Here is a 69,708-nt window from a genome sequence, read left to right on the forward strand (position 1 = left end):
CGCTTACAATTATTGCGCCTCATACTTACTTGCAGAGCAGAGCGGAGTTCTCCATATCACCCAACTTTACCCAGGAATAATCTTGGAGCGGCAGGGTCCTGCCAATTCTACGCAGGGACCACTTTTGTTCACCACACCACAATGGACCTGGTCATTGAGAGGAGAAACACTCCCCCAATGCCCGGAGCAAACCATTCAACAAGAGGAGCAATGAATGGTTTGCTCCGGTCATTGAGGGGTGTCTTTACTCCTCTTGATGACCGTAAAACAAACACGGTCATTGAGAGGAGCACTAGATCCCCTCAATGACTGGTCTGCTCCCGTTCACCAAGAGGTGTGATTACTCCCCCCAGGTCATTGAGAGAAGAGTAAGCACTCCTCTTGATGACTGGAGCCCGGTCATCAAGAATGTTCCTCTTCTCAATGGTCGGGTCTGCTCCGTTCATCAAGGGGATCAAGTGCTCCTCTTGATTACTGGAGCGAACCGTTCATTGAGGAGTGTTTAATGTTCTTGATGACCAGAAATTTTCTGTTTTAATCATCTTGATGACCAGAATGGTCCTGGTCATCAAGAGGAGTAAACCTTCTTCTCCATGGCCGGTAATTTGCACCACGTGTACATACATGCTGGCCGGTCATTGGAGGAGTGTGTATACTCCGCTCCAAGACCAGCCTGTGCCGGCGGCAGATGGTGGGCGTCCTGGAGTACACCAGGGACCTCTGGCAGGGCGGGCGTGCCGGCTTTACACCCGGGTGTCATCAGTTTTTTTCCCCCAAAGCAGGCACCTGGTACCTCTGGGAGGGTGCGCCGGTGCACCAAGGGGTACCTGCCAGGCGGTACCAGGTACCGCAAGGCCATCTCTAGCTTGAAGAATGCTAAAGGTGAGCCAATCCACCCCCAGACCATTGAATATTCCCTTAGTTTACCCAGAAAATAAATTTATTTATTTAATTGTACTGAATCATTTGTCCATATTTTGTCAGACCAAAGGAAATTTTGGTAACCAGTAATTCTCATGAGATTAAGCCAGTTAAAAATGAGTATTTACACATGTGTAACATGTAATATGTGCTTCATGCACAATATGTATGGCTGAGCCTTATTATTGTATCATCCAGCAGTTACCTGTATGCAAAATGTGTGTTTAGCTCAGTGGTGTTAGAGCAGCTGCCAGGAATTTAGAATATTGTGGGTTCAAATCCCACAACACTCAATTATTTTCACTTCATTGATCACTTCAGATTTACATTCTCACACTCTACATAATCTGTAACATAGAGAATATGACATTTTACAATAAGCAGGAGGTATACAAAAGCTTGGACAAAGAACTTTGGACAAGTCATAACCAGGGTGTATTGTGGTCTAAGTGCATGAAAAAAAAAATGTTAAGGTGCTCCATGAGGACATGTTTCACTTTGAAAAAAAAAAAACTCAAGAAACTGCTGCCAGTTGACATGCAATATTACAAAGGCACCTTTGTAATATTGCATGTCAACTGGCAGCAGTTTCTTGAGTTTTTTCACAGTGTTTGATAAAAAGTCAAAGCAATCTCAAAAACACAAAGAAGCACATTGGTAAAAAATTTAAATCCAAGAGAAATGGTTCAAATTGGAATTTCCACTTACTTGGCTTTTTTTTATTTCAGATTTCCTCATGTTAGTAACTCTATGAATATCCCTGCATGTAAATCAGACTCTGTGGATAATTATCTTGTTGATGTCATGGAACGTCGAGCCCCCACTGTAAATGGAATCCTTGTCTCTGACAACCCTCCCAATTTCAAAAACTCAGATCAAGCCAAGCAATCCATTGAAAAACTCCCTATCTTTCCACCTATGCAAAATCCAGTCATAAAAGCTAAATATGGTCAAAATTATCATCTAATGTCACATATTCATGGGCCAAACTCATTTGCCAAAGCAAAAAACTTTCAATTTCATAAATCTGATGAAGTCACTGAGCTTGATTCTTCACAAAATACCATGGTTGCATCATTGAACCAGCAATCTCCAAAAAATCTTGAAACAGAGGCTATAGATTTCAAAAAAGAATCCATAAATATTTCAACCCCAGGACTTGTGTATTCTGGGCTTCTTAACCACTCCAAACCAAGAAAAAGGGTGAAATTTGGCCATTCTTCATTTGATGATTACAGCCAAGTTTCATCCATCAAAACTTCATTCTTCAATCTTCCAAAAAACTCTGAAAGACAATATATTGATGAAATTAAGCATAATCAACTTGGAAGCAGCTCATCAACAGGATCTCTGCTGGATTGGAATTGCATGAACAGGAAATATTGGGATGATTGGAAATCAATTTTGCAGAGTCCAGCCAGAAAGAAGGATTTTCATCCAAATTATCATCTACCAGAAAACTTTGATGGGGATCACCAAATTGGTACAAAACTCAAATTTGAATCGTCAAATGAGTTGGAAAGAATTTTTCCATTGGAGGAAGCAAGAGATGAATCATCTGGATCTCCAGACAGCAACAGTGATATAACAGCTATCACATTTTCAAATGATCTAAGCAGCTTATCAAATGCAGTCCTTCTTAAATCTGGCTTTCCATTCAATCCTATAGGAACACACAGGAAGAGTATTGGAAATCCATTGGATGATTTCCCTATCCAGAAATCAGTTGAAAATATATCCAGTATTACCATTCCCAATCTGATCAGTCAATTACCACCAATATTTGTGAGAAGAAACATTGACATCCTCATTTTTGACCAGACAGCTTTTTCACCTGGTGAATCTCCATCACAAAAGGATAGGCTAAGAGTTTCTTTAATAATCTCATTCATCAAGTCTAGTGAACCAAAAATTGATGAGCTTTATATTACAAGAAGGAAGATAGAAGGAGTTGAGAGAATTTTCAAAGATCAGGTGGGTATGGTAAGGTTGAGGAAGTTAATAGCTGAAGATAATAAGCGGCAAATTGAAGAAAAGGCTCTTAAGATGAAAGAAATGAAAGTCTCAGGAATAGTAGAAATCAATAAGAAGATTGGGAGATATGATTTGTATAATGATTCAGTAGATGAGTTATGGTCAAGTAGAAGTCTTTGGTACAGATTTTTTAAAGAAATAGCCGACATACAAATATCATTTGAACCACAAACAAATTATCAGTCTGAGCTTGCATTGAAAAGAAATCTTATTTGTTTCCTATTTTATGTCAATATGATTGGTTCAGTACTTCGTGAATTCCTTCAAGATAAATCAGATGATCAGCATTTCATGCATTCAAAGCTACTGAAAAGTGCATTAGAAATGATTCAAACTTATTTTCAACCCAAAAGTACATTAGATGTTCCTGAATCAACTAATGTGAAAATTACACCCAATTGAAAGCTGTGGAAATTAGAAGTAGTATGGTTTTGGATTAAAATTTGGATTGAAAAATCAGACCTTGAGGATTTAAAAAAGATATTTTTTCAAAGATTGGATGATGGCATCAACAGAATTCCCATACAAACACAAGCTTTCTTCAACCACATCTTTAGTTACTCAATCAGACAATTTAATAAAAGGTTAGCTGATTATTATGACCACAAGGATCACTGCAAATCACACATAGATAAAGATGTTTCTTTGGAATGTTCACACAGAAATCTTGTTTTTTTATTTTAGTTTTGGTCATGAGTTTAGACAGATTTATACAATCTTACAAGTAGCACATCCAAGTCTAAAAACCACAGTTTTATGGAAACAAACTCAAGGGTTTCCCCTACATACCGCATGTCAACTGCTCACAGTTGACATAGTTTTTGTTGCAGTGGAAAAATAAATATTTTTTATAGGTCATTGAGGGGAGTGTTTACATACTCCTTTCGATGAACGGAGCCAACCTGTCATCAAGGGGAGCTCTCACTCCTCTTGATGATGACCGGAGCAAACCAGTCATTGAGGAGTTTTCACTCCCCTTGATGACCGGAGAACACCGGTCATCAAGGGGAGTGCTCACCTCTCTCAATGACCAGAAGGAACCGCTCGTCAAGAGGAGTATATAGGCGCCTTGATGACCTGCAACTTGAACACCATGTTTGTACTGGCCAGTCATCGGGGGAGTTGTGTACACTCCGCTTGACAACAGGCCTGTGCAGGCCAATGGCACGGCGGTTGTGGGCATATGTACATATTCACATAGCCGGACCTTCTGCACCCTGCTTTTCCTGAAACTTAATACTACTTTTTGGCGATCTTCACTCCAGTCATATCAAATAGGCGCCCAATACCTCTTCACATACACGCACTTTTGAGAGAGCGGGTGGTGTGCCAATCTAAAAAAGACAGACATTGCATTGAACAACCAACCATAACTTTCATTCAAAAATGGAAAGGTCAGAGGAGCTACTTCAGGGGGCAAAAGAAACCTCAAATTTGCCTGCGAATGTTCTTATTCATCTGAGGCTATCCAATTTGATCGAAAACTTCCGAATGGCCCCGTCGAATCCACAAGATAACAATCGATCTTCGGTCTCCCAAATCACTTCGGTTGTTCCGCCCACGTGTGCATTCTGATGGTTTATGAGGTTAGTTTTAGATGAATTTAACATTCAAGAGAAAAAATAAATAACGACATGTACCTTAATAGGAATGTTTTTGGTTGGTTTAGCGAGACTCCAAACATAGATGTTCGTATCCAAGGATGAAGAGGCCAAGAAAGCCGAACAAGCGGACCAATTCAAGCTCATGATTCTAGCCGTGTGCCAACACCATTGTGATATTTTCAATGTGTACTCTCCAGATAGTTCGTAGATCATGATCTTCCCGTTTTGTTCTCCTACTCCGAGAAATTTCTCATCTGGGCTGATAGCCATGCACGTCACCGAAGAGATGCTCTTTGATAAAGTTCCTAAGGACTTCAGTGCTGCATCGTATACGTATACTTTCCCGTCCTACAATAGCCAGAACAAAAGTTAAAAGAATGCGCACAGCTCCAGAGACTTACATTTCTAGGCAAGCATGCCCTCCCCCCCCCCCCTAAAAAAAAAGACCTACAGCTGCTCCTATGGCCGCGAAGTGTGGTGATAGAGCGCAAGCAGTGGCACTAAAATCCAGAGGTATTGTGGTTATAGAGTTGCCTGATTCAATCAACCTAGCTTCATTCGATGTGATGACCAGGGCAACGTCGTCAGTTGAATGGGCACATATATCCTTTCCTTGTGCTGGTAAGGGAACGGCAACATTGGTGCTACACGAGTAAAAAAAAGAAATCAGTCATCAATTTTGAAAACGTTAATAGCGAGCGGAAAGAGAGATAGCAGAAATGACTACTTGTAAACAGCTTCTGAAGTGATTTCCTTCACCAAATCGTCCATACTGACCGAATACACTTTGCTATTTGAAGTAGATAAGCTGATAATATTCGATGATGTCGATGCTCCAACCGGCTTGCAGACACCTTCATTCGAATAATGGAAAACTCTTCCGGAGCTATCGCCGGCATATACGCCAGAACTTTTGGGGCATTTCGAGGCCGCGATGATGCCTTTTTGACAGGACTGCAGTCAAAGAAAGAAAGCAATATTAGAATCTTAACGATCAAGTCATGATCGTGAGTATTAGTTCAGAGACTTTGACTACTTGCATAAAGTTTTTTCACAGGTTCTGACTGCCTATCGTCAAGAATGGTGAGATCGCCATTGTAAGCCAACGAAACTAGTCGATTACCTTCAAGCCATGTCCCTCCTACTAATTGCTGCTCCGGACTCGGTGAATCTGCTAATTTCCATGTTCTTTGAATCGATCACCCGGATGATACGGAAACACGTGACTAACATTTTCAAGATCAACTTGGCAAAGAACGCTAACTCACCCAACATGTTTTTGGGTCGATGCATCCCATCTCATCACTTTCCCATCCGCAGAGAAAGAAGCAAGTGCTGAAGGATGTAACTTGGACCAGCCAATCGAGTATACGGTCCCGGTGTGTTTCTCGGCCACATCTTCCCCGCCGAGTTGACAGATAGTATCCCCTGTCGAGCCATCATAGACGAAAAGCTTCGAGTCAGAGCCTCCCGAGGCGAACAAGGAGCCGTCTTTGGCATATTCAACTGTTTGAACAAATCTTGAATGAGTTCGAATCGTCTTTGAGAATTTGTATGGCGTGCCATTGAAAAAGCTAGAAAATAGGACATTGTTCGATGATAGTCTTCAATTCAATCAGCCAACTTGTTGGCGTGTCTTCTGCGATCAGACTAAGAAGGGGAAGACCCACACTAGGGTTGTGTCATCGCTTCCGGTACTGGATCAATCAGGAACGAATTCCAAAGAGTTACCGTCAGATCATCGCGGATTGAAATTGATGGCTACCTTAGCAAAACAGGATAGAAGTGCTTACACTGCCCGAAACGGCCTGACTGAACGAACGCAGACACTCGTAATGGGTTTTGAATGTCCGGCAATTTCACCTACGGAATTTCCGCCATCAATAGTAAACCTGTCGCGGAAAAAAATCAGTCCATAGACAAGCTTAAAATGCCTTCTTACCTACCGACACTTACGCATGGCCGAAACGCTCCCTCCCTTCGCCAACAGCTACTATACGCTTTCCTCCATTTTCGGCATCCCAAGCAAGATCATTAATTTTTCCTGAGATCGCTTTGCTTGAGGCGGTAAAGGTCATGTCGTTCATTTTCTTTTTTCTAAGTTCGATAGGCTAGACGGGATAGGTCGAAAGAAAGGACACTTACACTTCAACTTTCAAAATTTGCTCTTCTCCAGCTATATCCCACACTCTTACACTACCGGACGAATCACCAGATGCAACGTAGAATCCCGAGGGGGAGAATTTGGCTACCGTGGTCGGTCGGACATGTCCTGAATAAGATACGGATTGGTGCGTGTCAAGATTCTTAATGAAAATCGACCTTCCAGCGGCAAATAGAATCGAGCCTTTTTCGTTGGAGTCGAGTTTAATAGCCGTTCCTCTTTCGCCGGTACCAGGATTGGGTGCCCACAAGCTGATCGGGGTTGCAGCCATTTGTCTTTGTCTAAATCAATGAAATTGGATTGTGCAGGCCGGACGGTGAGTAGGATGTGGAATACGATTTCTGACCAAGTTATTGTGGTGAGATGGTAATTGGGTTTGCCGAAGTGTGCTGGCCTGTTCTGGCTTGGAGCAACAGTGAAACCGATGACGTCACATAAGCACCAACCGGGGGGCCCCGAAGGAGAGCCCCCCAGACTTAACCAAGAGGCTTCTTCCTTTCTATTTTACAACCGTTTTTCCGCTCTTCCAAAAAACACTATCCCAAAAATCTACCCCCCACACCTCCCCACACTCATCAAAACCCAAACCAGGGAATCCTGACATTTGAGTTCAGGTTTTCACCCTTCCTGCTGGGCAACAATAAGGGGCTGACATGCCAAGTTTGCAGCTGTGTTGGTCAGAAAACCAAAATTTTACCGGTGCTGTGGCTCAAAGGCCATAACTTTAGCCCATTGAAAATATTGAATTGTTCAAGCTTAAGCAGAATCACATTAAGTCCCTCCAAGGGACCCCAAAGGGCCCTCCGCAGGAGAGATACACCTCAGTGAAAACCTGAGTAACCCTCTCTAGTTCAGTCACTTGCTCAAGGTTACAGGGCCTTTGATGCGCGCTGAAGCAAAATAAAATGGTGGGATGTGATGAAGGGCTGGGGTTTTCCAAAATCCAAAGCACTCAGATTCAAACCCCTCTCTGCTCTAAAGTTGGTTTCTTTTTGTTTAAACTTGTCTAGTTTCTTCTCTTAATAAAATTAATAATAGGCTACTTCCATACTTTACTGTTGTTACGGTGTAGAATTCCTGTTTCCTTTCTTCTTATCTTTGTTTCTTCTCTATTCTTCTCTTCTCTTACATCTACACACACACACTGGATTTCATACATTGTTAGTCACATCAAAATTGGCTTCATGACGTCCCTACATTTGTCTCAAGATTATATATTGGCCTCTAGTAGTTGCATATACATAAAAATGACCGGATGTAGATTGGTATGTGAAATTAATAAAAAAAGAAAGCTGGGGTGGCAGGAACAGAAAATCTGCATTGATGCCAGGTCTTATTTTTGCCTCAGTTTTTAAACCCCAACATCAAATGTTTCCTGTATGGTGTGTTAAATCAAATGATAGGTAAGAAGCATGGCTTCACCCCTATACCAGCACCACATTCTTACTTTTCCAGGTGCTTCAAAGGCAAAAAATGATCAAGGAATGCACTGGAAACCTTATCAGAGACCATAAACTCACACTCTCACACTGCAAAGGGGGTTGGTTATATTGGTTGCAATCCCCCGCGCTAAGGTTGACCAGAGGCAACCAATATAATATTGGTCTCCGCAACCAATCCTATGTTGGTGTTTCCCACCAATACATTACAACCAAGAGATAATGTATTGGTGGGCTCCACCAATAGAAACGAATATTGGTCTGGGAGACCAATATTACATTGGTCACCCCCCGTCAGCCCTATTGCGTGGGGTGTGACCAATATAACCCCTTTGGCAGTGTCACTGACAGTTGAATGAGGTCAACATACAAAGCTGATATTAGCTAAGAAAACTGGACATTAGATGTCACCAAGATTTCTAACCTTTAAGGTAAAAAAAGGATCCAAGGGCAGTTTTTAGATTTACTCAAGTCTGCCCCTAAGAAGGGAGTTGGATGATTTAATGCTCTGATTAGAGGTCAATAAAATGATATAATATTTTTTGTAGAATGTGGTTCTGTCTGGAAAATTGATATCTTTCATTTGGGAAAAAAAGGAACAAAGTTTCTAAGGTAAGGGAGGAACTTGTAGATTACTGAAATTTTGGGAATTTGTCAAAAACTTGAGTTCCTCCTGTGCCAACATTCACCGCTTGCAAGAAAGTCCCTCCTGCCAAGGTTGTGCTGTCCTCAACCTCCTCGGAGGGACTGCAACTGTACATAAATCAGCTTGCTGGATAAGAATTATCCTTGTACCTGTTGGCTGTATCTGGGGAAGCAACTGCTGGGCATCTATCAGCAAACTGCAAAACATTGGGTTAATGGATGTCCGCGCTCTCTGGGGAATAAACCTCCTCCTACAAGTAGGTCCAAGGTGCTCTATCAGGGCCTGGAATAAAACTTGTTGCGCTGGCATTCCAGGAGGAATATGTACCTCTTGGCAAGCTATACCTTTGACACATGCAACTGTGAAACCAATGCAATGCATGTATTGTGCATCAGCCTGTATCCAATGGTGAGAGACTACACTGCACTAAAAAAGTGCATGTTTTAGCGCAGCGCAGCGGGTACCCCCTACATGTCCACCCCAAAAAGTGTAGTGCAGAGGGCTACACACTGCGCTACAGCTAAACATAGTGTACATGTGCTTTTCCCCCAAGGGGAAAATCTGTAGCGCAGTGGATAACACTGCGCTTTTGAGGTAATATAGCGCAGCACAGCTGAAAAAACCTTTTTGCCACTAAAGGTGCGCTACATGTGCTATTCTGCTATAAACTTGCAATAGCGCAGCAGCTCTGATGTGTTCCCAGGCGGCAGCAGGGATTAGCCCACAGTCAAGGTCTTGGATCTGATGTAATCTGAGACTGCAACTGTGTTCTACAAGAGCTGGCTTGATTTTTAACCTGCCAAAACTTGGTTGGTTGGGTACACCACCCCTCAAAAAAAAGTTGAGGGCACTGGTGTTCATTTCTAATTTGCTTAAAATTGAAACCAGACTTGGTACCAATACATTTTTTGGTGGAAGGGTCATGCTTTACACCACAGCTACAAGAAAAGTTTCTTTTTAACAATGTAAAAAAGTTTCAGGTTTTTGAGTGGTGTTTAAAAGTTTTTTGGTTTGAGTTTGGTTCTGGCAAAACTTTTTGGGTGTAAAATATTTTAACAAAAAGTTTTACCGTTCCAATGTGGTTATGGAATTTTTTTGTGGTTTTCAAATGGTTTTTGGAGAAGTTTCCAGTTTGGAGATGGTTTTGGGAAAGTTTATGCTCTCCCTGGACCAATTTGAAAAGTTTCAGGAAACTTTTTAGTTGCCAGAAACATTTGGCCAGAACTTTTTGCACTAAAACATTTCAATCTCTGGTTTGCAATAAAGTTTTTCAGAACTTTAACCAGACTGCCTAAATGTTTCTGGCCAAAAAGCTTCATGATGGTTTGGCCACCCCAAACAGTTGGCAGAATCTTCTCTTGAAGACAAGAAAGTTTCCAAACCCACATTAAGTGTTTTCAGAAACTTTCCAGAAACCAAAGGAGTTAAAATTTGGTTTACTGTCAAAAGTAAACTTTCCTGGTTTCCCAAATTCCCACCCAACTGATGCCCATTGGGCTTGAAATGGAAATTTCTCCCAATTCCTTGACTTCCTCCCCCCTCCAATTTTCATCCATCCGCTTTCTCAATGCTCTCAAACATCTGCCTCCTCAGCACATACCATCATCCACATCCTCTGGCTACTCCCTACCCCACATGGCACAGCCTGTCACTTTGCCCTTGCTGCCTCTGCTTGGCCCTCTGTCCCCCTCCCCATCCTCATCCCTCCCCGGAGACCTTGACAACACTGCCAGATTTCCCCCATCGCCGCCGCCTCATTCCGCGCCTGTTTTGGCCAGTTCTTCAAGGCCAAAAGGCTGGTAAAGTACCTATTTCATGTCAGTCATAATCACTCAAGTAGCATGGCCAACGGTGGGCCAGCTACGCTAACAGTAGCGTTAGTGTGGCGTAGCGTAGCGGATCCCGCTAACTTTTAGCGTAGCGTTAGCGGAATTGTACCATCTCCATTCCAATGCTACGCGCACAGGGTGCGCAGCTAATTTAGCTCTTAGCGTAGCGTTAGCGCAGATGCGAGAAATTGCGCTAATGCTACACACAGAGGGCGCCAAAGAGCGCGCGCCAGGCCTTTTTTTCCGCTAAAAGCGCTGTAGCGCATAGTAGTGTAGCTTGGCGACTGCGGCGGTGCGCTAACACTAACAAGGAATTTGCGCGCTGTTAGCGCCGTTGAAAATTAGCGCAGCATAGCGGCGCTAACAGCGCGCTAACGCTAGTCAAAATTGGCGGGCGCTTTTTTCCGCGACGCTAACGCATAGCGGCCCACCGTTGGTATGACTGATTTCTTTCTTGATTTTTCTTTTTGGTTCTTAACATGATGTTGTGATATATATGGATGGGATCTCAATAGGGGGGTTCATAATTGAAATTTACAAAACTTTGGGACACATTGTAAGGTGTTGATGAACATTTTTCTTAAAAAATTGGTAGATTGCACTGATTGTTCAGTATCACCTGCTGGTGCGCATTTTCCCAAAAATTTAAAATTTTGTTCATAAAGGCCTTAAATTTGGCTCCAAAGTTTAGTAAAGTTCAATTTTGAACCCCCCTAATGAGTATGATGATTTGAGGACCTTGAATGGATCATAATAGCCAAAAAAAGCATTCAGGGAGCAATTGAAAAATAAGATCAACACAATAGCCAGGCAAGTTTTGGTTCTGACCACGCTGACATTCATCCCAACCAAGCCAAGCCCATGATGGCGGACTGGGAAAAGCATATGCAACTTTTGGGGTACCCCCAATCCTGGTCAAGTGAGCAATACCTGCTGGGCCACCAGAAGTTTGTCAATGCCCTGCTTTAGCTTCCCCATCCAATGGACCTGACATCTAGTCAAGCTGGCCTGCTCAGCGCCGGTATGGAGCTCTACTTGGTGCTAGGCCAGCAGCAGCGCTAGGAGGGGAAATTGCTGGTTAGGATGCCCTTGGGGATGGTCCAGAAAAAAGGAGTTGTAGGGATTTAAGGTGATAGCCTTGGGGGGAAGTGGTTTTGAGGTTTTTTCAAGGTGTAGATTCTTGACAACGGTTGTTTGTTTGGATACTTGAGGATTCTGGGAAAGGAAATGGATCTGATAGGACTCTGGACTTGGGATTCTTGATTATGATTGGAAAAGGTGATGCTCCACTTCTTGGATCAGAATGGCATACCGCTCCCTTCATCCAAGCTCTGTGAACTTGGACTCAGGGAGGAGACCTGTCACATACATTTCATCATCTCCTTGCGCGCTACACCTGTGCGCACACACAACAGAGAGCAGAAGGAAAAGACAAAAAGGAACAAAAACACCAAAAGATGAGGAGGTGCATGACTGAGAGATGAGAGAGATGAACAGCACCAACCCGTCATTGAGAGGGGTGCTGCGGCACCTTTATCCACATAGAGTGGTGGGTGTTAAGCATGACACCCGTGTACCTGGTACGTTTTTTTGCCAAATTGCAACACCCACCCCCGCACCCGCAGGTGCCAGGTACCACCAATTGGGTATCACTTGGCCTTATATGTAAAAGGGGTGGGAAAATGGTTGAATTCAAGACTGGCTTCTTTGTTCTGCAGTTCATCTAGAGGTCACAACTACTTCACATAGACCAGCCACTCATTTGTGTTTCTGCTTTTGCAATTTTCAGATGGATATGCACATGGAACTGTTTTACCTTCTGCAAATAGGGGGTTTCAATTAGAAACCCCCTATTGGCAAAAGGTAAGTGCCAGTTCAGGAAAGGGGCAGGCAAAATCCACACCAAAGAATAACTACATCCACTCCAATTTTGGAGTGAACACCAGTTCACTCCAATTATTGTTGGAGTGTCCAGATTTCCACTCCAAAAATGGATGGTTTTGTGAGGTCCGCAATAGCAATGATCAATTGACTGAGCCCTATGGATAATTCATCAATTGACTAAACCCTACGAATAATTTATACCGATACACAACTTGTATAATATCAAGGTGGAATCAGATTTTTTGATTTGGTCAGATAATGAGCGAGGAGATTATCCTTATGGCCATCACCACGACAAATTAAGATATTGATTGGATAGCATTGGGATATTTCAATCCAATCTGTCTGCGAATCTCGTCAAAAACCTAGCAGAGTTGAGAAGGATGCGAGTATTACATCAACTAACAACACCATGCAAATTGGTTATGCTACAATCAGGAAACTAAGGATAAAGTACTCAACTTCCATCATCAATATGCTTTCGCTATGAGGCATACGTTTGGATTCAAGCGTGTTGGATGCTATAGATCTTGCAACTTCATCGGCCTCCCACACTGTTTCGAAAAGAAACGATGACAGAGAAGAGTTTGTGAGGCCCTTGTGCGATCGAATTTACAATAGGCAAAACCCTGACGAACTATACCCTCGTGCATTTCCTATAGAAACGGAAGCGACGCAATTTAAGATCACATTCGCAACAAGATTCAATGCGATGATAAACGCGGTTTATTCACCTGGAATCTCAAACGAGTGGATCACCTCCCGGTGTTGTCTGTCCTTTTCTTCACTCGAGATAGAAGCGCCTTCTGTGATTTTATCAGGGTAGAGTTTCACTCCAAACTCATGTGGACAACATGCAGGACTGTAAATCATGAGTGGAAAAAATATGAGAGTTACGTGATAGATGCCCCACGCTACCAGGCCGGAAGTTGATTAGCGGAGAGGAATAAGGAAGTATGGCTTACGATGGAATCCTGATTCTACCTTTGGTGCCATAGATAGTCACTGCCCTATCTTGATTGGTGTTTTGAAACATGCTGGAAATCAATAACCTAAACAATCTGAAAATCAGATACAGATTATGCTTTATCGGGAACATCATGATCGGAGTCCGTGACATTATGATTTTGATATTGCCACAAACGGTATAAAACGATTTACCCTTGTGCCTGTCCACCAGAAGGGGTAGGGAATTCAAGAACTGCTATCACTGAGCCATCCACTGGATAAGATGAAAGATTGGCGTTGGGATGCTTATACATTGTCCCAGATGCAGATATCTTGGGTATTGGCAGGTTGATAGGTGCTGTAAAGCCATAAGGAGTTGATAAATTTATTAATTCAAACGTACAAACCCCTTAACAAATTATGCAGCCAGTTCCCAAGACCTACCTGGCGTGGCAGCTTTTTCGTCGTGGAAAGATGATGATTCGGGTTTGATGTTTTGATGAAGTAATGTGAGTGCAAGCATTGTCCATGGATAAGGACTGAAAGAATGGTAACAACCAGGCATCGGCATTCATGAAGACGGTAGGCATGCGGAGATTGTTTACCCTAAATCAAGAAGTGCCCCGCCAGCTAGCTCCGAATTAACCAGGCGATGGTCAGGGTCCAATGAATCTGGAGAGAAATCGACGCTCAAATCCGAATCAACCTATCTGGCCCGGAGGGAGGAGTGTCGCAAACCGCTCAGGATAATCGAAGCGGCTCGAATCAAATTATACTATGTACTAGAGAAAGGTACTCACCCGCTGAACTTCGCCAATTACTCCCGACGCAATTAATTTTTGGAAGCTATGGGTAATGGGCAAAAACCGAGTCCACACGGCTAACAACATCTTTCGCATCAGTTAGCTTGAATAGACATGCAAGGTTTGAGAAGATTTCACGTGCGATTTTAGGCAAAGGCAGGCCTTAGAAGTGCATCAAAAGTGGTGGGCTTGCTCACCTTCCATCAGAAAGCATTCTTGTTCTGCGGCTAATCGACACAACTCTCGAGCTTGGGCCGCATTAACCTTGCAAAAGAGGAACAACGGATATTTTGTGTTATCAAGACCCAACAAACTTTCCAAGCAAGTTTTAAAACAGATCTAGTTGAGTTGAAACTTGCGCATATGCTTTTAACAAGAGACTGACCGACATCGGTTTTTCGCACAACACGTGTTTCTTATTTCCCAAGCAAAGCATCACGTCCGAGAAGTGAGAGGAATGTGGGGTACCTAGTATGTAATTGTACAATCAATAATTTTCTATCAGACTGGCCAAGAAGCGAAACGGAGAAGTCCTTGCACTAATTATTGACAGGTGAGTTCAATTTTGAATAAAGTGAATGCTGCTGCCCACCGACGTAAATGACATCGAGATTTGGTTCGGAAACCAAATCCTCATAAGAGCCATACGCCTTAGGTGAATGCGCTTCCAAGCCTCCAATGCGACTGATGAAGTCCACCGCTTTGGCGACTGATCGCGAACCGATCGCAACAACCTATGTACAATAAATATCTTTATCGATCCGAATTCCCTTGATTAGATAGCTAGTGGACAGTCAGGGCACTCACTCGATGATGGATATCAGAGACTTGGCGAGTTTGCGGATCAATCAAAAGGTCTCTGACGAATTTCCTGATTCGATCAAGAGCTCTTAGGAAGTACTTCCATCCAAAGAGAATCACTGCAACTCACTCAGATATACCACCAGCGCCCTGTAGTCACACAAATATCAGTAATCAGTGATGAATGGCAACGTTTGACCTCCGACTCAGAGGTCTAGCATACTGACCAAGATACCCCAGCGACATTCAAATGGTTGCCTGGCCATAATGACGGTACGGGAAAGGTCTAGCTCCGTGTTGCCTTTTCGGATATGCCTTTCGTTATCAGCTTGTGATGCTGCCTTTTGCTATCAGCATGTGGAATAACGTCGATGATGTCATTCGTGGTCACAGCCGCCATGTGATTATGTAACCCGGGTACGGGGTTCAGTCGGTCAACTCACCATTCCGGGCACCCGATCCCGGCTCCCGGAGCTGTGTTCGAGCTGCACACGCTTAGGTTTTGAAAGCCTGACTGCGGACAGGTGAGACTGCGCGTCTGACTTCATCGGCAATCCCAGCCGATCCGCCCGGGCAAGCAACCCCTCACTTAACGTCGTCAAAGCATCACGCCCCTCCTCAAGTCGTGAAACCCATACCATCGGACACCAGGGTATGTTGACCCCGGACTTCAACTTCAACCACCAACGCTGTTTAACATCGAATGACGGCCTTGACTAATTGGAAAATTGTTTACGGCCGACGACTATTCAGATGACGACCATTAGCAAGCGAAGAAAGTTTGTGGCCGACGGCGTATTCTTCGCGGAACTCTCGGAGTTCTTCACCCGTGAACTTGCCGAAGAGGGTTACTCTGGATGTGAAGTTCGAGTCACTCACGCTCGAACCGAGGTCATCATCCGTGCGACCCACACTCAAGAGGTTCTTGGCCAGAAGGGTCGTCGAATCCGTGAATTGACCAGTCTCGTACAAAAGCGATTCAAATTCCCTGAAGGAAGTGTTGAGCGTAAGCGCAATCAACTTCAGCCCCAAAACCGGAGGAACCTCTACTAACTGTAAACGCATGATTTAGTCTACGCCGAAAAGGTTCAACAGCGTGGGCTATGCGCCGTCGCTCAATGCGAATCTCTTCGATACAAGTTGCTCGGTGGTCTTGCTGTCCGTCGTGCTTGCTACGGTGTTCTCCGATTCATCATGGAATCGAACGCCAAGGGATGTGAGGTCGTCGTCTCCGGAAAGTTGCGAGCTGCCCGAGCAAAATCCATGAAATTCACCGACGGATTCATGATTCACTCCGGTCAACCCAGCGTCGAGTTCGTCGACCAGGCCGTCCGACACGTCCTCCTCCGACAGGGTGTCCTCGGTATCAAAGTCAAGATGTATGTAACTTCTCTATTTGATCTTCCTACCACTCCCACTTCCTTCATAGATTCTGTCCCAAGCGTCTGTCCTGACATCGATCGATGACATCCAGCATGCGAGGTAATGACACTGAAGGCCGCGGTGGCGCCCCACCTAAACCCTTGCCCGACATGGTCACCATCTTCGAACCCAAGGAGGAAGTCATCGTTCAGATGCCTGTCTCAGAAAACTCCCGACCTGCGGAGATCAACCCCTCATTTGGTGAAGGTGGATTGGAGGCTGTCCCTGAGAACCAGGAACCTCAAGTCGCTCCTGCAGAACCTGAAGCCGAAGACTTGGGTGGTTATTAAAACTTGAGGTTGTTACTGAACCAGTAATTCAAATTGCTATCCCCGCACTGTCGTCCCCTTGGTGTTTTTCCCTCCTGAGTTTGTCCCCCTACTTCCAAATTGGCAGCCCGGCTGTTACTTCACGACAGCCGCCCACGGAGTGAATCATAGGACACTGCGAGCCTAACACGAGCCTCTCGGTGGGAGCCGGGAGGGCAGTAACTTGCTCTGCGGGGCTGAGTGGGGAGCAGAGTCCGGCCACGGGTGGATACGCATGCATCTTGTCTTGCTTGCTATCGACTCCGATTTAGAGAGTCACTCAAACAACAAAGCGACGGAGAAAAAAGAGAAAAGAAACTTTCGCCGCTCGAACCTGAGGGGCCAGGCACCAGGGGTCCTCGCCTCAGCCTGAGTGCCAGCTATCGACTCAGTGGTTTTAAGGCTTGCTGCCTTTTTCAAAAATCCATCAAAAAAGTCCTTGATGGTTTGATGATAGGGTGATGAGCTTGACCCGTTTGGGCGCATCATGATGTGTCATATTACACAAATCATAAAATAAAAGATAAACTAATCAAATGTTAGAATCTAATGTTTTGACAGGCAAGGTGAAAAACTGATCTCCTCAATGTTTCCATCAGATTCAAAAAGTTTGGCTATCTTTAGTGGAGGACTTCCCGTCGAGTCTGGGAGCCTCCCAGATCTCAATTTACACAACCAAATTCTTAATTTTTGACAAATAGGGAATTGTTTTCCTAGCCCTACAGTTCATTACTTTCATGTGCACTGGTTGAATTTTTGATAGGTGTCTTAATTTAGGATTTAGAGAGGCATCTAGAGCTCTCTAAATGATGACGGGAAGTCATCCAGTACCTGCATAATTTTCAACATGGTCCCCTTCCCTCCGCGCAATTGGGGATCCCGCAACAAATCCCCTTGAAAGGGCGGCGGCGTAGCCACCTTGGACTCTAGTGGAAATGAAAACAAGAGGAAAAAGATTGCAGATTGATTGTGAAAAAGTGCCCACCAAAATCCATAATTCGAGTCCCTCTCTCCGGTTGGCAGTGGCACCATGCAACAAGTGTTGACCACTCCGCCCGAGCAGGGAGTTCAGAACTAGCGGCACATATTCGAGGCAGACGTGTAGCCTCAATCACCAGGAAAAATCAGTAGTCACTAGATGACAACTGACATGACACCTGCTCCAGCTGGCTATCCAGCCTCTAGTGCAATTTTCACGAGCTGATCCTCAGCTTTGTCCCAGGCACAGCTGCCTCCAGTCTTGGCGCAGGACAAGCCACTGCTCAGCCTTTGCCTGAGCAAGAACGGGCATTGATAAATGCACACCTGTCCTCCGGGGGCACGCCCACGACCAAGCCTTTGCCTGAGCAAGAACGGGCATTGATAAATGCACACCTGTCCTCCGGGGGCACGCCCACGACCATGCCCTTCGAACAGGGCGTGTGGGACCGCGCACCCTTTATCAAGGGCGTGCACGCCCCCACATAGGCGTGCACAAGCGTGCACCGTGCCTGCTCGCCAAGAGCCCCTCGGTGGGTTGGCGCAAGTACATATACCTGCTCGCCGAGAGCCCCTCGGCGGGTATGGTGTATGTATCCCTGCTCGCCGACAAGGATAACTCTCGGCGAGCAGGTATACAAACACCTGCCCGCCGAGCCTGCTCACCGAGAGCCCCTCGGCGGGCAGGTGCATGTACACCTGCTCCAGGCATACAGATCCCACCTCGCCGAGAGCCTCTCGGCGAGCAGACCTGCCCGCCGAGCCTGCTCACCGAGAGCCCCTCGGCGGGCAGGTGCATCTATACCTGCTCGCCGAGAGAAATCCTCGGCGAGCAGGCATACAGATCCCACCTCGCCGAGAGCCTCTCGGCGAGCGGGTATACATACACCTGCCCACCAAGCCTGCTCACCGAGAGCCCCTCGGCGGGCAGGTGCATTTATACCTGCTCGCCGAGGGAAATCCTCGGCGAGCAGGCATACATATCCCACCTCGCCAAGAGCCTCTCGGCGAGCAGGTATAGTTGAACCTGCCCGCCGAGGGGCTCTTGGCGAGAAGGTATACTTGAACCTGCCCGCCGAGGGGCTCTTGGCGAGCAGGCTCGGCGGGCAGGTGTTTGTATACCTGCTCGCCGAGAGTTATCCTTCTCGGCGAGCAGGCAAGGCTCTCGGCGAGCGGGGATATGTATGCCTGCTCGCCGAGAGGTGTATGCCTGCTCGCCGAGGATTTCTCTCGGCGACCAGGTATACATGCACCTGCCCGCCGAGCCTGCTCACCAAGAGCCTCTCCGCGGGCAGGTGCAAGTATACCTGCTCGCCGAGAGGCTCTTGGCGAGGTGGGATATGTATGTCTGCTCGCCGAGGATTTCCCTCGGCGAGCAGGTATAAATGCACCTGCCCGCCGAGGGGCTCTCGGTGAGCAGGCTCGGTGGGCAGGTGTATGTATACCTGCTCGCCGAGAGGCTCTCGGCGAGGTGGGATCTGTATGCCTGCTCGCCGAGGATTTCTCTGCGCGAGCAGGTATACATGCACCTGCCCGCCGAGGGGCTCTCGGTGAGCAGGCTCGGCGGGTAGGTGTTTGTATACCTGCTCGCCGAGAGTTATCCTTCTCGGCGAGCAGGCAAGGCTCTCGGCGAGCAGGTGCATGTATACCTGCTCTCCGAGAGGCTCTCGGCGAGGTGGTATCTGTAACTGCCCGCCGAGGGGCTCTCGGCGAGCAGGTATACTTGCATCTGCCCGCCGAGGAGCTCCCGACGAGCCATGGTGCACGCCCGTGAACGCCCATGTGGGGGCGTGCACGCCCTCGCACGCCCATACAGGGGTGTGCATGCCCTTTTTCCCTTTATCAAGGGTGTGCGGTCCCACACGCCCTTTTCAAAGGGCGTGGGCGAGGGCTTGCCTCCGGGGGACGGGTGTGTGTTTATCAACACCCGTTCTTGCTCAGGCAAAGGCTGAGCAGTGGCTTGTCCTGTGCCAAGACTGAGGGGCAGCTGGGCCTAGGCCAAGGCTGAGCAGCAGCTTTGCCTGGGACAAAGCTGAGGAGCAGCTTGTGAAAATTGCAAGCTAGAGGCTTCAGCTGTGCCAAAATGGGCACTGAGCTGTGTGCCAGCCAGCCCTGAACTAGCAGATGGAGTAGCTTTGGAGCTGAAACCAGAGCTGTGTTATGTCAGTTGTCATCAACTGACTACTTTTTTTTCCTGGTGAATGGTCACAAGGGCCTCCAGGCCACCAAGACTGAAGCTTGATGGCCTGAAGGGATTCCCTTCTGTTTAGGTAGGGCACCGATATGGAAGAAAAACATGATGCCTTACCAAGGGTGCACGCATGATGAGAGGTGCATTTTTGAAACACTAGGCCGACATGCGTAGTCACCACCAGGGCGGCTGGAGGGTGCGCACGACATGGGCCAGACCAATTAGCCGCCGTAACTGGCTGGGTTGCCAGACTATGTAGCATGACGTCGTATGTAGAGGTCCCTATGTACGTGTCCCACGTCTTGAATGTGAGCGTTTTTGATTCTCTGACTTGTGAAACAAATTTCTGAGTGTTGATTACATGAAACAAAAGAATGCGCGCAACGAGGGGAGAGGCTTGTGGCAGGAGGTCCTACGGGGCTGTGACCATGGGGCTGGTCAATTCTTCCGGATCTTTTTCCGGCTGGATTGGGCTCCTGTTTTGGGATGGTGTTCTTGGTGATGGTTGGGTGAGCCAGTGGTCGAAGAGGAGGAAGAGGAGGACGAGCAAACCGACGCCGATCGTTTTTTAGTCTGAGAGAGTCCCGTTTCAGCGCCCAGAAATAATGGGGGGGGGGGCACGTGAGCAAGATGGTCTATGAGAGAAAAGGGTGTGGATGAGGAGTGTGTGGACTTACGGAGGTAGACTTGGGTGGATCTGGGCCCGGATGGGAAGGATTGGATGGGTTGGGTTCGGTTGGAGGGTTTGTCTGCGAAGGAGGATGGCTAAGGGGTTCGGTTTTGGGAAGGCCAGTGGGGGGATCTTCCGCAGCCGATGAAAGATGGTTGACGGGGGCGGCGGGAAGAGAGGCGAGGAGGGAGTCCTTTTTCTTGCGATGGGTTTTGAGGTCGGTGTCGACCCGGTCGACGAGGCGCTTGAGGTCGACGAGCTGGTTGGTCGCCTGGATCAGCCGCTCGTAGCTCTCCACGATCTCCCGTGTGGGCATGATCAATGGCTTGGGCAGATAACTCAGCAGGCTCGGGATCTGGAGCTCGGCCATGACGGTCGAGAGCCGGGTGGAGGCGGCGACCGTCTTGGGCAAGGTGATCCGGGCCGAACGCAGCCCAACCGTCCGATGGTGCCCTGTCGAGCCACCCGTCGATCCTGGCAGGGACTGGGAGTCTAGGCGGTAGATGCAGTGTTTCTTGTCGTGCTCGATCTGCTCCAATGGGTCGATCGCTTTCGGACGATCCACATTCATCTCATGCTCGTTGCTCCCAAGAGCTCCTCCACTACTAGTACAGATCGGGGTGTCGTCCAGCACGTCATCCCTTCGGGCGCTGCGCTTGTCAGACTGGCTGGGATGGCTCGATTGAGTAAGCCCAGATGGATTGGTGGCCGAGTGGGAGTGACTGTTGATGCTGTTGCTGATCGCCAGACGGGACAGTTGGAGCGTGGTGGGACTCGGCTCGACGATGGGCCAGAACTTCATCTCGTTCAGGATCTGATGCTGGAAGCCTCCGATGACCTTCATGAGTTCGTCCCGATTCTTGATCCGCTTGAGCAGGTTTTGCTCTAACCTACGCGTCTCGATGTAAACAAACTCTTCCTCTTGCAACTGAGCTGGGGTGCGATTCAATAAGGATTTCACATGCTTCTTTCGTTCGGCTTCTTTCTGTTTATCGAAGTGATAGGATTGGATCAACTGCTTCTTATTTGGGTCATCCAGATGGCTGGCTGTTGTCGAGTTCGTAGCAGACGGTCGGTGAGGGATCAACTTCTGACAGATTGAATAGTATCGTGCCTTGAGGTCATCTAGCGTTCGTTCATGGCTGCCCACATACTCGTATCTGTCATGTACTACTGGAAATCGCAGGTCGTAGGTATTCAAGAGCTCGAACAGATAATCTGTCTCTGCCTTGGTCCAGTGATCATCTCTTAATAAATGGTAGTATTCTTCGGTCGTATAGCTGAAAACGTTGGATGTCGTATCATATTTCGCGAATCGATAGACTAGATCACAGGCACAGTATAAAGAGGTGATTGAGGGAGGAGCGAAGGAAGCGATGCTTGAGAGAACTAGACGAACCCTCCTGATCATCAGCACGTACCCAATGTTTCAGTTTCAGGCCATCCTTCCGAGCCGGGTGGTCGATCGGAGCCCAGAGCCACTTGGGGGCGGAGGGAGGCGGGTTTTGAGCGGGAGGGTTTCGTTTGAGGAGGTGGAGTGGGATGCTTGGGACATTGTTGCCGATGAGCTGGATGAGTTTGGGGACTGTCTTGCTGGGCCTTCTCTCGGCCCTGGTCGTTGTCTGCCCGGTGGACTGCTTCTCGCGCGCTCTGTCCTCTGCGAGTGGTTCTGCCTGTTCCTGTGTGCCGGTCTCATGAGGAGTGCTGCTGTTCTTGTCCTGCTCGTCGTTCGTGTTGCTGCTGTGCCCGTCGAGGGCTGTCGTGGCCATCGTGTTCGATGTGGTTTGTGGCTGGTTTCTTGGTTGGCTCTCGGCTCAAGGCTTAACCTGCAACATATTTAATTGAGATCCAAACCTTAATCTTTCCAGCCTGCATCTCCTGCGGACAAGATGATGAAGGCAGCCGTGATCCCTTTCTTCAAACATTTTTATTTTATTTTACCCAGCGTTGGCGCGAGTAAAGCTGGGTGGAAAGCTCGATAGAAAATCACATAATCCAGGTGTCCGTCGCGTGGAATCGCGTCGGGCGGAGTGACTCCTGAAACAAGCCCATCCAGTCCAGAGACCGGCTGGGTTCGCCACGATAACCACCCAGCTTCATCCTTGATCGTCGCAAATACCAGCAGCCGAATACCTGCGCGCCTCCCGTCTGTCACGACCCCCTGCGTCGATCACGATCCCCCAAGCCATCCTGCCCCGTCCATTGGCCGAAACTCCGTCCGGCATAGATTGGTTGTCGTCCATTTGTGCGTCCTCGAGCTACAATCCTACCTGCTCGTCCGCGATCCATGTCGTTTTCATGTTTCCTAAGCTTTCTGGTTCCCGGAATGTTCAGTATCGATTGGCGCGCCGAGGAACCGCGACCAGACTAGCAAACACACGCCTCCGGGCGCTTTTAGGATCTCGAGTTGTAGTTCGGGCCGACCATGCAAGCCAGCAGTTTGCTGAACGTGAGCTTGCCGACGACGTCGACGACGACGCCGGTGATGCCCTCGTACCGTGTGCCGAGCTCGGCTTACCACCACCAGCCCGCACGGCCGTCCGCCAACCAGCTCGTCTTCGCCGCCCAGTCCACCGGCTCCCCCTCCGCCCTCCGTGACGGCGACCTCAATCGGCCCGGCGCGGACCCCCCTCTTCCGTGGACCTACACTGCACCGCTGAGTGCTCCCACCTCAGTCACCCTCACCAAGCGACAGGTCGTGCTCGAGATCGAAGTCATCACCGTCGTCAACGTGATCCCGAAGGTAGTTCGAAAAACCCACATACATACAACCTCTGCTCAAGCCAATGTCTACTTGACTCTGAGACCCGTGTTGTTCCTCTCCTCGTCTGTCTCCAGGATAGATACCCGAATGCCAGCCCGGTCGCGGTCACCGTCACCGTGCCCCCACCGACAAACACGATGATCAGCAACGGAGGATGGCCGATCATCAATCCCGGCTCCACCGCCGCCTGTTGGTCAGACATGGCCTGCAACAGCGTATGTCCAAACTGTACGTGCCCCTCGCTGCTCGTCACCCTATTCGCGGTGCTGATCAGCCTTACTTTCTCTCGGCCCCGACAGTCCAGCAGAACGGCTGGTATGCCCATTGCATGGACGCCGCGTGCACCCAGTGTCGCTGCCAGATTATCTCCCCGAGTATGTGCAGTGGACAAGCATGGTCAAATGCGTAAGTGTTCCCGATCTTGCATCCTCGCCGTACCACCCAACACTCAATCAAACAAACCCCGTATTGGTTTCAGCACTTGGGTATCAACCGCCCCAGCCAGGACTGTCCAAATCAACCCCGCCGTGGCTACCGTGACTGTCGTCGTCGCCCAGGCGGGTCCATCATTATTCGATCAGATGAGCCGCCGGAACCGGTGGATCGGCCTTATGCTCCTCTCCCTCTCGCTCTCAGCCTGGCTCGTCTCTTGATCTACAGCAATCCGTCCTTCTGCTTGATTATTTCTTCCTTCTTCTACGATCTTGCTCAACGACTTACAATCCACGCTTCAATATTCATGGACTCTCTTCACGCACTTTGTGATCAATCAACAATTCAAAATGTAAAAACCAAAATCCAGACCAGACTTGCCTCATATTCTACACACGATATAGCCTTTCAAACGCAACGGATTCTTTTGTTTTTCTTCTCTTTAAAATAGCAACCAGCTCTACTAAATTGAAATGTTACAAAATCACTTTGGTGCAATCCAGGACAGGAATGGTAGAGTTTGGACAGTGGCACATTTGTATTTTGCATGCAAAAGTGGGGGAAGATCAACAAATGAAATGATTCCTTCGACCATTCCAAGCAGCCCAAACGGCATGGCAAGTGATATATGATGCAGGGCTTTGAGAAACCAAAGTACTTATGTAGTGGGTATGACAATAAATAGTGATAACAAAGAGGATAATTGGTCACAACTAAAAGAAGGCCTGTTAATCTTTTGTATCTTCGACAGCCTCGATCTTTTCCGGCGCTTCTTCGAAATCTTCGGCTAGATCAAATTGTGCACAGAATTTTGCCCGGTCGATCTGATATTCGTTGCGACAGTAGCTCATCATCATCGACAGGTTTTCTGCGCATATCAACGAGCAGACAGAGACAATCGTCAGTTTCTTCTTACCCCAACAAATCCTCGGGATTATAGACTCGTCGCCACTGAAAGAGGTCGCACCTGTCCAAACTTCCGCCCCGCTCTTGTAAAGCTGACACACTCTCACTGTAGTAGAAACATATGGAGGCCGTGCGCGCAGTTAGAGAGCTCTGGTTATTGGTTTACAGAGGAACGAAGAACTGACTCTTTTCTTCGAAGACTTGTGGGTCGTTGTTACTCAACACTTTGAGCTTAGCTCTCATGTCTGAGATATCCTGTCTCAAGACTTTAATCTCCCGGAGATTGTTCTCGCGTTCCTCCTGATCAAGATGCGAAACAGAGCCATTGAGATTTATTTTGGGGCAGATAGATAAGCTACAGGAAGACGTACGTTGGCCGCCCGATCGGCGGCAGCCTTTTCGAGTGCACTCTGGAGCACGCGTCTCTCCTCCTCCAGCCGGTCGCGCTCGGCCTTCAAGCCGGCCAATGCGCGCGAGGTCGCCAGACTGGCCTCGGACGAGAAGCTCCAGAAGAGGTTGACGGTCCCGACTTTTTCGACGTGGACCAGCCCATCATCGACCAAGCTTTTGACAGTCTGCTCCACGCTCTGGGCAACTATAGGCACAAATGAGAGAGAGAGATCCTCGGACGTGGATGATGATCAATGGCACGTCTGGATCGAGTTCATGGGCGTTTTTGTGGAAGTAAGAACCGGGCGGCTTACCGACGCCTTTGGCCTTCGGAACGAGCTATTGAGGATGACAAAAATGTGAGATCTGAGACGGGGCTCGAGAGTAGATGACTCAAGTCAGACTGACCTTGACAAGGTCTTTGAGGATAAAGAAGCTATCCTTTTGGCGGGGTTGTATTGGTGGTCAGGAGCCAAAACATCAGCTGCTAGTCTTCCTCGATGTCGATAGTCATGCATATTCCGTTCAAGAGCAGGAATGTTACAGTGACCGACATTTTCGTGGAAGAACTCGAGGGTCCTTGCTTGCTTCTCTTCTGGGCTGAGGCCTTTCTTGGACATTTTCGGCTCCCTTCAACCTGTCGAGTCCGTCTTGCTTCTCTTTTGACGATTGAGGATGGCAAGGCCTTGGAGCAGTCTGCTGTTCCGCACCGATCCTGCTGGCCATCCTGCCACTCTTTTGTGCAGTGTGACGTCATCGACTGATGATGGTGATCATAGCCAACCCCCTGGCCGGAATGACCAAGTGCAAGTTGTTCTGCGACGGACTTTGGTGCAAAGAAGTGTTTATACCAAGCAAAGTGGAGATGGTCTCTTGAGACAGCATCCATCTTTTGAGTCCGGCGCACTATCCGGGAAGCCATGCTCGCAGGCGCGACGTCTTTGCGATGCATTTGTATGACGGTTCTTGATCTGAAGCACGTCCTCCAGCCCCATCCCTTAGCCCTAACTGGTCTCCAGCACCCACAGCTTGACCCTATTCCGCTTGGCGGCATATAAAATCAGCAGGCACCGCGCTGGGCATCTTGGGCGACCCACTCGCTCCACTCCACCATCCAACAAGGATCCCTCAAGAAACCTTGACAGTGAGTAACTCTCCCTTCTCATTCCATTCCTGCATACACTCTTCCACACCTTCCCAAACCACATGATTATAGCGAGTTGAGGTTATACTCGCCCACCATTTCTGGCACCTCTTATTTGAGTCTCCTGGTTGCCTTAAAAACGCATCGGCTGACATTGAATTCAGAAACCCGATATGATGGCTCACACTCACACACCCCCTCTACCGTCCTACATATTTGTTTTTTCTGCTGCTCACGAGAACTAATGAGACTCTGCTTGTTTACCCAGATTCACTGCTGATCAGCGAAGTACTCGCTCGTACTATAGGATCTTATATTACAACTGGAATCACTTCGCTCTCCACTTGGTCGATGTTGCCCAGGCTTCATACGCTCGCCGTTTGAGTCATTGATGCCCAGCGATCGTTCCTTGTAGATCTAGTGCCCGCCTACTACATGCGGGACTCTCTCATTCCACATATCCAACTTGTTCATTTTCAGTTCTATGACCTGATGTATAATAGACCCATAAAATAAAGACAGTCCCCATTTGATCCACCTAAATAGTTCCATTGAGTGCCTAAACGTGATGTTTTGTCTCATCTTCTCAGCAGGGTTCCGCTTGCCAATGGCAAGCGGTTGTTTCCACACGGGGCATGAATGGCAAGTTGCCATTCATGCCCCGTGTGGAAACAATTCTCCGTACCGCCGGCACGGACGTTTCAAAACGTATTGCATATTTATCATTTTTTTCACTCAAATTGTTGTTGTTGAAGTTTGCTCTCAATTCTTCTCCAGCAAATATAAGTTGTGTAAATGAGCCTGATCCGTTGCAGTCCCCAAGTCCTCGAAGGAGCGGGCTGCACGACATCCCGGATCCTGTACCTGAAGGACTGGCTGTCCCGGTGACAGACCGGCCTCAAACCACGATAGGCCACGATGCTTTCGCTCGGTCGCGCTGGTCCTTCAAGGTCTCTGATCCACATCAGCAGGGCTCTGCATCCCAAGCATCTCTCAGCAGCAGCACACACTCCCGCAGGCCACCATGACCATCTCGACCGACTCAGACGATTCATCGACCCCAGCCCGGAATTCATCGACGCCAAACGGGCGAGCCGCCCCGTGATCGCCTTGGAGTCCACCATCCTCACTCACGGCTTGCCGGCCTCAAGCGCCCTCAAGCTCGCCGTCGAGCTCGAGGAAATCGCCAAGGGGCTCGGCGTCGTCCCCGTTCACATCGCATTGATCGCCGGCCGAATCAAGCTCGGCCTTTCGGCTAACGACCTTCACCATCTCCTCCACTCTGTCCCCCCAAGCAACCTCCTTAAACTCGGACGAAGAGACTTGCCCTCCGCAATCACGCAGGTCTGCCCTCACCTGCCTCCCTCTCCTCTAAACTCGCTCTCGTTGATCACACACTCTCCTCCGTTCCTTAGAAATTGTCCGGTGGCACGACCGTCTCCGCCACCATGACCATCGCACATCTCGCCGGAATCAAAGTATTTGCGACTGGTGGAATCGGGGGCGTTCATAGGGGAGCCGTGCATAGTTGAGCCATAGAAAAGCTTATGTTGGATGTTTCCTTCAAGTACATGTGGGAGTAGTAACCCAGTGAACTGATATGAATCATTTTTGTTCTCTGATTGATTATTATTTTCCTAGCTATGGACGTCTCATCTGATCTGACTGAACTTGCCAGGACCCCTGTTGCCGTCGTTTGTTCTGGCGTTAAATCTATCCTAGACATCCCTCTAACCTTGGAATATTTAGTGAGTTCGCGTCCATGTTTTTGGTTTTGTCTTGAGATCATAATTTCCACTGTCTATTGGGGATGTGAATTGAGGATGATGAGACAATAGCAATAACACTTGACTGCGAAAATCGTGCTATGGAAATTGAAATTGAAAATCATCATCAATCGGCCATTGATTTACCTATTGAATCATAAAAATCGAAACTAAGAACTAATCAACGCCACTCAATAGTCACAAACAAACAATCAATCAATTCTGATACGTCGAATGATGACATGAACTGATGAATTGTTGGGCTTTGACTTGAATCAGGAAACCTTAGGAGTACCAGTTATCAGTTTTTCAAAAACGAAGGAATTCCCCGCGTTTTACTCTCCCAAATCAGGTTACGATGTTCGTGAGGATCACAAAATGAGCTTTTGATTCTCGAAATGTCGAAATGATGGTTGATATACACGAATTTGAAAACAGGCCCCATTCAATTCATCTTCCACACTCGAATGTGCCCAAACGATATGTGAGCCAAATTGCCGTTCCATGAAGATGGCCATGAGCGAATAGAGATGAAAGTCTGAGATGAAAGCCGATAAACGACGTCCCGCAGATCATTCGGACTTACTGAATCTTAACAGTGGGACACTGGTGGCTGTGCCTATCCCCAGTCAATACACCCAATCTGGAAATCTCATCCAAGAAGCTGTCGAGCGTGCAGTCCAAGAATCCGAGAAGCTGGGCATCAACACCTTGGGGAAATCGGTGACGCCTTGGTTGTTGAATCGGGTCAAAGAGCTTTCTGATGGAAAAAGCGTCGATGCTAGTTTGTGCCGCCCTCTACCTCTCTATTTGACCCAGGAAGTAAAACAAAGAGGAAATAAATCTCCTCCTTGCACTTCGACTGACTCACTGTTTCTTTGGATATTCTCGCTCTCAATCATCTTTGATCTAAAAATGACAGATATTGGGTTGATCAAAAACAATGTGCTGGTGGCCTCACAAACCGCCAAGAACTACAACGACCTCATCCTTGCTTCTCAGCCTACGTCGCCCTCAAAGATCCCAGTGAGAATGATTATATGCAGGCGGATTGAGGCTGATTGAACGCAAGTGATCACTAAAGCCATTCTCGTCGCCCGGCCCTCAGGATAGCGCGACCGGACTCGAGAGGGTGGAAGAAGGTAGCGCCGAATCGGTAAGGGAAGGTTGCAAGATGATGGCAATCGGAGCAGCTGCCATCGATATCACCTCGCGAGTGCCTGGGGGTGATCAAACAAATCCTCTCGCCACCCGGTCGACGAGTCCGGGCAGTGTCAAGATGAGTCTAGGCGGAGTGGCCCTCAACATCGCCCGTACAAGCCATAGATTAGGAGTCAAGGATGTCATGCTCGTTTCCCAGTTGGCTACCGATTGCTCATTTGCCAACTATCTTCTCAGCCATCTTCGCTCCATCGGTCTCAGGTCTGATGGGATTCATCGTAATCGTCACGCTTCAACTGGGATCGTTAATATGTTTTTGGACCATAATGGCGATCTTTTGGGCGGCGTTGCCGACTTGAAATCTATTGAAGATTTGGACTATCAACTCGTTCGTTGCACCTTTCTTCTGCATCTTTCAGAGCAACATGAGAGGAAACTTTACTACCCAACCCGATCGCTCACCTATGTTCCCCGCTGTTTTAAAATTAGATTTCTAATCTGGTCAGGAATCGGAAACCGAAAGTGGTGTGTTTTGATGCAAACCTCTCTTCTGATGGAATATTTAGGCTCCTCCAAACTTGTCACGAAGCAGACTCTATTATCAGTAAGATTTTTCTTCTTCCAACCTCTATGCTTTTAAAAATAGATCTGTAATCTAGTTAGCAACCGGGAAACCAAAGTGGTTTTTTATGATAGAAATATTTCTTCTGATGGGATTTGTCTACTGATATTGACTAACTTAGATGGTTTTTGTTGATACCAGCTGCCTTTGAGCCAACATCGGTTTCGAAATCGACCAGGATCATGAAAAGCTTGGTAGGATTGTACAGAAGCACCGACGGGAGGAAGAAGCTGACGATGATGTTCCCCAACCTTCAAGAATTGAAGGAGATTCATGAGACGGGAATCTTGAATTCGTGTGTGGAAGAGCTTGAATCGGTGGAGTATTTCAAATCTCTACAAGCGCTACAAGCGGACGAGAGGTTCTTAGAGCGTGTCCGAAAGACCTCGCCCGGGTGGGTGACCCAATCTGGAACGCTCCAGATCGCGATGAAACTCTTGCCCTTTGTCGACTTCCTGGTGATCAAGAATGGAGCGGACGGCTTAGTCCTAGTAGCTACGAATGTCCAATCATCAAACCATCATCTCTTCCCTTCAGCTCCCAGCCTTCAACAACGTCAAGAACAGCATACAAGGGCTGGTCATCATCCTTGGATCTTCAACCAAGCACATACACTCTGTTTCAAATACTTTCCCGCTCACCGCTCTGTCACCCCTGCGGAGAACCACGACGCGTCTCAACCAATCGTCCCAGGCAATCAAGGAATCGTTAACGTCACCGGCGCGGGCGATTCTTTATGTGCAACCATCTTGAGCGCGGTCGCGCTACACGAACCTACTCATACTCGTCTTACTTTTGATTGGGATGAGGTGATCGAGTCGGCTCAGAGGTATGATGCCAATCCATCTTCTGGACTAGCCGGCTGAAGGTGTTGGGCACGAACTGATATTTTCCTGCCGCCTCTTGATATCACCGTAATCGTTATGATTTGTATGATTTTTCTTGATCATCCTTGGATCTTGCATCTCTTGGTATAGAATGGCTGTTCAAACGCTCTGTACTGACCAATCCGTTGGCAAATAAAGCTTATTAACAAATCTTCAGTCACAGTTGGTTGATTTTATGGCCTTTTATTTGCTCTCCTTCTACATGGTGTGATGAACAAAAGTAGTCACTGCGTAGAATTGTCAGGACCCTGCTGCTCCAAGATGATTCCCAGGTAAAGTTGGGTGATCTGGAGAAACTCTGCTCCACAACTCCGCCGTGTTGTAGGGCTCTGAGTGGGATAAATAAAGTAAAGCACGTAGAATAATCTAGCTCTGCAAAAGTAAACAGTAAAATAAAGCTCTGCCACATGAAGAAGATAACTTTGCCACAAAACTCCACAAAAACTGCAAGAAAACAGCCGCAAAGCAAGCACAACCGTAACACATAAAGCAAGTCCACAAAATACGCAAAGTAAAAGAAGCACAACAATCCGCAAAGTAAAGTAAAACCGTAAAAAAGAGAGTCTGTGGGGAGTATGATATAGAATCCTCCCTCCTCCACTGTGGTTTTATAGAGAAAAGGAAGAGAACTAAAAGATATCCTCCGCCTGCCTCCCACACACACCATCTGCTAGTTCCGTTCCCACATGCACACTCGTCATCCGCCAAACGCTATACACACACGCACGTAATTGGCCAAGCTCTGCTCTCACGCCAACTCCTGTTGTCTCCGCCGCTTGCCTTTGACCACTGTCAAACTCCTCTCTCTAGCTTCCACGCCCCTGTCTAGCCCATGATGTCAGGATCCCACACGCCACCCTTCTGGCTGCCACGGCTTCCCCCAATCACCACCTCTGCTATCCAGTCCATGCTGGCCTGCTTAGCCTGAGTCCAGTTCCGCTGTCAAGCTCTGCGCGCCACCGACTTCAGTTGAGCGCTCCGCTCTGCTCCGTTCCGCACTGTTTCTGCACTGTTTCTGCACCGCCTGTGCGCTGCACTGATTGCTCAGTGGACAATTTGACATGTATTCCAGAATTGATCACCACAACGGTTGGTCCATCCAGACCTCAATTTGTAGGATGCAGGAAAGGATTCATCGCCATTCAGCATACCAACAGTGGGTTGGTACTTTACTCTACAATAACCGGGGCTGTAGAGTAAAGTAGCAAACTGCACCTAGCATTTTTACAGTTATTGTTAACGCTAGCGCGCGGATAGCCGCATCACGGTTATTGTAACTGACCCTTTTTTTGTACAGCGGTTACTAGTAAAGTAACATGTTATTGAGAAAAGCAACATGTTATTAAGCAATTAAGGGCTAAATTAGCCCTTATCAAGAAGATCAAAACTTAATTAAGCAGTGAAAGGCCAAATCAGCCCTGAAATTGCCTTTTATTGCTCAATGTATTGATAAATATCTGCTGCTCTACGCATAGATATTGTAGCAGCCTTGAAAAAAAAACACCCGCCCGGTGTGATATTGATATTGCACCACATTTCCCCATGGCTACCGGTCTGGTTAGCGTAGAGGGACCAAAAATCACTATGATAATGTTACGATATCAATAACCATAAAGTAGTGACCCACTGTTGAGCAAACACCTTGGACATTTAGTCACTAAAAACAAGCTTGGCACTGTTTGGGGCTAGCGGTGTTCAAGGAAATAGAGATACACAACTGCAGGATATCCCATTTTATTCCAGTGAGCAGTAGCATTGACAACTGGGGAGTAAGTGAAGCAACAGGAATGTTGGGCCATAGCAATGATGGCTCATTGTCAATCCTCTTGCAGGGCACCTACTGTAATTAAAAAATAGCTAATCCCAGCCCGCAAACAAATCCCAAATATCCAGACCAAAATATTCAGAATTCCATCCAGTAGAGCAAAAGATTGGGAATACATAGACTAGCACAGCACAAGATGTGCACTGTTATATTTGCCTTGAGATCTGTATAGCTGTAGCCTTCTGCCTCATTCCACCTCTTCCGTCCCACACATCCAGCCAGAATGCCTGGTCCAGTTACCCTATGTGAGTACCCAACCAGGCTACTACTCAGTTTGCTATATGTGGCTATGAAATTACCCAAGATGATAATTAGCCAATACTTGAAGAGTAACTAGGATTAAACTCCATGCAAGTTGCAATAGAAGGTTAAAGTATAATGATAGAGTCTCATGCTTCCAAGAATGAATTACTTGGATCCAGGGTGGGCAGTTACGTTACGGTACATTACGGAGGGCTATTTGGAGACCATAATTCTTTTTTGCAACACTTTTGTTCACCACAAGTGGGGGTCTGGCCAGTTTTGTTGTCTTTTTTGGCAGAACTTGGCTCTTGGATTTGCGTTTGGGTCCGCCGGGATTGCCAAATAAAGCCGAGGTATTTCTGTTCCGTTAGGAACGGGGCAAATTGCTCCTTGTTAGTTTTAAAGCCTAGCTGGTTGGATTGGTTTACTACGTCCGTCATCTCAACAGTTGACCATGCATCTTTGACAAAGAGGTTGTTGTCAACCCATCAGAAGATTGTGATGATGTCAAATTCCCTCATCATGATTTGTTTCCACGTGTTGGCTGGCCTCCCGAACAGGCCGCAACCTGCTACGCCTCCAAAAGCAATGCGCGTGTCGAGTAGGATTTTGTCGTTGAATGTCCTCACCATCAAGTACGGCCACCGGTCCGGTGCCATTGGGATTTGCCGGTAGGCTTGTTCCCAGTCGAATATCGCCAGTAGGACGGGCTGCTTCAATTCTCTGATAAACTTTGCCAGGGTGTTGAAATCATCCCAGGTGGTGGTGAAATTGTCCGCGCTCACAAAGGAGTTCACAGATGGTATGTTGTGTCTGCCGTTGTGGTGGAAAGATCAGTACACGGGGCAAATTGAGGATTTCTTTGCGCATGGCGCGCGCCGGAGGACGTCAAGACTCAAGACAGCAAGATTCAAGCTTTCAGCCCTCAAGGCCTCCTCAAGTTTCAATGGCGCGCATCCTCAAGACGTTTCAGGTTCTTTTCCTTCTTTCTTTTTGTTTCTGTTTTTATGTCTTTGTTCCCTTTCTATTTCACTTTCATCATGTTTTGTTATTTTCCTCTTTCATTCTGCGCGCGTTGGATAGGGTTTGGATGAGGAGGGTTGGTTTTTGTCTTGTTTCCTTTTGTTTTGTTTTGTGTCTGCTGTTTTGTTTGTTGTGGCGCGCGCGTGCGCGCTAGGTTGTGATGAGATGTCTGCTACATGTCACCAACTCCAAGGTTTGAGTTCAGTTCGAACTCAGGCTTTGGAGCGGCATGGACCTACTCTGAACCGTAATTTTCAGCCCTCCATCAAAGTTTAAGTTATTGTCTTGGCGCCTTTTCGCCCGCATTTTCACACGTCTTCTGAGCTTATTCCCTCAACGCCGATCTCCTCTACTTCTCTGGTTTAGATCACAACCCCGCCGGCAGTATCCCCGGCTTCCCCTCAAAACAAAACCCGCCGACGCGCATCTCCAGCCGTCGTAAAATCAACCCCCCCCCCACGCTTACACGACTCTCAGCGCTCCTTTTCGGCCAATCATCCCGGAGGGCATACGCAAAGCTACTCATTTCTTTTTCCATTCCCCTCCCCGAACTGCTGCCGGCCTAGCACCGGCCAGAGTTCCTCATTTGGTCCCCCGAGCCGGGATCGAACCAGCGACCTCAAGATTTACAGTCTCGCCGATTTGAACGGGTTCAAGACGCTTGGCGGTCTTTGTCTTCATTTAAAGTTTCTTTTTTTTAGGTTTCAGCAGCGAGGGCAAAAGGGGACTAGAAGTAAGTCCCTCCAATTGTGCACCTCCGCGGGTTTTCTACTACGCTTTTTCCATTCCCCTCCCCGAACTGCTGCCGGCCTAGCACCGGCCAGAGTTCCTCACCGTGGGGGAAAGAAAGATCATTGATTGGTTGAAGAGATCCTTCACTGTTGATCACAGCACCTAGTGGGTTGGTGCAGAAAAACAGGAATTGCATATTCACTTCCTCGCCGCTGAACGGTGTAGGACTTGTGTGGGACACTAAATATAATTTGGTGAAATATCCGCTGAGGGGGAAATGAATTGCTTAATAGGTTGAAAGGCTATTACAACTTACGGGTGGTTTGAAAGACCTGCCCCTCTAATAATACTGTGCAAATATCTAAGAGTCTTGTGTTCAATATTTATAAATATATGGCTGATTCCAAGATAGATCTTACTTTCATATAGTAATCTCTATCAGACCTAGATCACTTGATTCAACAGGCTAGCAAATCTGTTAGAACTTCTTTGCTTGCAGGCAATATACTTACTTTGTTGTACTTGTACTACACGTTACTAATATGCTGTTTAACTCAAACTTGTTGTTGTGTTATGCTTGGTTCTAATACTGCCAAAACACTAATACTGCTACTAAACTTTTACGCTACTTGTACTAACCACTAATACCGCTAATGACCGCACTGCTGACTAAACTACTGTATGTGACCAAACCTCTGTAGGCTGATGGGGAAAAGTCTGATGAGGGGGGAAAGGGCCTCCTTATATATTGAAGGGTGAGGGATTTTTGCTCCAGGGAAGCTCCTCATGAGGGATTATTGCTGCAGGGGATCTCAACTACACAGCCTCTCATGCATGTACTGCACTGCATGTACAAACAACAAGGGGTTTATGCTGCAGGAGACACTCAGCTACACAGCATCTGCATGCATGTGCTGCACTGCCTTACAAACAATGAGGGATTTATGCTGCAGGAGACACCTCCTGTACATCTTATCTACCTGCATATGATGTGCTACATGTACAAACAATGAGGGATTTATGCTGCAGGAGACACTTCCTGTAAAGCTTATCTGCCTGCACATGCTGTGCTACATGTACAAACAATGAGGGATTTATGCTACAGGAGACACTTCCTGTACAGCTTATCTGCCTGCATATGCTGTGCTACATGTACAAAAAATGAGGGATTTATGCTACGGGAGACACTTCCTATACAGCTGATCTACCTGCATATGCTGTACTAAACGTACAAACAATGAGGGATATATGCTGCATGAGGCGCTTGAGCTACACAGCACTTTCATGCATGTACTGTGCTGCATGATGTCATGTGTTGCTATGCAACCAAGCCACCTTCCATCCTCTTCCACACACTCTGCATCCACTGTCTAACCTGTCCCATCCCCAATGTTGGGGGTCAAGGCCTCTCCTCCCTTCTTCCCCCGCAACGTATTACACAGTCCCTCTACTATAATACCTCTGCAATGGGCTTTTGGCATTGTCACGCATATGGAAAATCAGAATGGCCCAAACTTCCGTTTGGTGTCCAGTTCTTTCTTGATGGACTCTTCAATCTTCCCTTGCACTTGGAGCGCCAACTTGTGATTTGGGGGGGGGGGGGGGGTATAGAAAGGAGTGGAAGACTTCACTGTGTGATGGGGAATGCCTTGGTTGGAACCGTACAGGAACCCATGTAGCACATCCTCAAACTGAGGGAGTAAGTTTCACTTACTCAGAGCTTTGTTCTATTCTGGAACATTCATCTCACAGGACACCGCTGTCGGCCACCTTGGGTTAGGTGTTATGGGATTTAACCAAAGTTTCTTAGCGCTTGGTGTGATGAACAAAAGTGGTCACTGCGTAGAAATGTCAGGACCCCGCCGCTCCAAGATGATTCCCAGGTAAAGTTGGGTGATCTGGAGAAACTCCACTCCAAAGCTCCTCCGCGTTGTAGGGCTCTGAGTGGGATAAATAAAGTAAATCACGTAAAATAATCTAGCTCCGCAAAAGTAAATAGTAAAATAAAGCTCCGCCGCATAAAGAAGATAACTCCGCCACAAAACTCCGCAAAAACCGCAAGAAACAGCCGTAAAGAAAACACAAAACTCGGCAAAGCACAACCGTAACACATAAAGCAAGTCCGCAACATACACAAAGTAAAAGAAGCACAACAATCCGCAAAGTAAAGTAAAACCGTAAAAAAGAGAGTCTGTGGGGAGTATGATATAGAATCCTCCCTCCCCCACTGTGGTTTTATAGAGAAAAGGAAGCGAACTAAAAGATATCCTCTGCCCGCCTCCCATGCACGCCATCCGCTAGCTCCATTCCCACACACACACTCGTCATCCGCCAAAGGCTATACACACACGCACGTAATTGGCCAAGCTCCGCTCTCACGCCAACTCCTGTTGTCTCCGCCGCTTGCCTTCAACCGCCATCAAACTCCTCTCTCTAGCTTCCACACCCCTGTCTAGCCTATGATGTCAGGATCCCACATGCCACCCTTCTGGCTGCCACGGCTTCCCCCAATCAAAACTTCCGCTATCCAGTCCGCGCTGGCCTGCTTAGTCTGAGCCCAGTTCCGCTGTCAAGCTCCGCGCGCCGCTGCCTTCAGTTGTGCGCTCCGCTCCGCTCCGCACCATTTCTGCACCGTTTACGCACCGCCTCTGCGCCGCACTGATTGCTCCGTGGACAATTTGACACGAGTTCCAGAATTGATTACCACATTGGTGACATAGGGGAGTTGTCATTACCATGAACCAACAATCTAATGTAGTTACAAGAGAGAGGCCAAGAATCAGAGATGGGGCTCAAGTGAATGGGTGGCCTTTTGGGGTTTATGGAAGGTCTGTCCCCAGCAGGGTGACTGGAGAGGAGAGGGGGGGGGGGGCAGGAGCCAATACAAAACAGAAGATGTGGGTGAACATTCATGTTCAAGGGGGTGGGTAGCCTACGAGCTTCTTCCACGGTGGTCCCTTTGGGTGTTGCAATAATTGTACACTGCATTGTATTGGTTCCCTTTGTACCCTTGGGTGCAAGGGTATCGACCAGAACCCAAGCCAGCGCCGTGGTTATCTGGTGGTGAGTGGCCTCGTTGTTGTCCTTTCCTGGTCTGTTGGTTTTGGCTGGTTGTTGATTTCACCACCTGGTTTACCGCTACTGCCTGCACCTCTGGTTTTGAGCCTTTGGTGCCTGTAACAGGGTCCCAGGTCTTCTGCGGGCCGCCTTTGACGTACGGGTTTTCCATGAAGTCGGTTTTGTCAAACTTCCTGCAGCGTGCAATCATCTTCTGGACAATGATGTCATTGAAGACGGAGATATTGTTGATCAAAAAGGACCCATTTGGCATTTCGATTTGGTGTGCAAAGGCGTTGGTCCTTAAATTTATGTCATAGCAGAGGCTGGTCATGAACCCGTGTTGCGTGACAAGCCGGTTGCAGTGTCGCTTGTGGAGGAGGATCCACCCAGCAAACTTTGGGTAGTTGGCAATTTTGATTAGGGAGGCGTAGAAACCTTGATGGTTTATGGACCATTCCGCGTACATCTGGGTGTACTCGCACGGGTAAGGGTAGCCCGTATATTGGTCCTTGTCAACATTAGTTTTGTCTGCTCAACTCCGTTTTTGGGAGTAGTGAAGTATTGCCTTGTCTTGCCATACTTTGTTGAAGATGTTTAGGGGCAGGGGGGCTTGGAGTTTGGTGAGATTTTTCTTGAAAAATGGTGTGAATCCCACGTTATGGCTGGCAGTCCTAGCATCGTCGTTGAAAACCACACCTCCAGGTGTTGTGTCTGATCTACCATCCTGTCTTCTCTTGCCTGTTGTGTTGAGGGCTGGGGATGTGATTGTATCCGTGACTGTGTCTGCCACTCGGATGGCCGGTGGGGTGGGGTTTCAAAGCTGTGTGTTGATTGCTTGTGGACCGGCTGCCGGTGCGGTTTTGGGTCTGGTTAACCCTTTGCAGATTGCAAAATAGCTTTCAGCTAGCGCAGTATTACCCGTGTCCTCCGCTGCAAAGGCGCGGTTGGTGAGCCGATTGATCTTCTTCCTGATAGAATTCTTGGTGCTAGAGTCCCCGGTGGTAATGGAGCGCTCTGCTGCGTTGGCATCAACTGGACTTTCAGCTGTGTAGGGTAAACAACAGTGCAAAACTCAGCCTTGCATAGTTCCTTTGGTTCCTGGTGCCGGTTGGTAGATCTGTTTTTTTTTTTTTTACTTACCTGTACCTTCTTTGCGCGGATCCCCAAATATCTTGTTGCGGAGGCTTGCAAATGTGTTACCTTCATTTGGCTGGGCTTCCTCACAAATGGCCAACAGGCCTTCCTTTGGAGTTGACTGTCCTGATTCAGCGGGGGCTTTTGAAGTTGACCTTGTTGCGCGGTTGATGGGGGGGATGACTTTGATCTTCTTCTGTTTTTGAGTCTTTGACGTCAGGGTCTCGGCGATCTCTTGCTGTACCCGTGGTTTGTCCAGATCGGGGGTGTCTTCTGCGTTTGCTTGCACCAATTGCTTCACGTGGTAATTGGATGCTTCTTTCATCTGGTCTAACATGGCAAAAGCAAAAATTTCTTTCCTTGCGGCAGTCTAATGGCAATCGTCTCCTGTGTTGAGTTTGATGCACGGCAATTGGGAGAGCTGCCTGAGTTCTGTCCCGAGTTCCTCGCCGGTTTATCCCTCCCTTGTGGGCAGCTTTACTGTGGCTGTGCCTTGCTGTGCATTGTGTGCTGTCCCAGCATCACCCCGCCTCAGGCTCAGGGCGGCGTGTTACAAGCGGCGGTTTGGGAGTCATTGGGCGCGTAGCTTCATGGACTATGCCCCCATCCACTGCGCTCCTGAAAGCATCCATAATAACACATTGAAGATGGTGGATTGCAAAATCCAAGCATGAGGTCCATAAAACATCATTTGAGTGTAAATCCTTTCCTCAAGAAAAAAAATTACAAGTATCCTTATTGAAACTGGTTTGACAGATCTGAGTGTCAAAATGGTGCAGGATGCTTGGCGCTGACAAAATCCAAATTCTGCCCCAAGATCAACCCTTGTGGATTTTGTCTTCTTTGCAATGTTACCGAGATTGGAGACCAGGGTTCCGTCAGTGCCGATAGCTGACCCGCGACGGGAATGTATTGACCAGTTCCCATTTGCCATCATCATTCGGCATCTATAGTAGGCAGCCAACAAGAGTACAAAAAGCTGTGCAACAGAGACACCAAAAGAAACCCGTCCCCGGACAGGATTGAACTGTCAACCTCTCGATAAACCACGTTGGTAACAGTCGAACGCGCTAACCAATTGCGCCACGGAGACATTCACGTTCACCGTCCCATCCTTACGGACTATATTGTACACGTACTTCGGGTGTCTCTTGTCTTATTCAAGCATCAGATCAAACAACCATGCCTCAGGGTTGATAACAACGGGGTCCGAAGTAGATTTGGTCGTTAGAGAGATGTCAGCGAAGACCCAAGGAGAACATGAAGAACATGGCCATGCGTTCCGAGCCGGTCACATTACAGTCTGCTACCCATCTGGACAGGCGAACGAGTACACGCTGGGCTGTCTCATCCCGGCCATCGAGCAAGAACTGCCGGGGTGGACCATCGACAGTAGCATCTCACATCTCGGCCCAGCCAGCCGACCCGGCTCGGTGCAATGGTCGGACTACGACCAGATCAACTGGGCTGCCCTCAAGTCGTTCCCTCAAGAAACCCTCTTCAACGCCTACCCGATTAGAAAGGTATCATCCCAACGCTGTGAAAAAGCCCGAGGTCTCGATTAATAGTGATGATGACTGCGCCCGGGATATATCTGTCTATGCTCCCAACCCACCCCTCCATAGGCATTGATCCGAAAAAACTACTTGATCAAGGCTGTCGAAGCCTATGCAGTCAAGAAGAAGCCCACGAGTGTCGACGAGGCCGGTTGGCATGCGATCACGATCCCGAAGTCGTACCCGTTCACACTCTCGTTCTCGGATGAATTGGACGAACTCTGGGCTGACGAGTTGTACGAGCTGGCGGAAGAACTGAACACCAACGTCCCTCTCGAAGGCAAACACCCCAAGAAGGTGTGGATCCTGAAGCCTGCCCTCGCCGATAAGGCCCAAGGAATCCGGCTATTTCGCTCCAGGGAGGAGCTCTACGACATTTTTACAGAGTTCGAAAGGCTCGAGGAACTCCTCGAAGAGCAATCCCAAGAAATCAATGATCAGCAACAAGATGACCAAGGAGCCAACGACGAGCAGCGTCAGACGTGGGTCTCCGTCTCCCAAATGCGAGACTGGATCATTCAGGTACCGTATCCTTATCACCCTTTTTGTCTCCCTGTTCAACTTTCACCCGTCGCTATTGCTAACCTTGATTAGGCCTTGTAGGAATACGTCTCCAATCCGCTGCTGATCGACCCTGCCAAACCGGAAACTTACTCTACCGATAAATCAATCGATCGATCGTCTTTCCATAAACATCATCTGAGGGTTTACGTTTTGGCTGTTGGCGCGTTGAGGTCAGCAAGAACTCACCATGTTTCCGCGCCCAATTCCACATGTCATTTTTCGCTAAATCTTTTTTTTTTTTTGATGGAACAAATGGCGAGTACAGTGTTTATGTGTTCGAAGATATCCTTTCGCTGTTCTCATCCAAGATGTACACCCTTGACGACCTCAGCGACTTGGGTGTACACCTGACGAACACGTGTTTACAAGAAAGTTTGTCAGGAGGAGGGGGAGGAGGTTCGACGGGGGAGAAGCCCCAGGTGACGGTCTCGATCGGCAGCCATCCGGTCCAGGTCCTCGACCAGATCGACTCCATCCTCGCCAACCTCTTCTCATTTGTTGCCCAGAATGACCCGATCAACTTCCAGCTTAATCCCAATTGCTTCGAAATCTTCGGAATTGACTTCTTGGTCGACCATAACTTAAAAGTCTGGCTCTTGGAAGTCAACTCGGTTGGGTTCTTTTCTTTTTAATTCTCTGTAACTTGGTTCACGCAGACCAAAAAAGAAAAAAGAAAAAAAAAAGGGGGGGGGGGGGGGGGACGGATGGCCCCTATTGAAATCCTTATACCTTATTTTGCACAAATGCTCATAGGGAGTTCACTTTTCATCGTTATATGCAGGGCCCGGATTTCAGTCAAACCGGAGACGACCTGAAGCCGACGATCAAAAGATTATTCAAGAGCACAATCGCTGTCCTCAAGTCTGAAGTGCCTCTCCTCCGTCGACCATCACCAACAGAAGCCCAATTTCTTTCCAAATCTGAGCCCCTGATCCCTTCACCCCCACGTGTAGCTCCTTCCAATTCGAAAACATCAGACTCTTCTACTGCAGACCTTCCCCCTCGGCTTCGATACCCTCAGGAACTCCTTCCGTTCCGGAAAGTCTTGGAGCTCCAAACTAGCATCTCATTTTGCTAAAAAAAAGCTCTTTTTGGGCCTCATCTTCCATTTTCTCTTTTTGTGAGAAATTTCCTCCTCTTAACATTTCAACTGCCTGAAAACTGGTCAGATCGTCAGATGATGGAGGACAAGTATTACCTTGATCAAATAAGTTTAGTCTACTGTTTTTTTCTTCTTTTTTTCAATTGACTAAAATTGGTCCCAACAAAGGAGGTCATTATTGCCAATTGGTGTACATAAGGAGCTTGTATGGCCGGCAAATTAGCAGCCCTGAATACAGGACCCTGGAAACCCCCGAATTAGGTGGGTAATGAAATGTATGAAATCCAAGGACCCGGCTTTTCATCAGGGCTTTGGTGTTGCACGGGGGGTTTCTGCTAACTTAACAAAGTCCCTCTATTTGAGGGGGGACGCTGTCCCGCAGGGACCCTCCGAAGGAGGGACTTACACCCAATGTCCAAGTTTGGGCTGACAGAATCAGAATTATGTCGTTTTTCAAACGTTTCTGGCTTCACCCTTTCCCATTGGGTAGCAAAGGTTTGGGGGAACAAAAGATTCCCAAGATCAAGGAGAATCTCTCCAAATTTTTCTGAATTTTTTGAGGCCTTCAGAATCCCTCAGATCTATTTCTTGTGACTATCTGTGGTCTGCTTCATCCTATATTAAGGGTGTTCAAAGTTGAACTGCATAGATTCATAAATTCATAAATCATAAATGCATATTTTTTTTTGGCAGTAAAAAAACATTTATGAATCTATGAACTTTGACCACCCCCAAATTACAATCCCCCGGCGCTCATCCAACTCCCTGAACCAAATACCACACCTCCGCCGATGCCTCGTAAAACAGGACGCAAACACCTGACTGAGGACCTCGAGTTCACCCTGATTGCAAGTATGTGGAAGATCAAGCTCCGCCAACGAAGATCTCAACACCATCACTCAATCCAGCAGAATCCATCCCACCAGTTTTTCAACTCAATTATGGTAGCCCACATCCTCCAAAAATCTGGTGCCCCCCGAAGTACCCTCCTTCAGTACCTCAACGTCTCCTCAATTCTCTTCCATCAGAAAAACTCGGCAATATCTCAAGACAATTCCTCCATGAAACATCAAGACACAATCGCAAAAAACCAAACATTGATGCTGCTCAACTTCACCCATCAAATCAACTCAACACGCTACCTAGAGCCTTGAATCCCTCGACCTTGCATTGCCTCACTTCCAAAAACATTTGAGGTTTTAACGGCAATCGGAGGGAATGTTTTTATGTGATGGGTCAGTCCCTCTGCACTACCAAGTAACCAGCCACTCACTTATCCTTCCCCATTGCAGGCTCGGATGTCTATTGAAAGCTTTTCACTGCTTGCAAACAAGATTCGAGGCCACTACATATTTTATAACAAATCAAACAACCCACAGGCTCCGGTAGAGTATCAGCTGTTGGTTGCTTTATCTCATCTTGGCCTCGCCGGAAATGGTGCATCCCCCCACATCTTGGCACAGCTTTTTAACATATGTGGTAAGTCTCTCTCCAACTTCATGCTCACTCTCAACTGATGATTGACTCATTCACATCACATTCCCAGAGGGGACTGTTGAAAACTTTACAAAACGCTGCATCTTGGCAATCATCGAAAGCCTTGAGAATGAATTGGTTTACTGGCCAAACACTCAAGAACGTGCAAATGCAAGCTTGCTAGCCGAAGGCACCACAGTTTTTGACAAATGCGTTGGTTTTGTTGACGGTACCATCTTTCGTTTCTCGGCAGCACCCTCAAAACACAAAGAAGACTACTGGATGCGGAAGATGGTGTACGCGGTCAACTCCCTCATAGTGTGTATGTAACTCGAGGAAACGGATCATCTACGCGGTCCATGGCTGGTGCGGCAGTTCTCATGACCAATGTGTATACAAAAACTCAAAGGTGAGGAATGTACCATTAACTCAGCTCAACCCATCATAAAGCAGCACATGAGCTGATTCATTGTATAATTGGTCAGCTTTATACCCATCCTGCGCAGTTCTTCTCGCCTGGCGAGTACATATTTATGGTGTTCAAAGTTGGTTTGCATAATTTTATGCATGCATAAATCATAAAATCATAAAATCTTTTTTGCAGGGGATATGACTGTCTGATTATGTAATACAAAATTTCCTCACCAAAATATTTTTATGATTTTATGATTTATGCATGCATAAAATTATGCAAACCAACTTTGAACACCATAATTAGCTGACTCAGCCTACACATCTTCACGAACGGACGTCCCAGCCTACAAACGCTCCGGGGGTAATCCACTTCCAGTGGAAAAGCAAAAGTTTAACTACGAACTCAGTCGGAACCGGGTTGCAGTCGAGCACACAATCGGAATGCTTAAGAATCGGTGGCAATCGACAAAGAGCCTCTCACTGCAGCTACACGGACAAAAGACTGCCCGGAGACTCAACTGTTGGCTTCGAGCTTGTGTAGTTTTACACAACTTCCTCCTCGACCAGCGGGATGTTGACTGGGACGAGCTTCAGTTGCGAGTCGTCAAAGAGCCGGGCCTCGATGATGATGACGCCGGTCTTGTCTCCGGTGAAGATTTCACATCCCAAGAGCAACTTTTCACTCGATTCTGTCAGCAGCGAGCAACCCGCCACTTGAATCATTGATTCTATCAGCCTCATGAACATTGGCGACCTCCTCGTTTCCAACCTCGGGAGCCTCCTCCTTGTGAACCCTGGCGACCTCTTTCTTGCTAACGTTGCGGCCGCCTCGGGCCCTCCCCAACCTTGCCAACTCTGAGCTACCGTTCAACAACAATCAACCTCTGCAGGTTCCCCAACACTCGGTATCGCCTTTCAGGACTTGTTTCCAACATTTCTTTATTCTTTGGTGTTCACAGGTCCAAAAAGTTTTATGTCTCTTTGCACATTCTTTCATCTTTATTTCAAATGTTGTGTACATATCTGTGTAAATCAAGAAATAATTCATAGATGTAGAGAAGAACCTGCGCCAATAAAATGAACCAAAAAGCAAGTCGACGAGATTCGCAGTGAGTATAATGGCAGAGGCAAGTTGGGAGCGAGCCCGTCGCAATGATTCAAAACTGAAAGAGCTCCACAGTTACACAGTCAAACTTGTATCTTGCCTGCTCGAAATCGGTTTCATTTCAAGTAGACAACAGGTGAAAAAAAACAAAAGAAAAAAAAACCAACAGACATAAGAGGATACAATTTTTTGGTTTTTTAATTGTTTTTGATTTTGATTTTGGAGGTCTTTGAAAACAAACCCGAAGAGGAAGAATAAACAAGAGAAACTTAATTGTTGAGAGTCCGAGGTTTGGGTTTTTATTGTTTTGATTTGATTATGTGTTTTTTTGTGGATTGTGAAGTTTTATGAGAACAGATAGAACTAGAAAAAAGGGAAGTTGAATCAACCTGAATCAATCAGGTCCGAGGAAGCGGGTCGTCATGTTCAATGCGTCCTCGAGTGTCAGACCGGATTGCACAAAGTCCTGGACCATTTTGGCTTGGGCAAACAGCCCGGACGACAATTGTTCGGATTCTGCAATGCTGGCTCGGACACAAGCAATTTCCATCTCGCGGAATTGGATCTCAAGCCGCATCTGTTTGATCTGGAGTGTGTGGCGCTCAGGGTCACCCGTTTCGCCATCCAAGCCGTTGCTTAATGCTGCAGCCAGCTGAACATTTGCATCAACCATTCGGATATCCGAGTTCAATCGCTCTCGGGTCAGTTCAAGCTCGGCGTTAGTCTGGGCCATCATGTCTTCACGAGTTGGGAAGATGCGTTCGGTTATTCTCTTGGCATAATTGGTCCGGCAATTTGTTTGGCCGTTTGTCTGAGCTGGTGAGTTTTCGGGTGGCATGGTCAGAGGCAAAGGAGGCTGTTTGATAGAGGTGGTATCTGGGTGATCTTGAGGGTTGTCGGACACATTTCGAGCCGTCTCCTCCCACTCTGCGGGCATTGTTGGTGTTTCTTGAGTCCCATGGAGACTAAGGGCAGCAGCGAGGTCAATTTCACCTTTGTTGCCTTGTTTGTGGACGTCGAGTGGGATTGCAGCTGGTCGGTCAACCATGATTGGCTCCAGCTCGTAATAGTACTTACACTTCTTGAGGATAGCGGCCTCGGTTTGATTGCGAGCAGCCCCAACCAAGTCATCAGCCTCAAAATCATCTGGGTCAGCACCCATGCTACGTTCAAGCTCCTCTGCCTCATCCAATATCCCCTGCCCGGTTTGGTTTCTCCAAGGGAGAGCATCACGGAACTTCTGTTCTAGGCCTGAAATCTGAGAAGTGTGGGGAAGAAGATGCCTCAGTTACCGACAGCAGTCGTATGCATCATTGGCGAAGACACGCACCTGCTGTTTAATTCCACGCCACTCGCGGGATATAGCCCCATTGTGAACGAGATATTGTCCAATCATCTCGGCTACTTCACGCTGGCTCCTCCGACCAGACCACCAAAGTTCATAGTTTCCTTCAACAGTGAGCCATTCTACAACGAGATCAAGGGAGGATTGTCCATCGTTGTTGCGGTTGGTGGTCCATGAGCGGTTTGGGCCTTGGGATCTGCGCTGAGTAGAATTGGGTGCCTGAGCATTTTGGCGAGCCAGTCGGCCATTTTGACGGCGATTTTGACCAGTATTATTGGGTTGTCTGGTTTGAGAGGTTTCTTGCGGGGATGCTGGACCTGTTGATTGGGAAGGGTTGTTTGATTGAGACATGAGGAACGAGGGGGTTGGGTTTTTAGGAGGGTAAATGTGTATTGTGAGTGTAAGCCTGGGGTTTTATATATACCTGTAGCACCGTTGTGCATTGGAAGGCTAACTTAACGAAGTCCCTCCTCTGCGTGTGGCTGGGGGGGGGGGGCCGACCGCAGGGAGGGACTTATACCCAAAGCGGGGGTGCTCGCCTGAGAGCATTGGGCGGAAATCTGGTTGAACTTTGAGAGGCTGTAGCTCGCTCTTTATGCGAGCTACATATGAGGTTCCGACCATTGATGGATGCGAATGCATCCTGTCTGTCTTTCTATCGACTCCGTTATTGAAGAGAATCACTCGAACAAAAAATCAAAGGAGAATAAAGGGAAAAGCAAATTTCCCCGCTCGGACCTGCGGGGCCAGGCACCGCACAAGAAGAGGGTGGTCTTGAGGCTTGCCTCTTTCTTCAAAAACCAATCAAAAAATCCCTTGATGCTATTGCGATGAGCTGAAGAGCTTAAAAATTCAATGATGTATATAGCTGCTTAAGTCCCGACAATGGGGGGGGCAGCGTTGAAGCTGCAGGCTGGAAAAATCAAAATGTAGATTTTCATCCTTTTTTGGTGGGTGCTCTGCCACCCAAACAGTCGCTTTAGGCGTAAGTCCCTCCCTGCGGGAGGGGGTGGCTTCGCCACCAGCCAAACTTAAGCTCCACCCAAATGAGTTATCCCCCGTACCACCACCCGAACTCCGAACTCCGACCTCCTGCATAGGGAGGGACTTTGTTAAGTTAGATTGGAAGGGGTGCTGCATGTAACTCCTTGGGTTGAGAGCTGCCATCGCAGTTCAGTGGTGAGGGTGGGTCAGTCTCCTTGATGGCATTATCGCCAAGGATGGGCAACTTTTCTCAAGTGTAATTTTATGGATCTATGAGGCAGGGAGGTTCGGTGTTCGGGGGGTGCATAAATGTTTTTTTCAAAAAAAATATGTTTATGAATTTATGGATCTATGCAGTTCAACTTTGAACACCCTTATTACAAAGTTCACACTGTACAGAATCCAAAACTCATGATGTTACAAGGGACATTGCACATCAAGAAGACAGGTTGGGGATAGGTGGGTATAGTACATGGATAAAGAACACTTTGGTCATCATGGAAATCCAAACAATAATGAAATTGGACAGGAAATGGATGGGTGAGAGCAGTTTTAAAAAAGTCCCCACCAAAAAACCAAATGCTGTCAGCCTGTAAGTCCGTTTAGCGCGTAAGTCCCTCCCTCCGGTCGGCGCAATGCGACCAGTGTTTTACCACTCCACCTGTAGGAGGGTGAGACTTAGTTAAGTTACTAGCTTAACTAAGCCTCTCGAACGGAGGGTCCGGGGGACCCCGCCCGGAGGGCTCTCCGCAGGAGAGGCTTACACCTAATGTCTGAAGTCTGGCTGGGAAAGGAAGGATATTCAACCACAAAATCACTAAAAAATTATTTAAAAATCAGCAAAATATGTACAAAAAAAACTGAATAGACAGATTTATTGGCAGTGCTGATGCGCACCCGCACCCAAAATTTTGAGCAAAAACACCCAAAATTTCGAGCAAAAAGGTTCAAAACTGATCGAAGGAATCCGTTTTGAGGTCGAAGGAATCCGTGAAGATATCTCATTGCTCTGACAATCCATCTTCAAATTTTCAGATGGATTTGCACGTTTGAAAATCATCATTTTCTAGATGATTGCAGCTTGCAGGATAAACCAGCACAGTAACATAAAGGTGAAAATTTGCACACTTCGCTGTTGTGTCATGAGATCACGAACTCCGCCTAGCAGTCCATCAAAATGCTCCCGATCAACATACCCCAGAAAATTGCAAATTTCAACAACGAGCAGCTGAAGACTTACATCAGAGAAGAATCTTTAAATCAGTACAAACAGGAAAGCAAGCCCCTGCAAGTCGACACGGTTGTTAATCTTGTTTGTGGTCGAAACACTTTTCTCCTAGCGGCTACTGGATTCGGAAAGTCGAGAATACCAGAAATCACAGATGTCTATGATTCGGACATGTATGGGGGTTGTTGGAGGGCTTTCTTGAGCTTGGATAGGGTGCATGTTTGAGGATAATCGGATTTGGTTACTGCTCAAAGGTGAGCAGGCGCATATAAAGGACTTGAAACACAGTCGTACTTAACAGGCCAATTGGATCTGCCAGCAGAATCTCTGATGTATTGGCAGTGATCTTCAGAGATTGTGATCTTGCGAATCCAGGATCCGCCAGGCATGAATGTTTGTGGATCCTTGGTTTATCCTTTTTCGATTTTTGTTATTTTCAAAAAAATGTAGGGGGAGAATGGTTTGGATTGAGGGGATGAGACCAGTGCCAAATGAAAGCTGAGGTCCAGAAGTATCTTTTGGCTCTGGGGCAGGTCCACAGGACCTGAGGGGGAGGCTGGCTGAGGCTTAATATTTTTCCTCCAGCCATTTGTGATTTCTTTCCCAGCCAAAATTTCGACATTACGCGCAAGTCCCTCCCTGCGGGAGGGGCCGCTTCGCGGCCAGCCACAGCGAGCCTCCCAGGGGGGACTTGTGTTAAGTTAGGTTAAGTTAGGGGTTTCTGCCTCAAGCATACGCATGAAAATGTACCAGCAACGAAAGTTTGATTTGATAATCCCACTTCGCAGGCGCGCCACGCCACTTCAACAATTGTTCGCAACGGGCTTCAGATGAAACACGGGGCAAAACGTGCTGGGCACAATTATGTATGTATGCACTGCACTCCGGCGCCCTCGAGAAGACCATCCAGGTCCCATAGCGACTTCCCTTGACGCTGTACCTATCGGGAAGTTTTCTGGAACAGGGACAACGCGACGAACGCCTCCGTATTTCGCTAATGCGCGACCAGGATAAACACTGTGGCAAGAAACCTCCGTTGTCGACATTTGTGGCAAGGATTAATGTCACCCCGATTCCCCTTTCCGAAAAGTGCTTCCAAGCAACCGAAGCGCACGTTGTTTGAAAACACTTGTTTTTATCTCTCACCAATTCACCTTTACACAATCGATGTGGCTCGAAAAATTACTTTGGGGAACCTTCCTGGCCTCCCTCGTCATTTCGGCACACTCTAAACCTACCGAACCCCAATTGCATACCCTCGTCCGAAGGCAAGACAAGCCAGCCGCTACAGCGGCTCCCCCAAAAAATGGCGATGCAGCTACAGAACCTGTTCAATGTGGTGACACCTTCGGTTCAAATAACCTAAAGGAACAGCCTGGCTGGGTCTGTAAGTTACTTTTTCTGGTACACCGCAAGCTTTGATCCAGTTTGAATCCTAGCACATATTTATCTCAATCCGTAACAGCGTGTAGGGACTACAATGCAGTGGGTTTCTACTGCCCGGTCAACAAATGCCATCTTGGATCATCCAGAGATACTCCATTGACGGCACCATGTGAGCGAAAATCTCGACTTTTAAGTGACCTCGACAAAGGACCTGAGAATCCATCTGACAAATTGTTTTTTTTTGTCTCAACTGTACACCTATTCTCAAAATTATCAGTAAATCAATTCACCTTCAGGAATTGTGAATCATTTTCTACACATGATCATGTCATTGAAGCTACGGCAGTGGATAGCTATATGGCCCACAATCGACATGGAGTATCGGGTGGGTTTGTTAAGCCGTCAAGAATCAGAGACCTCTTCAGAAGACTAATTCAAAAACAATGCGCTTGCTTTTTAGTCGTCAAGGGCTCCGCCGGCAAGGTTTACGTTTGTCGCTGGCAGGATCTTAACGATTACAATAATGTCAGACCTTGTGAGTTCATTCTCTTGACACGAATTATGGATGCAAAAGCTGACTTGACTTCTCATCACATCAAAAACAGGGTGCGATGGATGTATATATTGGGATTGGACTGAGCCAGATTGGACACCACTCTTGGCGCAGGGTGATTGAATATATGCTTTGAGGTGTGTTGCAAATTTATGAGAAAGTTTGAGTCCGTCAAAAAATCCAACTGAATCATATTATCAACGTATTTCATTCTTCCAGAAGCAATCTCCTCTTCAAATTGTCCATCAAGAGGTTTGCTAGCTTGTACTACTTGCCATGTATTGCCTTTCTACAAATTTCCTGGCCCGTTTAAAATACTAGTCTGCCACAACAGGGGCCAACAGTCGAGCTCAACCCTTCAAAGGGCTGACGTCCCAGGTCGGCCGCATGGCCTCAGTACCTGAGGAATTTTTACACGCAACAGTCATTTTCTCACATTGTGTGTAGTTGGACTAGGAGCCTTGCTTTGCGCTGCTCAGGCATCATTCACTTATTATTTTGGAAAAAAATGACCCAAAATGGTCAGTCCCTAGTCGCAAATTTGCTGCTAAACCAGAGGGTGTTACGCATCAAGATCCTGTCAATCCTGACACTCGTTGACGCAGGTGGATATATGTTGCATGAAAAATTTATGTATCATGAACATCACCAAACTGGGGTTAAATTTCCCAACATCTGTGAAGAGTTATTGGTGCTTGGCTGTGATCTTTTGGATATGGACATATGTATATGTATATGCAAGATGGCAGTCGAAGGGACACAAGGGGAACACCACTGCCACTCCAGCCAAGCAGGACCACCACCAACCGGGAAAACCAAGGACTGAACTCAAGGTATTGTGCAGATAGTCATCCATCCGCATGCCCCGTCGATCAAAGGAGAACTAACAAAGATGCCTGGTATTCTTAGCATGGATCGTCGGAAACGTCGGCGCAATCCGACCAAGAACAAAATACCTACCCCAGCCCATCCAGAAGATAACCACCACGAAGATGAGACGCTAGATCCAGGAGTAGGACCGCCTCAGTCAGAGTTCATCAGGTCCCTACCGCCAAGCTCTCTAATCAAATATCTAAACCGACACTGTCTCTTGAATTCGCCCTTTCAATCGGCTCCTTCATCGTCAGCATCAGCAACAGCAGCAACATCGGCTCCACCCCTTCCTACATCTAGTAAAAAGCAGCTGGTCGATGACTATAACCGGTTCGCATTGCTGCTCTCATCAAGCCGTCATCCCAATCAGACAACCCAGCGGTCCGGCACGACCGAGGATCGAGCACGGTCAATATATGACATGGACATCAAGCCAGCCCAGACGGAGGACCAATCCTCGTCGATCTCGCAGTCCACCTCGGCCCTCTCCAGCGGCGGGGGCTCATCAGGCTCGTCGAGTCCGGGCTTGGCCTGCTCGACGCGTTCGTCTTCCTCCTTTTACCGCAAGCTGTTCGGCCCGGCGGCTCTCCTGGATGACGACGAGCACGAAGATCAACCAGCCCGGAAGAAGCAAGCCAAGGCCGACCGCGCCGGTCCCCGCGACAGCCTGTTTTCCTTCGACGACAACCTCACCCAACTCGTCCTCGGCCACCACCACCAGAGCTTCCCCAGCCTACTCGTCAGCCCATCCCAACCCGCCGGCTCCATCCAACCCAGGCAGCGTCCCTCCTCCCCTACATCCTCACCCTCCGCCGCCGGACCTAGACGACATCTTTCCCGTCCTGGGCCAGACGACCACGAGCTCCTCTTCGGTCCCCTGCCCGACTCCCTCCATCGCCCCTCTCTCAAGAGAAAATCTATCCAAAAAACCGCCACTCTTAATCACCATGGCTTCGTCTTCAACATCCACCTCAACCATCTACCCTCTATCCTCCACCCTCATCCGCCCTCAGATCATATCCGACTCATCGAAGATCATGTGCTCTCTAACTTTGTCTATTCCGTCAAAACTAGAGGTTAGTCTTTTTTATGCTATCACTTAAGCTCCCCTTCTTTCGTTGGTTTGTTCCCCTCTTCATCTCATCGAATTCCCCTTCGATTTATCTTCATTTTTATTCTTTGGAATACAGAGACCTCAGGAGCTTAACATTCTCGTTCTTCCCCCCCTTTTTTTATGGTTTATTTTATGCTATCTCTCTACAACCCAAATCATAACCATTCCGACCAATCACTCAACAAATCCAATGCAACCCAATACATTTCCGTACACGTATTTCTACAAACAAATTAAAACAAAAAACTTCGAATTACCTTATTAAATCTTTGTCGACCATTTCTTGGTTTATTTCAATCAATATCCGCCGTAGGAAATGCATTACGACCTAATTAGCCACGTGATCTCACATCTTCCCTCGTAACCCAGAAGGCGCCAGCTCTGGCCAAATCGCGGCCCATAGATGCATCTCACGCGTTGTTTAAATCAGGTGCGTGAGATGTTTTTGTCTGAAAACCAATTCAAATTGGTTTTAAAATATTTTCTTGCACCTGTGGTATTGTTGGCACCACCTTTTTACCAGGTGCGCGCCTAGGGGCGCCGCTTGTCAAGCGATGAGCACTACTCCGTTGCTCACCGGTATCAGCAAACAATTGCTGATTCCATGGATGCCCGGATCGTCATCAAGCCGGATTTTGAAATCTCTGCGGAAGAAATCCTGCAAATGGCGACTCGCCTTCATCGATTGGCTTCTGTGTTGGGAAGGGCTTCGACAATGGCTATGTCATCTCAAGGGACTCTCATTTGGGATTTTTGCGCGGCAGCCGTGGTCGCGGAGGATTTCGGGGATCACATGGTTCATCTCGCCAATCTACTCGAGGAAACCAGTCGACCTCGTGCTCGTCCGTTCCCCCTCCGGACAACTGGGCCAAACAATACCTCACGGCCAATTTTCCTTGCCATATCTGCTGGGAATGGGGACACTGGGGTTCTGATTGTCCGCGTGTATAGTAGCCAGCTGACAGGAAACACCGCATCTTCCCAGACGGGATTGTCAGGGAAGGTGTTGGTCCATTATTGCACCATGTTTGGTGTGGTGGTTTGGCGGCGGCATGTGAGTTGGCACCAATTGGGCTTGAGGGCGACGAGGCGGAGAGGACGTGTTTGATGACATGGCCGGGGTAGCGGCGCGCTGAGGAGCAAGGAGTTGTGTTGTCACTTGACTGGTATTGGCTGGCAGGGAAGGTGGGGATGTTGATTCCAGTGTATGAATCAAGGAGGCACGGGCGACTTGGGCCTGCGGGATTTTGGGATGGTAGGGGCAATAGCGTGGGAAACAATGTGGTAAAGTGTGGAAGTGGATGGTGGAGTGTGTGAGCAGGTGAAAATTGTGGGAAGATCCTGGGGGCAGGACTTCAAAACTGGGGTGGATGTGGTGATTTTTATGGGCAGGCATGGTAGAATGTCCACTTGGCAATAGCACAGGCGGGAATGCACAGAGCGGCGGCTGAGCGCAGAGTGCATTTTGGTGACATAAGCACTGAGGATGATGTCAGAAAAGCACACTAAGGCCCCGTTTGGCACCGGAATAATCAGCGACATATCACACAAACATTTCATGATTATGTTGGTGAAATGCCGATGGTGTTTGGCAAAGTGAAATTTACATATCGTGTAATTAGACTTACTAATGCTCAATATATCGGCAGCTCAGAAAGTGAGACCCATAACCCTCACAACTCACAACTTCCAACAACCTCACAACTCGCAACTTTCAACAACCAATGAACAACCAGGCTCCACCCAACCAACCTGGAGACACTCAACACCTAGAATCCACCTCGCAATTGCCTCGCACACCTAACTATTGCGGCCACGGCAGCGGGAAGGGTCGTCCAAGAGGTTCACGTGCGGGAGGACCTAATTGTCACAGTACAGAAAATCATGCAGTTACTGTTGATGCAATTGAGCGCCTTGGTCCACCATCTCAAGAGTCTCAAGCAAGCAGTACAGCAGGAGACTTTGAAAACCCAGAAGATCAAACACTTACAGCTTTGACTCCCTCCCATCAAGGCCCAAAAAAGCTACACTGGACTGGACCAATGGAGGTGATGCCCCTGGATCTTTATGTCCAAGAGGTCAAGAAAGGAAAACAAACCAATAACGGCTTCCAAAACACCTCTCACCGACACGTAGCACAACAACTGAGGGAGGCTTTCCCTGAAACCAAACAGCTACTCGACTACAGCAAATGCAAGACAAAGCTGAACCAATTGTTCAAGAAATACTACGATCTATTCCTTGCATGTAAGGAATCAAGTGAGTTTGGTTGGGACGAAACGTTGTGCGAGGTCACAGCATCCGATGAAGTCTGGGAACGGTACTGTGCTGTAAGCCACTCCGTTGTCCATTTTTTCATCGCCATGTCAGAAGCACTGACATCAATTGGCTTCTTTTTGGTTTCAAGGTGCACCCGAACGCGAGGAAGTTCTGGGGAGTCCCTTATCCTGAGTTTCGCAACTTGGATAAAATATTTGGGACTTCCTTGGCAACCGGCGAGGGATCTCAATCACTTTCTCAGTGATTGCTCATGGAGACCCAACTGAACGATCCAAAAACTTCGGGTGATATAGTTGATCGTCAGAACAAACCTGCAAACAGTCCAACTAACTACCTCTCTTGCGGCCACAAGAAAGACTCCGTTGCAAGTGCGATCAACGGCTTGGTTGGATTCATGGACTCCCGACGACTTGAGCAAAGGGAATCTTGCAAGACCAATCTTCAGCTCGCGATGGAGCTCTATCAAGATGCGCACGCCAAAGAGGCTAGTCAACACGAGGCCTTGGACGCTTTTGCAATCTTCCGAGACGATATAAATGCACAAATTTTTTTGAGCATCAAAGACAAGTATCTTTGATCCAAATGGCTCAAACATCAGATTGATAAGATGCACGGCAATTAAATTTTCATTGTACTTCACTCAACTTCAAATGATTTCCTCAATTTAAACAAAACACAATTTTTTTTCTCTCTAATGAAATTCCAGCTTGCTCTAATAAAAAAACACCTGTGATATCTGAAATGTGAGAGATCCAAAAAAAGTGAGAGGTCCAAACATGATGTGAGAGAAATAATGTATGGGAGCAAGTACAAGAGTAATCATCATTGCTGCCTTCTGGCCAAGGTTGAGAGGTACTGCTGCCATAGACCCTTGGCAATGGAGTCTCTCCAGTTTTCACACTCCTACCTCTTGCGATCACTCAAGTAGACACCTGTGGGGGGAGGATCAACGACCTCTTGATTGTGGAACAGGCTATTGGTGCTATTGGCATTTGCCTGATTGAAAATTTGATTGGTCTGACCGTTCCGTATGATGTTAATATTGTGGATGCAAGCACATGCAAACACAATATCATACTGCTGCTTGAGGTTGTACTCGCTGGCCTGCATCATAATCTTAAATCAACGTTTAATCACCCCAAAAGCGCGCTCAATAAGGTTCCGTAGACTTGAATGTCTTAAATTGAAAAGTTCCTCTTTGTTTGCTGGTCTAGAAGCCGAAAAATTTAATTACATCTGTGTATCTATTTTGATAAGATGAAGAGCTATTCAAACTGACCTTCTGCCGACAATTGCTTGCTCTCGTAAGTGATGACGCGTACCTCAATAAGGCACCAAGATATTTGGTTCCAGCGCATAACCAGCATTGGCGAGATAAAAATGGCCGGGATCAATATTGAAATCCTGCGATTGTGCATCTTGAAGTACTCGGGCATCGTGCGCGCTGCCCTCCCATCCCACTTGCATGTATGTGAACTTCATGCTGAAGTCACACACACCTAGCACATTCTGAGACAAGAAACCTTTGCGATTGCGGTGCGCCGCTGCTCTTTCAGCAGGTACACTTGCCGGGACGTGAACACCATTGAGTGCCCCAAGACATCGGTCAAAAAAAGGAGTGAACTTCAGATTTGATGCTATGTGATGATGGGTTCAATTGGGCGACGGAGCAATGAAGAACTTTGGAGCAACCTGGACTATGAGTTCGAGTATGTGCCAGAAGACCCTAATGGCACAATCTGTTAGCTTTTGAACATCAAAGGTTCCAAAGTAAGATTGCATACCTTGATATTGTCTCCCCAGAGTGCTGAAACCGGTCTTGAGTCTGCTGATTTGAGTTATTGTGGCCAATGATGTAGAGGAAAATTCCTAGGTTTTCTTCCATTGGGAGGAGTTTTGAGACAGGTTCATTTTGGACACCCAAGAGCTCATCGCATATGAAAAGGAAAGTTGATGTGGTTACTTGAAAGACATCAACCGTACGGCGAGGATTTCCCTGAAGAACTGCCAGGGTATAGTCTGCACCAGATAAGGGCAGGTCGTTGTAGGGCCTTCGAACACCTCCGTAGCGAGTCAAAGTGGTCAGCAGAAGTGTGATTGCAATCATAAAAATGTTTTCTTCATTGAGAAGAAAATCATCATCTTCCGTATCAAGGTCCATTAGTTTTTGAGGTTGATTTAAGGTGGGTGGATGGCTGATTTGCTTGGTGGTTTGTTGCAGCGGCTGGGATTATTACGATGTACTGCCAAACGCTAGCGACATATTAAATTAAAATTTATTTCAGGTTAAATAATCAAAATGTCACAGATTATTTCACTACTGATTATTTCACCAATTATTTCAGTGCCAAACGGGGCCTAAGAAAGCTTATGGAAAGTTGCGTGCAGACGGAATGCACAGATTGGGAGGACACGGATTGCAGACCGCAGAATTTGGATTGGAGATCCAAACCAGAGCAGATAGGCAGGGCTAGACTGCAACAGACCAAACTTGTGGACTGATAGAAGTGGTGAGCCAGAAAAGCTGAAGCGGGTGGAGCTGGGGCAGAGGCGTTGGTGAGAGACTTGTGAGAATTCCAGCTTAGGCAAACGGGGTCAATCTCATAAATTGAGAAAGACTCGGGAAGCTAGGACAGCTGCGTAACCAGGTAAGCAAAAGCAAACCTTTTCTGCAGTCCAGATCAGCGCCGCAGGGTTGAAGCTGAATTCATCTTTTGATGTAAGCAGGAACAACACACGCAAGCAGCAAGATTAGGCTTCAGGAAAACTCCGGCCCACAATCAAGACTCATCAAGAGAATTACAGCAAGCGGCTGTAGTAAAACTCAAGAGAGCTGATCAGAAAGGAGCTAACACTCTTTCTTGTCAACCCTAGACCAAACAGTCAAAGAGAGACAGACCAAACCCACCAATACCTCTCAAAGAGAAGAAACCAATATTGGTGAGTGTTTTGTGTCCTAGGCATTGAGAGCAATAAGCAAACGCTACAACTGAGGCAACATTACTGGCAAACAGATAACGCTGTGATACTCTTACACCATTTTTCCAAAGTCAAGTGAGGAATCACTCAGGTCAAAAGAACCAGCAGAGTAAGGCGTGAAGCTAATCTCAAGCCAGTAGATGCCAAGAGTAACAATCTGACATTCTTGTAAAACAGATCAAATAGATCATTTAATAAGCTCGGTTATAATTCTCTTATCTCTTCTAAATCCATCACTTTACCCACAAAAGTAGAGAGCGGCCAAGGTTCTGCTATTAGGTAAAAGAATAACTTCTTTATTTTTTATTTTATCTACTAGTTATATCATCTAACTAGAGAAATACACTCTTAGTCCTTTGAAGTTTTTCAAGACTGACTCACGGGGGCTAGACAGAGGGCGTGGGCAGTCAAGCGTTGGAGAGGAGCGGAGCCTGGGACAATGATAGGCTAGTGTGGGAAAGTGTCAGATCTGCGGGATTGGGTGGGAACGGAGATGCATGTGGAGGGAAGGAAGGGGGCAGAGGTTCACAGTTTCTCTTCTCTTTTTCCTTTCTAGGATCTTACTTAATACTCAATTATTGTACTTACAACTTGTGGACGTACAAGAGTATTAGAAGTTTTTTACGTGACCTTTACTTTTGCTTATGGGATTTCTATTGTGGACTTATGCTTGCAAAGTGCGGAGCTTTACCACTTGCGTATTATTACGCTATGGATCAGACTCAAAGCAGAGTGCTGAAGGCTAGCTGAAAGTAGCAGTGCGGAGCCAAGACATCAATAATCACTCAGCCCAGACACATATATTCTTGAAGAAGGTGGAAAAGGGGTAATTTCTACCCACTAACAATCCTTTATTCTCACACCGATGATGAGAGGTGAGCTGGTTCATGGGTGATATGCCTCTTGGTGAAACTTGGTGAACTTGGGGTGTTAACATGTTTTCACCCCGCGCCAAAAATTATAGCACACCCACTGTACTTACATCATATTCTATCACCAGGGTAGATTTTGATGCAATCTCCAGAGAGTGCCATACTGTACCCTTTTTCCGTAACTGTGCTGGATGCCTTTGATGCAGGTAGTGTAAGGATTAATAAAGAATCCTGGAACTAATCCACAACTGATCTGAAACTGATCCTGAATTCATCCATAAATCACCCAGAACTCATGCAGAAGTCAACTGGAGCTTAATCAGAACACAGTTGAAACCAACAGGACACAATGACCACAATCAAAAATACAATTTGAACTGTTTGTAGATTGGGATGATTTCTTGGGGTTAAATTCAGATGATTTACATGCTCATGAAGGTGTTCATTCTTTTCACTTTGCAAAGTGAAGGCTGGGTCTCTTTCAGATCCACAAAATTTGCACCCTGTTAGAATGATGTGAAAAACCCATCTGAATTGGCATGTTTCACTAAAAAAGGCAGGTCTCATCTATACTTCAGCTAAAAAAGGATTAGAATAGGGTGAAAGGATGATTCAAGTCAAGCTTGGAGGTTTTTCGTACCAGATTTCAGCTAGAAAACCTGGCTTCTTAACACATATAAGCTTGTGAGTTGTTTTTATGTCACCATGCACATGCATGTGAGCTGTTTTCCATTTTGCCAATTTCACCTTTGTGTACGCGCGTACATTGGAGTGACAGATCACCAGAGGGGCCTTTTGCAGCTCTATGAAAATTAAAAACTGGTCAGAAAGCCATTAAAGCCCCAGCTAGTCACATTTATGTTGTGTGAAACCCCTTGCACATAGAGAAATTGATCAACATAAATTTGCCATAAGTGATTAATATTTGGGCATTGAGTAACTATCTTTTCATCATATGTTGTAATTGAGTTATCCTTAAAGAATTAAATGGTTCTATACAACATTGTATGAGGTCCTGTGATACTTCCTCATAAACTATAACAGACTTCCCATTGACTTCTGAATAATTTATCAATCATTTCCTAATACACATCTGACCCACATCAGACCCAGAACAAAATGAATTTTTAGTCAGACACTCTCTGGAGAGTGTGTCAAATTCTCCCTTGGTGTATAATTCTGGTCTTATTTCTTACAAAAATTGAGACCAGGTTTCACATAGCGGGCCGTAGTGGAGACTAAAGCTAACAGCACTGTGCCAGGAACACCATTGCATCCAGCACCGCCAGTCTTCTGTTGATGTTAGTGCCTCATCCCTCTAGTACTCCAAAGCTTGTTCCTTCAAAATGACATCATTTTGATCAAACCTCCGCTATGAATCTTGATTTGCTCCCGCAAGAACCCCGCTTGATCCTCTCCACCTTTGAATTTCTCATATATGAACTTGTTGCTTATTCACACCTCCGACTTTTTCCTTTGGGGAACCTGCAACAACATTTGTTGCCTTATAGCTTATATCTCATTCATCACATCATCACAATATCAGCTGTTCCTCTGTTATTGATATCATCATCTATTGATCTCCTTTCTTATCTGCTCCGCTTTCAATCTTCAAAAGATCCTCTTCCATTGACTTCCTCCAGTGATCTATTTGCAAAGTCTCTTTCCCTACCTATTGACAAGCCGCCAACCGTCAAGACAATCCGCCTCAACTAGCTCAATAGACCAGTATGTTTATCTCAGAAGACTTTCTCGACTGACCAACATTGACATTTGTTCTTTCCAGTTCTGCTTCTTCGAAATACAACTTTAGTTTTTCACTTCACAGATTTACAGTCTTGTTTGGCTCACCTATGAACAAACTCTGGGATTTCAAACCAAGGCAAGGACATCATGTCAGGGACTGATAAAGGCGATACCACGGCATAAAATGGTGTTCCCATGCTCGATGGTTCCAATTACACTAATTGGCACACTTGCATGTTCATTTATCTTTGAGGCAAGAAGCTATGGAACTGCTTCTTGATTCCCATTGAAGAGGACGCTTCAGACACTCAGAAGGTGGCCTATGAAGAAGCCAGCGTGAGAACACCTTTGGGATGGGTTGGCAGTCCTTTGAGGGGGAAAGAACAATATGATATTCCAGCTAAGTAATACTACTGTTACGGGTGGTTTGAAAGACCTGCCCCTCCATTATACTACAGAATTCTGACAACAAATTTATTTATTGTTGTGGCATGACCTTATGACGGAGAAAACTTGTATGTAGTAGTCTCTATCAGACCTAGATCAGTTTTAAAGAGTACAAGATGCGTATACAACCGCTATATGGCGAGATGGGCAAAGAATATAATCAAGTTAGAATATGTTTTTGTTGGGTTTTAATGGTTTCAGCAGAGGGAAGTGATGATGGAGTGTGATATGAGATTTCTATGTTAATGTATGATGACTGTGTCTTCCGTTGATGGCAAAATTGATGACTGGTGACCACTGAGCTGGGGTGCCTGGGTGATGATGGAAAAATGGTGGGAGGAGGGCCTCCTTATATATTCTTTTCTGAGTTATTTTTGCTGGTGAGGGCTGCACTTGAGGCATTTCTGCTGGTGGTGACCCTGTGGATCACACTGCCTTCTGCAAGGGGTGCATAACTTAAACTGATGTCCCGCATGTCAATGTGTGTTTTGTACTTCTTAAGGCAAAGGCCGCCTAGGTTGGTTGCACTGCCAAAGTGGAGGCTTTCTGACCGCATGCATCAATGTAAGGTCCGTGCAAATCTGTTGAGTTGTTGAGTGGAGGCCTAGTCAATGCAGTTTCCAATGTGCAGGTTGCGTGAGGTGATCTGTAGCTAATAGTGGAGGCCTGCCTAACAAGTAAATCTAACTATGCTTTTATGTATATGCATAAATCTAACTATGCTTTCATATATATGCATGCCTTTTATTATTTATATGACTTTCCACCTAGGTATGGCCTGTACTAACCCTATATTTGTAAATAACTTCTAAACTAAAAGAGCTAGCTGGGTAGTTGAAGTGAGTGACTAGGGTTAAATTTGTATGTAGAATCTATTTCTCTAATAATATTCTATCATTTGCAAGTATTTTATACTGTGAGTTGAGGTTTTGGCAGTTTTGTTGCGCGCAACAGATCTGGATCACCACACCGGCAACAAAGCCATTTCCATTATCACATCTCACATTGATTCAAGATGTTATAACGAGGTCGTCAATACGGCTACCATGTCCGATTTGATCCTCTTATGGAAGAAAATTGCTGCTCAGTATGCTTCTCACTCTGTCATCAATTGCGGTTGGGTCTTTATGGGTTGGTCGGCGGAGATTTATAAAGGAAATCTTCAAGCATACATTGAAAAAACCAGAATGCATCTTCTTGATATCAACACTGTTGGTATTACACTTCCTCCCAATATCATTTCTTGTCTGGTTCTTGGGAAGCTTATGCACAATGACGCACTCGATAAAATCATTGACAATTGTGCTTTATCCAAAGACTGCACATCATCTCCGTACCTTGTTCTTGATGCTCTTCAGACGTGGTTGACTCATAAAAGCTCTAAAAAAGAGACTGATCAAGGCACTGCTCTCATCACCACCTCTAATCATCCACCCGGCGGTAAATTTCCCTTCAAGATCATTCATTATTGCGCAAACCAAAAACATAATCCTGAAGTTACCAACCATCAAGAATCTCAATGCTTCAAGAAATATCCTCATCTTTGAAATGCCAACCCGCCAAAAACCAACAAGAAGAATTCAAACAATGGTGAAACACTGCACTATGCGCTATTTTTCTCTATCTTCAAAAATGAAAACCAAGATAAAAGAATTTTATGAATATTTTTCAGACCTACTTCGTGCAGCAGCAAAAAACTCTTTGCGCACAGAAGCAACCGTCCCCCAACGTCAAGCCCGCTGTGCGCGCAAGCTGAAAAATACTTTGCGCACAGTGACTTCCCCTGAAAGAAGGATGTGATTTTTCCAGATTTTTTTTGATGGATCAAAAGAGGGGGTCTTACTTGCCCCCTCCAAAAAATATTGGATTTTTTGAAGGTGTCCTTGTGATGCAAAAAAAAAACATAATGTTAATCCAAAAAAAAAGGCACCCGCTACCCCGGGGCCTTTGTACCTGCTCAAACTTAAGTGGTTGGGTACCCAGCCCCTTGAAAAGAAAGTTCGAGGGGCAGCAGCTCTGGGCCCGGCTATCCCCCAGCCGCCGTGCCAATGGCTGGCACAGGCCATTGAGCGGAGTTACACACTCCCCCAATGACCAGCCGGCCAGCACACATGTGTGCATCTAGCACTAATTACCGGTCATTGAGGGCATTATGTACTCCTCTCAATGGCCACTCTGTCCTGGTCATCGAGTAATATTTTTCGGAGGGGGCAAGTAAGACCCCCTCTTTTGATCCATCAAAAAAAAATCCGGAAAAATCACCTCCTTCTTTTGGTGGAAGTCACTGTGCGCAAAGTATTTTTTGGCTTGCGCGCACAGCGGGCTTGACGTTGGGGGACAGTTGATTCTGTGCGCAAAGAGTTTTTTGCTGCTGCGCAAAGTAGGTCCGTTTTAATAATGTTGCTTGGTATTTCTTTATTGTGTCATACTCATAAAGAAATGTCACTCTTCAGTTTTTACTATTCTCTCAGTTGCAGGGTTGTTGATAGAGGAGTGTTGGACAGCCATCTAACCACTTGTTTAGGCCCTCCCTGGACACCTTTAACAACTGGACCAGTGGCCCACGCTTGCAGATTGCTACAGCATAGCTGGAGGGTCATCCATAGGGCCTTTGAGGATTTTCAACTTGTGCCTTGTTTAAATGTTGTGTGCGCTATTCTTTGTTGTATGTATGTTTGTAAAAAGACACCCCAAAACTCAGAACCAGGGGGGTAGGATTTTGTGGATTTAAGACATTGGGATTTATGCTGACATCTCCCAGCCACAATTGGCTTTATGATTCAAGGGGAAACTCAAACAACCACAAATCTATGCTTTTTTCAACATATTTCTATTGTAGAAGTTATTTGGGTTTTTTCATGTACCTTATCAAAAAGCAGTAAGGAAACAAAAAAACAAAGGTGTAAAACAAATAAAAGAAGCAGAAGGATGTTGATACAACTACTCAATTGAATCACCATGACAAAGTAGTCAAAATCAACAATCAAGATTTCTATCAGCAGGGAGTAAGCGAAAGAAATTTGATGATGAATGAATATATGTGTACTTTGTCTTGTATAGGAGTGAAGAGAATGAGCAGGGGATGGATACAAGGAGTTTTTCAAATTCAGTTTTTCCTTTTTTCTTGGGTAAGAAGAAATATATACATATTCAACAGAGAAAAATTAATCAACTCAAACTAAATTGGAATCAAAAAAGAGGGAGAGATAGGATTGGGGAGACGTTCCTTTCTTTCTTGTAACAAAACAAAGGGTCGAGAAAGAAGAATGGGCTGTTTATCAACGCAAAAAAATGGCGGAGGGATGAAGAGAAGGGTTGTAATCGATGATTTAAATTGCAAACACAAATAAAAGCAAACGAGAGAGAGAGGAAATGAACTCAAGGACGAGGGGTTGTAGATGAGAAAGAAGAAGAGAGTGCGGGAGAAGGGAGGGGGACGCCCCCGCCGCCCTCGATTCCTTCGCCCAAGGGATTAGGGCCATCGGTTGCAGGCTTAGGCACCGGACGGCTTTGGCCTCCGCTTGGCGAGCCGGGCGCGGGCGGCGGGCCGGGCTTGCCGCTCGATCCCATCGCGTCATCGTATGCGTCGGGCCGGTCGAACGGCCGTCGTCCAATCAAATCAATCATGTCTTGTCTGTTATGGTCCAAACAACATTCCACATGACGTCAGTCTCTCGTCGATTATTCACTCTCAGACAGACATGAATCGGGCTGGTCTTACCTCGAGAGAACTTCACGCTCCAATAATCGTTGGGCAACTTTGTCGACCAACTCTTTCTTCTCTGTCAACAGCTCAGTCGTCCTTTTATGGGCTTGATTGATCAATGCTCGGACCGTCGAGTCTAGGTGTTCGCCTGTCTTCTCCGAGTACGGTTTCTGGAAGGACTCTTGTTGCGAATCCGATCTACCAAAGCTGATCGGTCCGAAATCTCGCGACATACCGTCTGTAATTCGTGTAAAAATTGATCAACTCTCGGGTCTTTCCTCGTTGGAGAAGGAATGATGATTGAACTAAGAATCAGGGATCAAGAGACAAACAGTTTCCAACCAATTCAAACGCTAGTTTGGTGATCTTTTGTAGATCATCTTGGGCTCCTGTAGTGATCTTGCCAAAGAAGAGTTCCTCAGCAACTCGACCACCGAAAGTCATACACATCCGATCGATCAACTGTTCGGTAGTATACAGAAACCTTTCTTGAGGCTAAAAAAAATGAAAATACATCGTTCAATTAGTTTCATTGGCCCGACAGTGACAAAAGAGGCATGAAGAATGAGGGGAGATGCTCAACTAAGTAAGAAGCATAACCAAGAGCTCCGACCCCTCTTGGAATGATCGAGACTTTGAGTAACGGATCGGCATGTTCCAAGAACCATCCCATGATCGCGTGCCCAGCTTCATGATAGGCAACCGTTTTCTTCTCTTCTGGAGATAAAACCCTCGACCTTCTCTCTAATCCTGCAACCACTCTCTCGATCGCCATGTCGAAATGTTTTTCGCTGTTCACGCCAATCGAAAAAAAAATCAATCAATCAATCAAGAAGTTAGCAATGCTATCACTGAATTGGTGCAATCCAAAAAGACTTTGAACATTCAAGTAGAGGGCGGGAGGTCACTCAACGTCACATATTCAGCACTCAGCCTAGCAGCAATCAGTGCAGCCTCATTACAAACGTTAGCAATGTCGGCACCGCTGAACCCAGGAGTATGAGCGGCCAGCTTGTGAGACAGTTTGACGAGCCAATCGGGGATGACTTTCTCGACGGAGTCAGGATCTTCGAGATCAATGCTTTCATCCTCTTCTTCAGGGAGTGGATTGGAGGCGGGGCGTTTGAGGTCCTCCTTAGTTTTGATGGCGCCTTCGAGGACCAGAGGCCTAAGATGAACCAAGAAGATCTGTCGTCTACCCGAGACGTCAGGTCGATCGACGGCGATGTGTCGGTCGAATCGGCCGGGCCTGAGGAGCGCCTTGTCGAGGACATCTGCCCGGTTCGTTCCAGCCAAAACGACGACATGCTGAGAGGTATCAAAGCCGTCCATTTCGACCAAGAGCTGATTCAAGGTGGATTCCCTTTCGTCGTTCCCTCCCATCGCTCCTGATTTACCTCGTGCTTTGCCGATCGCATCGATCTCATCTACAAATACTATACATGGTGCGTTCTTCTTCGCCGTCGCAAAAAGATCTCGTACTCGTGACGGCCCCACTCCCACAAACATCTCTACAAACTCAGAGCCAGATACCGAAAGGAATGGTACACCGGCTTCACCAGCAGTCGCCTTGGCAAGTAACGTTTTCCCTGTTCCTGGTGGCCCTGATATCATCGCACCCTTGGGAATTTTGGCACCCAATCGTTCGTCTATAATATTTTTGAAGCGGATGAGTCAGTTTAATTTGAGAAGAGAATGGCACGAGTTAGACCTACATTTTTCGGGTTCCTTGAGGAATTTAACGAATTCCATGATTTCTTCCTTTGCCTCATCCATTCCAGCCACGTCTTTGAACTTAGTCTTGACTTCAGATTCATGATTGAACATCTTGGCTTTACTTTTACCGATGTTAAAGATCCCACCGGGGCCGCCAGCGCCACCGCCGGCGCCACCCATCCCGGTGGCCCTCCGGCTGACGTAGAATAGTAACCCGGCGAGGGTGAGGGTGGGTGCAAAGTTCCAGAAGAGGTTCATCAGAGAGGCCTGTTCGTGGTAGCTAACGGGCACTCTTTCGTGGCTTGGGATGCCCAGTTCGTCCTGTGCTTTGTCTAGCTTCCTCTCAAAGGCTTCCACGCTACCGATACTGAAAAAGTAAGAAGCACCGGCTGAGGGCGATGCTATCGTACCAGGCGGGCTCGATGATGATCCGTTCGGACTGACTCCGGTCAGTTTAAATGCGTTTGGATGGAGGTAAACCTTGACTTTCGAGCGATTGATGACTTCTAATTTTTCGACTAATCCTTTGTCCAGGACGCCCGTTCGAAATTCTTGCCATGAGATCTCTCGGTTACTCAGACTATCTCCGGCGAGAATGTGATAGAGTGCATAAGCTCCCAAGGCCCAGAAGACTAGTGCGTTCGCTGGCCCGGGTGATTGTTGTGGTTCTGATCCCGAAGCGGGTGAAGAGCCTTTGCCTGTTTTATTTCCTTTTCCTGTTGAGGATCGACCAACCCAAAACATTGACCATGAGCATATACATTTTTTTGGCTTGTAATTGGTGATTTGTGATGCTCTCTTACCATGATCAGGATCGTTGTTGAATTTAGGATTTTCGGCCGAGTTGGGTTTTGCAGGCTGGCCGAACAACTTGGAGATGTTGATGAAAGCTGAGAATGGGCTTTGGTCTTCTTCCTGCTCTTGTTGTTTCTTGGGTGGCTGGTTCTTGGACGAGGCACGTCGATGGTTCCTAGGTTTGTCGGCGTTGTTTGAGGACGATGGACCGGGCTGAGATTCAGAAGAGCGTGTTGAGGATGAGATGGATTGGGTTAAACTGAGCCGAGGATGGCCATTCGGATATCGAGTGGCTCGGAGTGTGGTTCGGAGAGGGTGAGGATGGCTGAGGATGAGGTTTGGGATTCTTCTGATCGACATTGATGCTGCTGCTGCTGCTGTAGTCGTTGTTCGTGTTTCCTGGGGAAAGTGGCGAAGTGTTCTTGAGGCAATGGTTGTGTTTGTGGTCAGCAGCAGTTGGCCGACTGCCACTGGCACTGCCCGCTGGTGATGTGCAGATCGAGGATTACGTAATCCCAGCCATTCCTTCCACTTTCGGAAACACTGTGTCCGTAGCCCAGCGGGCCGGGCCCAAGAAAGGGTTTAATTAAAGACTGACATCATCATCCGCAAGCCAAGCTTTCACTCGAGTGTCATGGGTATCACCATCCTCGGAGACCTCGGGAGAGAGGCTCGTGAAATGCCTGTGACAGACGCAGGCCAGTCTTCAACCGTCGGCCACAACTCTGGCCTGTGTACAAACACACATCACACTCAGCCGAAAACCCCCAAGAATCTGAGACACGATGACTTTCAATTTAACCACTGCCGCACGCCGAACCCGGAGTCTGATCTCTGCCTCATCTCAATCAAGCTCAGGCTCGCCTACGGTAAGCGCAAAAGAAGGGCATCCTGGTGGTTATTCACTGATTGCTGACTAGCCAACGGTCGTGCTCGCCAGATATGTCCAGCTTATCATCATAGGTCAAGCTTCATCCGAGCCAAATACGCTTCATCAGTCTCACAATCACCATCACCATCTTTTGAGCTGCCCAAGACGGAGCGGGAGGTGACGGACATGTTAGCAAAGGCGGGCTCGGATGAAGAGCGCAAGAAGATCTTCGAAAGATTACTCGGCGTCCATGAGGTAGCCACCAAGGTACCCCCCAAGGCCCGTGGGCCATCAGGGGTCCATCTGATCCCGATCGGACGAACGAAATTAACGACCAACCAGACCGGGGTGGATGTACACCATTCTCCCTTCGAGTCCTTATCCCAAACCTACCAGGACACGCTCAAGGCCCTCGAAAACATCCCAGGCTCAACCGTCTACCGTCAAGCCGTACACTCAACCACTCGCAAAAACTTGGATATCATCAAGAAATTCGTCTCGGCTGCTGTCCCTGGTGAAAACGCTAGCGCCGTCGAGGATCGCGTCCGAGCTGCTGAAAATGAACTCGGTGTCGAAATGATCGAAAAGGCGATCGAACAGGCTGAAGATGAACATCAACTCGTCTTGAAAATGATTGAATATAAGGCGTCAGTCCCCCCTTGGTTCTTGAGGTCTAAAAAAGATATCTGAATGGCGACCTAATTTCTTTTCTTTCTTGTAGTTGGGAAGAGTTGGAAGAAAAACCGGCTCCTGGTCAATGGGATTACTTTGAGATTCCTGCATCCACATCGTATCCTAAAAACTGAAAATAAACTTCCTCCCGATTTCTACGCCAAATAACATTGTTAGAAGTAGATAATAGAAAACGAAGCAAAGAAAACCTGGGGGGAAATTGTTGATTGTTTTATTTTTCCAACCAATGATCTAACCGGTCAGAGATATTTTATGTAACAAAAGTGTTGGATGGTGGTCTTAGAAAAACTGAATGGTCGAGGTTGTTTGTTTGAAATAACCAATTGAACACCTTTGGCCTTTTAACAACTAGAAAATTATTTTTTAGGTTATGAAAAGGGAGGCATGTGATTCGTGCCAAAGAATCTCCAGCAATAACAATCAAGAACAAAAACAAGCTGCGCAAAAGGAGTACAATGCCAATAATAGTAATAATCATACACAAAAGTAACTAGTGCAACAAAAGACTCCTGTAGTAATCCAACAAATTACAATCATAATAAAAGAGGATAATATGATAAGCAGATCAGTAGAATCCCAAGATGAACTCCACATTGAAAGTATAGTAGGGCCAGGGTTGACAACAAAAATGTTGCTGTTTTAAGGCCTTTATGAACAACTTTTCAAAAAATGTAAAGGTTGTTCTGATTGCCAAGGAACACCCAGATGTGGATAGGACATTTTCTAAAACATTGTTTACCTTAAAATGGGCTCCAAAGTTTTTAAAATTCTATTGTGAACCCCCCTAAAATGTGAAAGAGTGTGCCAAAGATCACCGCTTGCAGGCAAGTTCCTCCTGCGGACTTTGCACTTCGGACCTCCTTGGAGGGACTCATAAACTCACTCCATCTTCACTTGACTCTGCAGGTATGCCTCAAGTCTTTTTCTCTAATCACCGCCTCTATGATCCTGTCTCACCTTGTTCCTCACTCTCATCAGGTGTGCCTCCACCGTGCTGCTCTTGTCCCTTGTTTGTGTTGCTCACAGTGTTACTGCTGTCATCACAGGTTTGTATTGTGTTTTCATCATTCATCTTTATTTGTTTCCTACTCGTAAACTCACTCCATCTTCACTCGACTCCTCACAGGTGTGCCTCCACCGTGCTGCTCTTGTCCCTTGTTCGCGTTGCTCAC

At 46.9% G+C, this 69,708-nt stretch overlaps 12 protein-coding genes across 12 annotated transcripts; 7 read left to right on the forward strand and 5 right to left on the reverse strand.

Moving 5' to 3' along the window:
- Window positions 1-4,409: 4,409 nt before the first annotated feature.
- PtA15_3A92 (uncharacterized protein) lies at window positions 4,410-6,994 on the reverse strand (the record flags this gene model as incomplete). The annotated part of the gene is made up of 10 exons (XM_053167941.1): window positions 4,410-4,526; window positions 4,596-4,907; window positions 5,011-5,203; window positions 5,287-5,513; window positions 5,600-5,747; window positions 5,828-6,163; window positions 6,230-6,256; window positions 6,353-6,451; window positions 6,516-6,617; window positions 6,705-6,994. The coding sequence occupies 10 exons, from the start codon at window positions 6,992-6,994 to the stop codon at window positions 4,410-4,412; spliced, it is 1,851 nt and encodes a 616-aa protein (XP_053018283.1).
- A 5,826-nt stretch (window positions 6,995-12,820) lies between these two features.
- Window positions 12,821-15,621, reverse strand: PtA15_3A93 (uncharacterized protein; the record flags this gene model as incomplete). Its single annotated transcript, XM_053167942.1, has 16 exons — window positions 12,821-12,886; window positions 12,984-13,075; window positions 13,160-13,177; window positions 13,256-13,383; window positions 13,487-13,573; window positions 13,683-13,827; window positions 13,914-14,008; window positions 14,075-14,175; window positions 14,270-14,349; window positions 14,470-14,536; window positions 14,658-14,740; window positions 14,865-15,006; window positions 15,080-15,143; window positions 15,204-15,223; window positions 15,301-15,420; window positions 15,517-15,621. The coding sequence occupies 16 exons, from the start codon at window positions 15,619-15,621 to the stop codon at window positions 12,821-12,823; spliced, it is 1,413 nt and encodes a 470-aa protein (XP_053018284.1).
- A 205-nt stretch (window positions 15,622-15,826) lies between these two features.
- PtA15_3A94 (uncharacterized protein) lies at window positions 15,827-16,785 on the forward strand (the record flags this gene model as incomplete). Its single annotated transcript, XM_053167943.1, has 3 exons — window positions 15,827-16,079; window positions 16,146-16,452; window positions 16,548-16,785. 3 exons carry the CDS (start codon window positions 15,827-15,829, stop codon window positions 16,783-16,785), a joined length of 798 nt encoding a protein of 265 aa, XP_053018285.1.
- Window positions 16,786-20,410: 3,625 nt separating this feature from the next.
- On the reverse strand, window positions 20,411-22,411 carry PtA15_3A95 (uncharacterized protein; the record flags this gene model as incomplete). Its single annotated transcript, XM_053167944.1, has 3 exons — window positions 20,411-20,545; window positions 20,650-21,965; window positions 22,042-22,411. The coding sequence occupies 3 exons, from the start codon at window positions 22,409-22,411 to the stop codon at window positions 20,411-20,413; spliced, it is 1,821 nt and encodes a 606-aa protein (XP_053018286.1).
- A 656-nt stretch (window positions 22,412-23,067) lies between these two features.
- Window positions 23,068-24,059, forward strand: PtA15_3A96 (uncharacterized protein; the record flags this gene model as incomplete). The annotated part of the gene is made up of 4 exons (XM_053167945.1): window positions 23,068-23,385; window positions 23,481-23,634; window positions 23,706-23,811; window positions 23,885-24,059. 4 exons carry the CDS (start codon window positions 23,068-23,070, stop codon window positions 24,057-24,059), a joined length of 753 nt encoding a protein of 250 aa, XP_053018287.1.
- Window positions 24,060-24,566: 507 nt separating this feature from the next.
- PtA15_3A97 (uncharacterized protein) lies at window positions 24,567-25,754 on the reverse strand (the record flags this gene model as incomplete). Its single annotated transcript, XM_053167946.1, has 6 exons — window positions 24,567-24,706; window positions 24,806-24,850; window positions 24,930-25,044; window positions 25,116-25,331; window positions 25,449-25,500; window positions 25,543-25,754. 6 exons carry the CDS (start codon window positions 25,752-25,754, stop codon window positions 24,567-24,569), a joined length of 780 nt encoding a protein of 259 aa, XP_053018288.1.
- A 1,442-nt stretch (window positions 25,755-27,196) lies between these two features.
- Window positions 27,197-30,850, forward strand: PtA15_3A98 (uncharacterized protein; the record flags this gene model as incomplete). The annotated part of the gene is made up of 11 exons (XM_053167947.1): window positions 27,197-27,622; window positions 27,694-27,805; window positions 27,920-28,026; window positions 28,324-28,404; window positions 28,483-28,528; window positions 28,616-28,828; window positions 28,967-29,070; window positions 29,153-29,593; window positions 29,695-29,809; window positions 29,969-30,656; window positions 30,805-30,850. 11 exons carry the CDS (start codon window positions 27,197-27,199, stop codon window positions 30,848-30,850), a joined length of 2,379 nt encoding a protein of 792 aa, XP_053018289.1.
- Window positions 30,851-39,966: 9,116 nt separating this feature from the next.
- PtA15_3A99 (uncharacterized protein) lies at window positions 39,967-41,929 on the forward strand (the record flags this gene model as incomplete). The annotated part of the gene is made up of 5 exons (XM_053167948.1): window positions 39,967-40,254; window positions 40,357-40,809; window positions 40,891-41,021; window positions 41,117-41,462; window positions 41,633-41,929. The coding sequence occupies 5 exons, from the start codon at window positions 39,967-39,969 to the stop codon at window positions 41,927-41,929; spliced, it is 1,515 nt and encodes a 504-aa protein (XP_053018290.1).
- Window positions 41,930-49,672: 7,743 nt separating this feature from the next.
- Window positions 49,673-50,567, forward strand: PtA15_3A100 (uncharacterized protein; the record flags this gene model as incomplete). Its single annotated transcript, XM_053167035.1, has 5 exons — window positions 49,673-49,892; window positions 49,971-50,060; window positions 50,169-50,276; window positions 50,352-50,426; window positions 50,497-50,567. The coding sequence occupies 5 exons, from the start codon at window positions 49,673-49,675 to the stop codon at window positions 50,565-50,567; spliced, it is 564 nt and encodes a 187-aa protein (XP_053018291.1).
- A 600-nt stretch (window positions 50,568-51,167) lies between these two features.
- PtA15_3A101 (uncharacterized protein) lies at window positions 51,168-52,524 on the forward strand (the record flags this gene model as incomplete). The annotated part of the gene is made up of 3 exons (XM_053167036.1): window positions 51,168-51,277; window positions 51,354-52,393; window positions 52,508-52,524. The coding sequence occupies 3 exons, from the start codon at window positions 51,168-51,170 to the stop codon at window positions 52,522-52,524; spliced, it is 1,167 nt and encodes a 388-aa protein (XP_053018292.1).
- An 11,609-nt stretch (window positions 52,525-64,133) lies between these two features.
- PtA15_3A102 (uncharacterized protein) lies at window positions 64,134-67,332 on the reverse strand (the record flags this gene model as incomplete). The annotated part of the gene is made up of 7 exons (XM_053167037.1): window positions 64,134-64,389; window positions 64,477-64,699; window positions 64,794-64,956; window positions 65,045-65,252; window positions 65,375-66,110; window positions 66,177-66,893; window positions 66,981-67,332. 7 exons carry the CDS (start codon window positions 67,330-67,332, stop codon window positions 64,134-64,136), a joined length of 2,655 nt encoding a protein of 884 aa, XP_053018293.1.
- Window positions 67,333-67,757: 425 nt separating this feature from the next.
- On the forward strand, window positions 67,758-68,649 carry PtA15_3A103 (uncharacterized protein; the record flags this gene model as incomplete). The annotated part of the gene is made up of 3 exons (XM_053167038.1): window positions 67,758-67,841; window positions 67,913-68,490; window positions 68,565-68,649. 3 exons carry the CDS (start codon window positions 67,758-67,760, stop codon window positions 68,647-68,649), a joined length of 747 nt encoding a protein of 248 aa, XP_053018294.1.
- Window positions 68,650-69,708: the final 1,059 nt, after the last annotated feature.

This window comes from Puccinia triticina, chromosome 3A (genome assembly GCF_026914185.1).
Source record: "Puccinia triticina chromosome 3A, complete sequence".
Classification (NCBI taxonomy): Eukaryota; Fungi; Basidiomycota; class Pucciniomycetes; order Pucciniales; family Pucciniaceae; genus Puccinia; species Puccinia triticina.